The sequence below is a fragment of the Quercus suber genome, unplaced genomic scaffold (assembly GCF_002906115.3).
Source record: "Quercus suber isolate HL8 unplaced genomic scaffold, Cork oak 2.0 scaffold_119, whole genome shotgun sequence".
NCBI lineage: Eukaryota > Viridiplantae > Streptophyta > Magnoliopsida > Fagales > Fagaceae > Quercus > Quercus suber.
The window spans coordinates 1,219,452-1,291,540 of NW_027069584.1; the positions used below are offsets into that span (position 1 = coordinate 1,219,452).

At 36.4% G+C, this 72,089-nt stretch overlaps 1 protein-coding gene and 1 long non-coding RNA gene across 2 annotated transcripts; both read left to right on the forward strand.

The window, feature by feature from the left end:
- The first annotated feature begins 12,301 nt into the window (after nt 1-12,301).
- LOC112025868 (uncharacterized) lies at nt 12,302-36,020 on the forward strand. Its single transcript, XM_065775814.1, has 4 exons — nt 12,302-12,446; nt 21,370-22,548; nt 35,655-35,715; nt 35,848-36,020. Exons 2-4 carry the CDS (start codon nt 21,434-21,436, stop codon nt 35,968-35,970), a joined length of 1,299 nt encoding a protein of 432 aa, XP_065631886.1. The 5' UTR covers nt 12,302-12,446; nt 21,370-21,433; the 3' UTR covers nt 35,971-36,020.
- A 3,204-nt stretch (nt 36,021-39,224) lies between these two features.
- LOC136068523 (uncharacterized) lies at nt 39,225-48,121 on the forward strand. Its single transcript, XR_010629881.1, has 5 exons — nt 39,225-39,306; nt 39,439-39,557; nt 46,164-46,254; nt 46,953-47,000; nt 47,838-48,121. It is a non-coding gene; the product is annotated as an uncharacterized LOC136068523 (long non-coding RNA).
- Nucleotides 48,122-72,089: the final 23,968 nt, after the last annotated feature.

Consider the following 72,089-nt stretch of genomic DNA (forward strand, 5'->3'; position numbering starts at 1 on the left):
TCTAAGGAGATCGAATCAAGAGATTATTCTATTGTATTAGAATCTAAACATAGAGAATTGCACCTACAAATTCTTCAATACAAATTTACACTTGTAAAACATTGTTAATTGTTTGATTTTCAAACTTGAGATTTTGTGTTTACAACATCTATCATGGCAAATAACCTATTCAAACAAGGTAACAAGTGTACATGGGAGAAACACAAGCATGGCAAGATTCAAATAAACATGTGAGAACAAATCATCCAAACGAACACATTTATATTCATCATCAAACATACGCCTAACACATGTTCATGTGAATGCATGACTTACCTCGCTTACCTCTTTGCATCACAACACATATAGCATTAATGCATGATCATATTCATGCATGTTCATGGTATCAAAACAAGAAACAAAGAAAAAACCCTAATCTAGCGTGTTAGAGACAAACAAGCAAATAAACAAAGGAACAGAGGTTCAAAAAAATACAAGAAGACCAAAACAGAGGCATATTATGTGAAAGAAGCAAAGTAACAGAAGCAAAGAACCAGAAGCAAATAAAATCAGAATAGGATTTCTGGGCACGATTATACATGCACATACATAGGCCTACGTACGCAGGCCAATTGTATGCGTACATGTACTTCAAGCCTGTGTACGCATGTAGAAGCACACGCACATAGACATGCCCAGAAGAATCCTAACCCAAAAAGCAAGAATAGAAACTAAAAGAACAACAAAATCTAACAACATAGCATGCTTTTAAAAAAGAAAAGAATTAAAACCTAAACTAAAACAAACATGTTAACACATAAACAAAGCAAAGAAATAAGATTAAAAGCAAGATTAGATGCAGAAATGGAAGAGAAGAGGTTAGAACAGATACCTCAAAACAAAAGCTCTTTTAGCTTGATTTTGACCATTCTCCTTAGTCAAATTTATTCACAACCAAACAAAAATGATTAGTAAATTTCAAAACTCGAGAATCAAAACCAGAAAAGGTCTCAATCAAAATAAAATTAACTTGAGGATGTTTTATGAAAACTCCTTTTTTGATTCACTATTTCTAATGAATCTTAGGTTTTCCCTTAGGATTTTCTATGTGTTTTGAAAAGGTGTCATGTATGGCTTATATAGTGAGAAAATAGGGGTTTAGAAAGGCTCCCAAACAAAATAGGATTCATTTAAAACATCAAAATTAATGCAGAAAACTTGCCTTTCATAGGTTTTTGAAACTCTAGCTACGTGCGTAGGTCTATGCTTGCGTACGCGTGCATCAGACCTGCGTACATAGGTTCTGGCCTGCATACGCAGGCCAAAGGTTTCCTTGGCCTTTTATTTTCCAAAAATAAATTTATTTGCTCATAAGAAGTTATATTTTCCATTTTAACACCTCTCAAGTCAATTTGTAATCTAATTGGGCCCTAAACCAACCTTGGGCCTTAAAAATTTTTGCATCATTGGGGAATGGAGGCCCGAGTTGTAAGGGGTACAAAATGCAGTGTCTACAATGTTGGGGGCTGAAACAGTTGTCGAAGAATATAGATAGTGGATTGGAAAGTGGAGACAGAGGAGAAGACAACGATGATTAAGCATGAAGGTGGGAGATTGGGCTCCACAATAGCTGGGCAGTGGTTGTTAGTCATCTTGCTAAAGAGAGAGAGAGAGAGAGAGAGAGAGAGTAGAGGGAAGCGTCGAAGAAGAGGTCGGGTATAAAATCATAAGGTAAAAAATCAACTTTTCTAAAAATTAAAAAATGCCTACGTGGAAATTTGTGAGACCTCCAAAATTTTATGTGTCACAACCTAAGGAAGTCAACTAATGGTCAAATGTCTTCAATGCACTAACTCGTGCAATGCATAGGAAAGCCATAGAATATGAATTATTAATTAATCTTTGTTTATTTTCTACGATCAAAGCAAATGGGAAAAAAATTTCAACAATGAAAGAAGAATTTAAGCTACCACTTATGCAATGTTGTTGACAGTGCCAAGCAGCCTTAAAATTTTAATTTTGTTGCCTTTGTAACCTGAAGACAAACAAAACAAAAAACATGAGACAAACAGATGGAATGGATTTGAATTTTTTCACAAAGAGATAAAGCATAGGATACCTTACGTTAAGTTTTGCAAATGTAATACCTTATGTTTTGTGAAAGTGAGGGTCATTTTGATATCTTTCAGTAGCAAATAGATATCTAAAGTATTTAGAAATAAAGCAAATAGATATCTGACTCTCATCACAAAGAATGAATACTGCACATTAGTATCTAACTCTCATCACAAAGAATGAATGTTGCACATTAGATTCCAATCTCAAAAATCTCTATCCTTTATACAAAACATTCAATTACTCAATGAAAAATATCATTTAAACAAAAATTTAAATAAAAATTAGGATTCTAATTCCCAAATAATCAATAAACAATTAAATTTCAATTTCTAGGATTCCAATCTCCTAAACGACATGAACCCAGATAAAATTCACAATATTAAAGTCAAAACAAATGAAAACGCCTAAGAAACAAAAACCTTGTGTAGTAGCCTCGATTGATGGCTATTTCATACTGGATCCGTATTTCCAAGTCAAGTGTTTATCAAAAATTTTAAAATTTTCATCAATCTTTGGATCGGATTTTTTGCATAACTTACTAATTGTATAGTCATCCTATTTCCAAACTTAGACACCACAATAAACACACAACTATTATTAAGTTGCATAGCTTGCATAAGATAGTTAGGCTCTACCAATAGATTGCCAATAAATTGTACCTTTGAAAGGTGCCTGACCCATTTGCAAGATTCTCATAAGTGTAGCCCTGTGATACTCCAAAGCAAAGTCTGAACACTAACATCCTATGCAAACTTAACAAAATGCATATGTACCTAATAACAATCATCTTCAAACTACATGCCCCAATCACCTTTCCTTGATAATCATAAATATTAGCCACCAAACCGGCATAAGAACAATTAGAGAGCACATAAGCTTATACATGATATATCAAATCTACTGCACCTAGTGATTCATTGTGTACTAATAATTATTGATGAAAATTTTTAAGTAGTAATAATTTATATTAACCAAAAGAGTTCTGGATTATCAGTATCGAACCAAGAATAGAAAAGCTAAAGAGAAAACAAACCTTGGTTCTCACGCGCAACATAAATTTAAAAAAAAAAAAAAAATTACCTTGCCGACACAAAATTGAAAGATTGGGTGATTTTGTAAGAAGATGTCAGATGGTGAATGGAGTGTATCTACTGGGTTTGTATTTGAGTTTGCCATGAGAACTATGTTTGGCTTTGAGGGGGCTGACAGGGAGGTAGATGTGAGAGGTGAAGGCGCTACATGATGGAGAGAGAGGTGGGAGGTGAAGGCAATGAAAGAGGGAGCGAGGCAGAGGCAGATCATTGAAACGTGAAAAGGACAGAATTAGGTTCTTTTTTCTTAAAATGTATATATAGATGAAATAAATAAATAAAAATTATTGAAATGGAAAATTGTGGAGACTCTAAACCTTATGTGGCACAACCTAAGGAACTCAACCATTGGTCAAACGTCTTCATTTTTATAGTATATATAGACTGCTCACTAACCCGTGAAGTAAGCAAAAATGCATGAAATTAAAAAAAAAAAATGATACTGAAAGAAATAGCACAAAGTTTTTAGTCCAAATCTCCTATACCACTTTTTGTATATCACTCTATGTTCCACCAATCACTATTTACCAAGTGTATGATTGCTTTCCATTTTAAACTTCAGTAATTTTATAAGGAAAGTAAAATGAACACATGGCAAGTAGTAATTGGTGGAACATAGAGTAGTACACAAAAAGTGGTACAGAAGATTTGGATTCCAAAGTTTTATTAGTTAGAAAGAAGAAAACAATGTTGTTTTATTTATTAGTTTTTTGTAGGAAGGAATAAGAGGCACAATGTTGCGTCTTTAGTTTAGTTTGTGTTGTATATATATATATATATATATATATGTAATTATAAGATATGTTGTAATATATATGCCAAAACGTGTCTATTGAAAGGTCATAACCCTTCAAATTTAATATACCAAAATGTGTCTATTGAAAGGTCATAACCCTTCATATTGGATATACCAAAAGGTGCCTATTGACCAAAAAAGTGTCTATTTAATGAAAATATATTTATTGATCAAAAAGATGCCTATTAAATGAAAATGTGTCTATTGAATAAAAATGTGTCTATTAAATGAAAATGTGCCCATTGAATGAAAATGTGCTTATTGAATTAAAATGTGTCTATTGACTGAAAAAATGCCTAATGAATGAAAAAGTATCTATTGACCGAAAATGTGGCTATTGAAAATGAAAAGGCATAACTGTTCGGTATTTTTAAATATATATACGTGGCATTAATTTATGTAGCCACGTAGCACAATAAGGAGTGGTCAACAAAAATTCAAATGTTTCGGTTTTATATTATATTATATATATATATATTTTTTCCAAAGCTTATAAAATTTGTTTTATAACAAAAATAATCCTTTTAAATTATTATTCAAAATTCTTTTAGAATATTATTTTTTTCTGAATAACGACTTCTTTGCTTAACCTATATAGGGTAGAAGCAAAAGGATCCTGGCCTAGCCCCATCTCTAATCATAGCTTGAACAATAGAAGCTAGCAAATTAGAGATGGGAATGTGCCCGAACCAATTCACAAAAGCTACCCAATGGGTTATAAGATGGGCTAAAGAATTTCCCTCTCTAGAAACAAAAGAAAAATATACATTTTCAAAAAACTTTACAAAATACAAAATATCATCAATAAGTGGTTTAATGCTCCAATTAGGGGGGCAATCTGGCTTCCTCAAAGGACCAATGACGTTCAACACATCACCTTCCAGAATTGTGTTCTTATAACCTTCAGTAATAGAATATTTAATGGCACATAGCACATCCCTTGCTTCCCTAACAAGAGAGTATCCAGGATCAAGTTGATTAACCCAAGTTGAGATAAGCCTACAAGAAGCATCTCTGCTCACAACAACCACTGTTATTTTCTCCACCTGAATTGTTGCATCAAAATTAATTTTGATCTAATTGGCTTAAGGTGGGGATCATTGAATTTTCCTAGATGGTTTTAGAAGTTGCAATCTCCAAGCTTGTTTATGCTCTTGGAAAATCTTATGGATTTGCCTTGCTTGCTCAACCAGATTGCTTTTGGTTCCTTCCACTCTGGCTATGTTTCTAGATATCCAAATTTGATCACAAAGAATGGAAGAATATAGTTGGAAATCTCTGGCAGCCTCTTCATCCAAACCCAACTTAGTTTTTGGGTTTAGAATGACTTTAATCCAATCCACCTTTGAGAGGGATGATAGCTTGTTCAATATTAAGGGCCAAGGGGCTAGTAGACACATCTGAGCAACCCAATCACACCGCAACATCAGATGTTCCAACGATTTAGTAGCATTACTACACAAATAGCATTCTAGAAAGGGGAGGGGGAACCGATTGTTAAGAATAGAGCAAGTTGGGAGTATATTCCAGCACATTTTCCATAGAAGATTTTTTGAGTCTAGCATATACCTTGAGTTTCCACAAATCTTTTCAATCTTTTTCCTACATACATGGGTGGTTTGGAGAGTTAGAAACTATGATGGCATTGTAGGCTGATTTTACTGTAAACTCACCAGAGGGGGTTAAGCACCAAAATACTTGGTCTTGTTGGACTATATGGGATAACTGAATATTTAAAATTTTGCTTACTATGAGTGGCTCAAATAAAGATATCAATTTTCCTCTGTCCCATTGTTTAGTATCACCATCAATTAAATATGCCATAAGATGCACATCTACGGAAATCTCACTTTTTGCTTAGGGAATAAACCTAGGTTCATTAGGGATCCATGGGTCTTCCAAAATCCAAGTATTTAACCCATTGCCAATTCTATAGCACATCCTTTTTTTTAATCATATTTTTGCATTCAAAGATGCTCTGGGAAGCCTAAGACACCCCTTTCGGTATAGGCATTCTCATGAATTTTTTTTTGAACATATTTTTTCTTGAAAACTTCAATCCACAATTTGTCAAAATTAGAGACTACTTCCTATGTCATTTTCGCTACCAAAGCTTTGTTCATATCTGCTATTTTTTTGAGACCCAGCGCACCTACTCCTTTTAGGATGCAAATAGAATCCCAGCTTTTGAGGCAACAAACCTGCTTATTCTCCTCTATATTACCCCTACTAAATTTTTGATTATTAGCATCTAACTTTGAACATACTTGAGCTGGCAGGATAAGAGATGAAGCTTGATACACTAGAATTGATGAAGCCACTGAGGGTATTAGGGTGGTTCTTCTAGCTTGAGAGAGAGTTTTCATTTTCCAACCTTGAAGCCTTTGCCTGACTTTTTCAATCACTTCCTCCGTTATTGCTTTTTTATCTCTACCTGATATAATAGGAATACCAAGATATTTTTCCTTCCTCTTTGAGGCATTGGTACCTATGGAATTGGCCAAGCTTGTTTTAAGGCTATGTGGGGTATTTTTGCTAAATATAATAACTGACTTTGTAAAATTAACATTTTGTCCAGACCATTCAGAAAATGTTTCCAAGCAATATTTGGTTTTCTCCAAATTTTCCTCATTGTCAAAGGCAAAAGTAAATAAGTCATCTACAAACTGCAAGTGGGTTATAGTCATCAAGTCCCTAGCAAGCTTAAATCCTTTGATTCCATTACTATAGGCTTCCCTTTCAATCAACCGGGCTAAGACCTCTGCAATAAGAACAAAAAGAAAAGGAGAAAGGGGATCACCTTGCCTCACTCCTCTCTGTGACTTAAAGAAACCATATGGACTTCCATTGATGAGAATGGAAAAAGAAGTTGTTGAAACATATTGCAGTACTCATTGGATCCAAGAGTTAGGAAATCCAAAACATTGTAAGACTTTTTCCAAAAATCCCCATTCCAATTTGTCTTAAGCCTTTTCCAAATCTATTTAAAAGTCATCCAACTCGTTTTCCCTTTCTTCTTCTTCATTGCATGAAGGATTTCTTGTGCCAGGAACGTATCTTCTTCTATTTTTCTACCCGGTATGAATGCTATTTGCCATGGGGAAATCAATTTATGTAAAATTTGCTTGAGCATGTAGGCAAAGATTTTGGATATTGTTTTATATAGCACATTATAGAGGCTGATTGGCCTGTATTGGTTTACAGATGTTGCATTGCTGCCTTTGGGGATAAGAACAATAAATGAGTGATTGATCTCTTTCAACATGTACCACTAGGTAAAAAAAACTCGAGATTGCTTCAAATATTTCTCCTTCAATGACATTCCAGTAAGTCTTGAAGAAAAGGACTGACACCCCATCTAGACCAGGAGCATTGTTGGATTAAACACTAAACACAGCAGTAAGTCTTGAAGAAAAAGGCTGATATCCCATCTAGACCAGGGGCATTGTTGGATCCCACACTAAACACAACTTTTTATTTTTTTTATTTTTTTATTTCATCTGTTGAGGGTAGACTAGTTAACATCTCAACATCTTTATGGGAAAGTGAAGGGGTGACAAGTTCTTCAAAATTGTTTGGGATTGAAGGGTTAGAGGAAGTGAATAGATCAATAAAAAAAATTCACAAAGCATTCACCAATTTCCTCCCTGCCTAAAATCCAATTCCCATGCTGGTTCTTTAAAAAGTCTATTGCATTCTTTCTTCTTCTGACAATTGTTGAAAGGTGAAAAAAATTTAGTATTTAGTTCTGCTACCATTGCCCATTTGATCCTTGATTTCTGTCTCCATAATGTTTCCTCCCTAATCAACCACTCATGAAGTTCTAAATTTATAGTAGCTTCTTTCACCAAATTTTCTGAAGTTGGTTCTTCCTTTTGTACTTGCTAAAAAAGATCCCGTTTCTCTTTAATTTTAGTTTGGATATTTCCAAACCATTCTCTATTCCATTTTCAGAATTCATTTTTTGTTTCTTTGACCTTCTTGCAGACTTCAAACATTGGGTTTCCATTTAAACTTTCTTTCCAAACTTTCTCCATCACAAAGGAGCTAGTCTCATCTCTTGTCCATGCTTCCACAAATTTGAATGGTCTCTTGAATTATCTTTGTTCACCTTCTGAAATCAAAATAATAGGGGAGTGGTCAGATTAGGAGGTTGGGATGTGTTGAACAGTGGCTCTGGGGAGTGGTCAGATAAGGCCTACCCCCTTATTTATCAACTTGATTAAAAACATGATTGAAGTCCCTAATGCAAAGCCATCCCCCCTTTACAAAGGATTATATCCATATACAAAGGTTATTGGGAGGACCATATACAAAGGATAATAACCATGGTTCATTCACCAGGTCAAAGAATATTAAACCATTAATCACATTACTACATTTTGAAGTAATCTCAAGGTCAATAACATTTTTCTAGCCAACAACTAGACCACCCTTCTTCCCCTTAAGATTGACATATTCCAAATTATAAAACCCCACAGATTCAAAAAACTTCTTAAATTTGGCAATGGACCAGTATCCCTTATTAATACTCGTAGGGTTCTTTTTGCCAAAGCCCGAGCCAAGCCACGACAATTCCAAGATAGGACAATCATTGCTAGGGTAAGGGCATGATAAAGCCCACCTCTTCAGCCATTTTGGATTTAGGGGAAGATAAATTGAGAGAAGTTTAAGAGTTATCAGGGCTTACCACTTGTGGAGAGGTGTATTGATGGAGATATGATCAATTTCTGGATAGTGCTCTCATATTCTTCTTACTTCTGAGACTATTCCTATTAAGGACTTCCATTTGCATTTTTTCATTGGGACCAACAATTTGTGGGTTAGTTTTAAGCAAACCAGACCCCACTTTTGAGAGTTTGATCGCCCTTCTATTAATTGTATCATCCTTGGCTTCTAGTCTTCTTTTCATCCTTGACTTAATCTCTTTCTCGCTACTGGGTGGATGCTTTAGAATTTCTTTGGAACCTCTTGTATTAAGCCCATCTGTTGAACTAGCCTCACCTTCATTATAATAAGCAATCCAAGAAAGCATATTGCTTTGGGCTTTTGAAAGCCTAATAAGAAGAGCAAGGTCTAGTAAGTCCTAGTTTGCTTTGAATTCATTAGGTTCTTTAGGAGAGAGTGGGGTCCATTGGGTAATTTTAGGGCTGTTGGGTTCATAGGTATTTTGTAATGGGTTTTTGGTTTTGGTTTGATGGATGTCTTGAGAATAGTTAAGTGTTTGGGCTTGAGTTGGGATATTGGGGTTAGTATTTTCAGAGATTTCTGCATCCGTGGGAATAATGGTGTTAAGGGCTGTGAGGACAAAGAATTCATTAAGGGAGTTTTGATTTTTGTAACTAGGTTAAGTATTTGGTTTGCTGGGAGTGGGAAGTTGGTAGAAGTTTCCTAGGCATAATGGTTTTGAAGTGACATGAACAAACGAATTTCCAAAGTTTGGTAGGTGAGGTCTCGAGCCTTCCACCCCTTCACATGATTCTTCTGACCATTCTTCAGTCCCCGTTTCATTAGGCGCGTGGGCCTCACATCTTCCTTCAACCTATATCATGGTGCTCTATTGCATCTCTGTATTCACCTCCTCAAAGCTTGCTACTTCTACCATAAATTCAACCCATCTTGTGGTTCTTTTGCCAATCAATTCTGCCTTCATCTAGGGACCATACCCAAAAGGCTCTTTTTGAGTTGGTTGGTTAGATGAGTACTTATCTCTTACACATCTAGCTTTTAAATGGCCCAACCCACCACATTTATAGCATAAATCAACAACCTTCTCATTCTTAAATTGGATCCAGAGATTAGGTTGGGGGCTTCTATCTAGGAAAAAACCGCTCCAAAGTGGCTCTTAAACCTTAAGCTCTACCTTGATTCTTAAATACTTACTCAAACAAATTCCATCATTACTTGTGAAATCCACATCTATCACGTCTCCTATCAGTGCCCCAATTTCTTCAGCATTCTCTTTAGACATGTATTCTACAGGAAGGTCGTGTACCGGGATCCAAATTGGTAGACTTGAAAAATCTATATCATCAATCACCATATTCTAGTTCCATTACTTCAAAATGAGAGGATATCCCTCTATGTTTCAAGGGTCTAGTTCCACAATTCTTTTTCGATCTCCTTCACAAGCAAACTTGAATAGGAACACATTTTCTCTAAGATCTACAAATTGTACTCCTTTAAATGTTCTCCAGGCTTTTAGAATGATAGCTTTAACTGCGTTTTTGTTGATATTCCTATTTGCTAACAGCTTTCCCACCAGCCCTATATTATACAACAGTTCTACAATTTTCTCATTTGCCTTCAGCTTCATGGGTTTGCTAGAACATTTTAATTTGCTGGTTTCAGCACTTAGTGCTTTTAACATCTCATTTTGATGAGACATAGCCACTCTACAAAGGGATGGTTTTGAGGAAAATCCCTAGACCACCAACTCAAAAACCTAACAAAAAATCTATTACAAGAAGGAAAATAGAGGGTTTGAAGTACAATAAGAGTTTGTTTGGTTGGAGGAGTGGAAAAGTGAAAATGATAGAAAATGGTGGAAGGATAGAAAAGTGGGAGGATAGAAAAGATTTTAATTTCTCTTATTTTCGTTTGGTTGGGAGTGAAAAATTGGAAGAATAGAAAAAGTGAGTTTGTAAAAATTTACTCATATACCCTTGTTAAAAAATGATGGCCAATTAAAACAAAAAAGTGATAAACAAAAAAAAAAAAAAAAACCAATTTATTAAAAAAAAAATCATGTAAAAAAAAAAATCATGTCTAGTTAAATAAAGAAGAAGAAGAAGAAGAATAAGAAAGCAATGTCCAACCCAGGAAAGGAAAAGAAAAGAAAAAGAAAAGAAAAGAAGGAGACAACGTGCCCAAGACAGCAAAAAAAAAAAAAAAAAAAAAAGAGTGGAAGGAATTGGATGAAGAACAAAGTTTCTCTCCAAACTAGTTTGGAGAAAAACTTTTCAAACTAGTTCGGAGAGAAATTCTTCAAACTTTTCATATATTTCTTTTTTGGATGTGAATTTTGAAAATCTAATTGTTTAATTTCATATTCATTATATTCTCAACATGTATATCAAATTTCGGAAAAATCGGATATTATTTACCGTTTGATCAATTAACTTATTTTTATATACAACTTTATATTACAAAATCTTGAAATTATAATATTTATTTGATGACATAGCAATTAATTTTTGATTTTCTTGAAATTTTGTAAGCATTAAGGATGTAATAAGAACATGCAATCTAACTGTTAGATTTTCAAAATTTACACTCAATATAAATATATATGATGAGTTTATAGGGTTTTTCTTCAAACTAATTTAGAGAGAAACTTTATTCTTGGATGAATTACCCATGTGCAAGTGTACATGGGCATTTTTGTCTATTAAGTAGCTTCATTTTCTCCTTTTAGTTTTCTCTCCAATTTGGGGAGAAAATTTTGGAGAGAAAACTTTTTGGTGAGCTTGGGGAGAAAACACTTGAGCCCCACTATTTATTTTTCTTTCTCCCCACCCAACAAAACACAGTCCAAAAAGTTTTCCTTCCTATTTTCTCTCCAAAATTTTTCATCCACTTTATTTCACCTCCAAACAAATACACCCTAAAGGTAGATATAAGCGTTTTTTTTTAAAGAAATAATTACAATATGCTGCTAACCCTGCAGTTCGAACCTTTTCCCCTTCGATCTCCAAACACTTTATGTATGGGGAGATGCCAAATCAATTGCACGGTTGTGATGAATGTGGTAGTAGAGATAGAAAGCAAAGTTAAAGTTTGTGGATTAGAGATTAGGTGGATGAGAGATTTAGGGCAAGAGAGTGACAAGATTTGGGGAAAGACCTCGAGAGTCAGGAAAGACTTGGAATATTAAAACCTAACTACTAATAATATATACATGTGTCTACTATATATCTTGATAATAAAATATACAATAATTAAAAATTATGTTATGTATTTTTTTATTTATTTAGGGGTATGTATTTATTGTTTTATTAATCAATATTAAGTTAGGACAATTTTCTCTCTTAAGATTCAGTTATTTGGTTACTTAACTAAAAAATACAATTTCATCTTATGGTAAAAAATTTATATAACAAAATCTTAAAAGAAAAATTTAAGAACCAGCCTCTGCAGAGTTATTAACATAGACACAGGTATACGCTCAAAAAAATAAAAAATAAAATTGAAACACCTGGCTGCCATGCCAATTCCCGAGTAGGGCAAAAGGGGACAATTGTAAAATATTAAATATGTAAGCGCATATTTAGAAATAGAAGAATAAAAAGCAGAAGAGGGAAGAAGATCGGCTGATCAGCTCTCCCAAAGAAGAAGAAGAAGAAGAAGAAGAGGCAGAGGAGGTCGGCGTTAGAGAGTGATACTGAGAGAAGGAGAGAGATCGGGAGAGAGAGGAAACTGATTTTGGGTGCAAGGGATACTCTCAAAACTCAGCGTTTCAGGTTAGGATTTTTAATTTTTAATTTTTTTTCCTCTTCTCGCCGTGTTCCGGCCGGGAAGGACACGCGTGCAGCCGTGCCCAAGGCGTACCCTTACGACACGGGCACGGTAGGCAAATTGCCGTGTCCGTGCTTTCTTGGGCCTTAATTGACTGTAATCTTGACAATAGATTAATTAAAAATATGCTTTAAGAAAGAAAATTTGTTTAATTAAATAGATTATGTCATGCTCATCATGATGATGAGCACTATGCAACGTAAAAGAATTACAAAAAAATTATACACAAAGAAGAAGTGATTTTGTATACTTTGAGACCAATCAAATAATAAAGTGCTCCAGTTGATTTGTTTGTATTCTCTCTTTCCATAATCAAACATAGCGGAATGAATGATGTACCAGATCGCCGAAGAGTGTCTCCCAATCCAATCCAAACAAAAGATCAATCACCCTCCTCCTCGGTAACACCCCCAGGGAATCCCAAAAGTTCTAAACACTAACTCCATAAATCATAGACAACACCACCCAACTGATAAGGCCATTCGCACCAACTCATGTAAAATATCATGAAGCCCAAAATATAGCAAATGAAGCCCAAAAATCACCCATATCAAATTATGAACTAGTTATGCAAAATGGAATTTTGCTATAGTGCTTGTGAAAATATACAAGTCATTATAGCTTATGCAAAATGATTTTTTATTTTATTATTTCTATGCATTTCTCGAGCGAGAAGGAAGAGAGTCGATGATGATTGTTAGGAGCGAAGAGAGAGAAACGATTAAAAAAAATCAATAAATATTGATATTTTAATGAAATGGCATATAAAATAGATAATTAGATGTGAGTGTTTTGAAAAATGGTTAGCTAAATTAGAAAAAGAGATCCTCTTGGGAGCATTAACACACAAAACACTCTTCCATGGGAAAGAGTTATTCGGTGCACCATGGAAAGCCTCATAAACACTAAATGCTCTGCTCTCTTTCAATATCCATTACATCTTGTCACACCCTCCTCCTAGAAGGTCTAAGAAAGAACCGACTCCTACTCCCAATCATGAAAACCTCTGTATATGCCAGATTTGGCCTTCCCACCTACCTGAATCTCCATGATTGAATGGATTGATGCATTCTGATCAAGCAAGCAAGCATACAAGCCAGGGTACAACTCTTTTAGAGAATGATTTCTACACAAACATCATGGACGAACTTTAAACGAGTGCCGTCTCCTAACACAAAAGACAAATTTTACTGAAAAGTGTCCCATTTTACGCAATACTCCTCCAAAAGCTACACCCATGAGGTGCTCTCACTGAGCTTGAAGTTCAGCCGCCACATTCCTCCCCATATTTCATATCAATCACCTGTCTCCATAGATGTGTTGCATCTATCCCAAAATGCCATAACCACTTCCCCAGTAGTTAATAGAGCTTGATTAAAACTCCTCAAAGCCATTGTTTAATTGATGCCAGTCCTACTCAAACGATTTGCAAAAAAAAGGTCCAAAAGGGTAGATCTAGGGGTAAGAAGATGGACTTGTAAGCTTGGAACCATATTTGATGGTCATCATTTGTGACCTCATTTTTGGGATAGGTAATGAGCCATATTTCCTAATATTAAAGAAGCACAAACAATTTTCAGGAGACTATTTTGTCACCATATATCAATACCCATCATACACATCTTGATACATCTTATGAATCCTAAAATTCACAAATGAGTTTCCTAGGTTGCACAGTGGACATGGCCTAATATGTAACATATATGAAAAACTAGAAAGCTTTGGAGCATGGTGTTTTATCTTTTTGTGGTTCAATGGGGTATGCCAAAGGGGGTTGTGGAGCTTTTAGCAGCTTGGCAAGGCAATTTTGGTAGATGCAGTGATATAGCAATTTGGAACGTGATCCTGCATTGTCTCATGTGGTGCATTTGGAGAGAGAGAAATGCTAGAATTTTGAAATCTGTATACGATATGTTGTTTCTAATATAAATTGTGTGAATGATTCTTGAAAATGTGTTCACAATTTTTTTTTTTCGAGATATTTATCTTTCCTTTTGTCTATTTATTCATTTTTACAAATTTGGGGAATAGAAAACTACTGAACACAACTAAATTAATCAACTATTTACAGAAAATAAGTTGAAATGATGAAAATTTATCATGTAATGTAAAATTTACCCATTTTAACCACAAAAAGAGTGTAAAATGAGGGTTTTAATCTCTTTTAAAGTAATATTTAGGAGTGACCCCATTATTATTATTTAATAATCAAAATAAATTGGGGGGGGGGGGTGGGTGGGTATTTTATATTATGAAATTTGAAATTTGCTATAGTTAAAGATAAAAGGTAAAAGGGCAGTGGTTAGGAAATAAATGGGTTTGTTAGGAGACGTTCTATTGAATTTAAACAAGTCATGACCAGGCTTGACTTAGCCCTTGTTTGTGAGGAGGGAATGAAATTAAATGGAAAAAAAATGAAAAGAATAACTTTAGAATATTCTTCTATTCCCTTATTTGGGAGTTTTAATTGAGGGAATAGAAAGTTTATTATCTTGTTTGGGAGTTTAAGTGGGAGGGAATGGAATGGGTAGGAGGGAACACTCATTCCTCTATTTCCTTAAAACCTCAAATCTTCATTCCCCTGAAATTTGGAGGGAATGAAATTAGATTTAATGAATTTTTAACTAAAACTCCCAAAATACCCCTATATATTCAACAATTTATTTTAAAATAAAGGTCTAATAATAATAACATCATAAAATGAATCAATTTCATTCCCTCTATATTACTACCAAATAAGATAACTTACATTCTATTCATTTTTATTCATTTCCATTCTTTTATTTTAAAACATCCAATCAAGGTTACTTAATTTCATCCTATTCCATTCTATTCCATTCACTTCCCTTGCTTAAATACATTCCATTCCATTTTTTAACATTTTCTTATGATCATTCCATTCCATTCTCTTATGAACTCCTAAACGAAGCCTTAAGCTCTTTAATATGGTTAGTTATGGGCTCTAGGAAAACCTTTAAAATATCTAAGCATGTGGCTCAGCTCAACTAATTTACAGCCCTATATTTTTATGTAGAAACTATAACTTTTGCATTTTATACTCTTTAGACAGTTATTTATTTAGACTTTTATTATATTAACTTGAATTTCTTTTTGTAACAGAATTTTTCTACATGAACAAAGCTTGTTTATAGGATTGAGCTTGAGCTAGTGCTTAGTTTGATCTCTTGACTAACATAGGACAAGGAGGAACAACAAAATCTGATTTAGAACTTCTTGGCAGATCTGGTAGCACTTAGGTTTTGAGGGATTAGGGTTAGGTTTTGGTGGGGAAAAGGATGGAAAATAATAGGGATTGTAGGGCTTTCAAAGGGGACAAGGATTAGTAGGGTTTGTGATGAAACAAAGGAGAACAATCAGAATTTGGGTTGCCATGAATAGTGATGTGAACAGTAACCGGGAATGGTAAAATTAAAGAAAAAGATAGCTTTCTAGGTATCATACCTAGACTTCCTAAGTAGCACACCTTGAAGAAATTTGCATTGCACAAACCATAAAAGAAAGCTTCATAGCTCTTAATAAGAAAAAAAAAAAAACTATCCATTAATCTCTTTGATAATAATTTGAAAAAAAATAAGGAAGACTACAAGTTGTTCATGATGATGAACAACAAGAAAGAGATAAAACAAACAGCAAAAAAGAGGCTAATCAGGAAACTAATCTAAGAGAAGACATAAACTTAGAGAGAGAACAATAATCAGTAAAACCCCAACAACGAGACCACTCAAAAAGACTACGTTGGTATAAAACCTTTATTTCATCCAATGTCTTCAAATGAGCGACGATTTTGTGCAAACCAAACAATCCACATTAAGCACCTTGGAACCAAATTCCAAATGTTCGAATTATGCTTCCCAAGCCACTGATGCCAACAAGATAACAATCCTGCCACTGATTCTGGCATAACCCAGTGAATACCAAAAGCCTGAAGCATAAAAGTCCATAAGGTATGTGTAATAAGACAATGAAGAAGGTGGTCCACTGACTTCTTACCACAACAACACATACAACACCGATTTGCTAAAGGGTGACCCCTAAACATGAGATTATCCAAAGTGAGAATCCGATCATGAGCAACTATCCACAAAAAGAAAGCCACACGCTTAAGAACCTTGGTTTCCAAACACCCTTCCAAGGAAACAAAGAATTCAGAGTACCCCGAATTGCATGGTAGTAAGACTGGGTGTCAAACTTACCATCTCCTTTGAGCTGTGAACAAAGAGTATATCTCCTATCACCTCGAGGAATACGAGTTTGGATAAACTGAAGCAGAGAATAAGATGCAGCTAGCTTTTAGTCTTCAAAAGCTCTGTAAAACCTTAAATCCCACACTTTAGTAGTACCCTTTCTGGAATCTACAAAACCTCAGAAATACAAGCATCCTTGGCAGCTGAACACACATAGAGCTTAGGATAGATATTTTTTTAGGGTATTATCACCAATCCACCTATCATGCTAGAAGTGAATACGAGTGCCTTCTCCCACTACAAAAGACAAATGCCTAGAGAAGCTCTCCCATCCTTCATGAATGCTTCTCCAAAGGCCACATCCATGAGTCCTGCAAACTTTAGTACTCCACTCCCTTGACCCTCACCATATTTTGTGGAAATAACTCTCTGTCAAAGATGGGTAACTTCATGACCATACCTCTACAACCACTTCCCTAATAAAGCTTGATTAAACGACACCGCACTTCTTATCCCTAAACCACCAAATTCGATGGGTAAACGCACATTTTCCCAAGCCACCAAAGGGTATTTGAAACTCCCCTTGGAAGACCCCCAAAGAAAATTCCTCTAAATACTTTCCAATCTAGCAGTCACAACTTTAGGAATAGTAAAAAGTGATAAAAAGTACGTTGGAGACTTGAGAGAATACTCTTCAGTAGCAGGAGCCTACCACCTTTAGATAAATATAGACACTTCCACCTTGATAGTTTCTTCTCCATCTTCTCCAAAATAGGATTCCAAATCGAAGTTGTCTTAAAAGAAGTTCCCAATGGCATTCCCAAATATTTCATAGGCAAACTACCCACTCTACAATGAAGAATATTAGCCAGTGCATCTAGATTATTCACTTTCTTAATAAGGACCATCTCACTTTTCCCAACATTGACTTTCAAACCTGTAAAAGATTGAAAACAAGACAACGCCAACCTTGGACAACATCTGTTCCCTAGAAGCATCACAAAATAAGATTGTGTCATCAGCAAACAACAAATGAGAAATATGCACATCGACAGAATTCATTGCTCCCACATGAAAACCCCGAATAAGATTACTCTCCTTTGTCTTCCTCAAAAGTCTGCTTAAAACCTCCATTATCAAGAGAAACAAAAGCGGGGATAATGGGTCACCTTGTCTCAACTCACGAGAGCTTCCGAAAAAAACTTTAGGGGATCCATTCACCAGGATTGAAAAAACGGACAGAAGTAATAGAAGCCTTAATCCACCCCCTTCATTTCAACCCAAAGTCCATCTGGCCCAACAGATAAAACAAGACCTCCTAGTTCACATGGTCGTATGCCTTTTCAATATCAAGCTTGCAAACCACACCTGGTAACCAGCTCTTAACCTACTATCCAGGCATTTATTTGCAATGAGCACTGAATCTAGAATCTGCCTTCCGCCAACAAACGAATTTTGAGTCTTAGAGATGAGATTATCCAAAATTGCCCTCAACCTGTTAGTCAACACCTTTGACAGCAGCTTGTACACACTACCCACCAAACTGATATGGCAAAAATCCTTAATGTTAACGGCATTACACTTCTTAGGAATTAAAGTGAGAAATGAAGCATTCATAGACTGTACAAACATAGAGTGCCGATGAAAATAATCAAAAAAATCCTTGGTGAAACCATCAGGATCAGGGGCTTTATCACCCTCCATCTCCCTCAAGATTTGGATGATTTCCTCCTTTGTGAACTCCTTCTATAAGGAAAAACTCTCATCCTCTTCAATACATGCAAAATCTAACCCATCCATAGTAGGGTGTCCCAACTCAGTTTCCTCATACAACCCCTAATAGAAGAGAACTAACTGAGAGTACACATCAGTCTCATCCTCATAAAGAACACCATCCACCTCGATCCTCTTAATTTGACTAGCATTTCTATGTGAGTTTGCTAATTTATGAAAGAAATGAGTATTATTATCTCCCTCCTTCACATACAAGGCATGAGACTTTTGTCTCCAGGAAATCTCCTCAAGAGAAGCCAATTGTTCTATGTCTGCTTTGAGTTGAATACGACGAATTTGATCCTCATTTGATAGACCCACCAACTCCTCTATAGCATCTAAACCCATCTGTTTAGTTAGCAAATTCTTCTTTCTAAAAGCCAAATCACCAAACTCCTCCCTGTTTCACTTTTTTAAATCTGCTTTTAGAGCCTTCAATTTTTGTACCAAAATAAAACTTGGAGGCTCACCAAACTGTACCCATTCCACCATTGCTGAATTCTATCAACAAAACCCTCAACTTTCAACCACATATTTTCAAATTTAAAGGCACTTCGACCTCGTCGAACAACACTAGCTTCCAACAAAAGTGGGCAGTGGTCTGAAATAACATGAGGAAGCACCTGTTGGGATACATTCTCAAAATGTTCCTCCCAATCTAGAGAAACCAAAGCCTTGTCAATTCTTGAAGGGAAGACCAGAATCTCTAAACCAAGAAAAGGATGCCCCCTCTAATGGTAAATTAACTAAAGAATTACTCTATAGAATCCAAGAATGCAAACATAGCAGGGCTAAATGACTCATAGCCAAGCCTTTCACTTGGGTACTTGATAATATTGAAATCACCTGCCAAGCACCATGCAATGGGCTACTTGGCACGCACCTATAATAACTCCTCCCACAAAATAGACTGCTGTCCACAAAATAGACTGCTGTCCATCGTCATTGGGGCCCATACACATCTATACAAGCCTAAACAAAGTCATCCACCACTCCTCTCAATAAGACATTTACAGAAAACTGTCAACAATTACATCCATCTTTTCAAAAACTCTATTGTCCCAAGTCAGCAAGACCCCTCCCGAAGTCTAAACAACATCCAAAATAGCCCAATCAATGAAAGGACTACCCCATAAACTCCGAACAAAAGCAACGTCTATAGAAGATATTTTCGTTTCTTGAAAACATACAATATCACACTTTCACTTTTTTAAAAGATTCTTACAAACCTCTCTCTTTCGGGGATTGTTATGCCCCCTTACATTCCAAGAAAGTAGTCGTAGAGTCATTTAAAACTACCAACAACCCCCACAGTAGTCGAAGAGGCTTTTTTCCTACTCCTAGAAGAGACACCATAATAATTAACATTTGAAATAAGCCCCCTAAGCTCCCTGGGACCTCATGTCCCTAAGTTTGTAGGTCGCTTAGGCACCCCCATCATCAATCACCTTGAAAATATATTATTAGTCTTCATCTTCAATAGAAAGCATTACAACCTTTTGAGTATAAGTCTAATACTTATTCCTAGTAGAATTACGATTCCTCAAAAACTTAATAAGGCTTGGACTCTTGGGCTTTTATTACTAAAACCAACTAAATAAATAAACTAAAATAAAACTATAGACAGACCTAAGGACTATTAGCATAGCCCATTCCAGAATATTAGGAAATTGCAAAATTTCCCTTGATACATAAAATCAAATAAAATATAATAAATTTGTCTTCCCACTCCTACATCATTGACTAATGAAGCAATTCAAGTTCAAGCTAGTTGAATTTTTAACAAACTCAAGTTTGAATATCATAAGTGAGTTCTACCCAACCTTGACCACATTGTTAATCTTTTCAAGCCAAGTTCAAACATTCAATACTTAGCTTAGCTTGGCTTGATTACAGCCCAAGACATAATATGTTGACTTGACAAATACATTGGAGAATTTGCTTATGGTCATGATAATTTTGTGTCTAATTCTTCTTTGCTAGTTGTCCTCTACTTGTCAACGGTTCCAATGGCACTATCATTGCAGTTTTTAATATGGGTGTGAGGTGTCTAGATTTAGAGCATGAGTTTTATCTGATTTGTTAATCAAGACATAAAGATTGGGCAAGTAATGAGTATTGATTATAATGGATAAAATATTTTATTTAGGAAAATATTTTGGTGTCAACATTAAATAACATTCAATGATATTAATTGGGATCTACTTGTTACAAGATCAAAAAATTTCAAGTTGTTTTGTGTGAGATAGGTGTCTAATTGAACTATGCTAATTTGGATTGTCTGAGATATATTTCCTCTATCCCATATTGTTTGTCTATCTTTGTTAGCCCAACTGTTAGGGGACATGTTTATTGCTTTCAAATGTTAGTAAATAAAAGCTATACTTTCCCAAATTACCCATTTTGTTTGGTGTTTTATTCTATTCTACTCAGATAGTAAAACGTAGTTAGAGAAGTTTTATAAATTTGCATATCAATTTTGGAAAGTGAAAATCGATCATGGGACATCCCATAAAGGAAAGTGGAGAGACAAACAAATTGGGATGGAGCACAATATATTGAAATTTTTATTTCTTATGTAATTTGTATGATTTAAACAAATAATTTACTAGGAGGCCACAATTTTTTTCTCTCATTTGCTCTATCTCTTTGACCTCATATTCTTTTTTCCTTTTCTTGCTTTTATTTTATTTTTTGGAATAATGGCCAGGAAGATTGATGCAATAAATGGAGGATATTTTGTGGCTGCTTCCTATGTTAGATGCAATTTTCATTTTGAAATATAGAATTCGTATATCATTGTCTTCATTTGGGAGTTGGAAAAGAAACATACGCCAGATATTAAAAAAATTGTCTTAGGTGAAATGTTGATGGAGAGTTCTCTTGCCAGCTCAATTGAAGCTTCTCGTTTTTTTGTATCTGATTGTGGGAAAGAAGATATCTTATGTGGTTGGATGCCTGGCACTGAAACTTGGCAGATGTGTTCGAATTGTGATAAACGCTCTCATGGTCAGTGCCGAAAAGCTGAATCAGTGATAGAGGAAAAAGAGAATGCTGATAGTCCAAGTTCCTTAAATTTTCCAAGAAGTTATGCGCAGCCATCAACTGTTAGTACAATGTCTGAAAGTTATGCACCAAATTTTGTATATAGGCGAAGGAAGCTACATGGAAATTCAATCGACATGCTTTCACCTCAGGCTGCAGCAAACACAAAGAGAAGTGCTGATTGCCTTTCTGTCATAAGTTCTGATGCACCTTCCATGGCAGCCAAGGAGCAACATGTGGGTTCTCAAGTTGAGCATGAAAGTCGGACTGTTGGATCACCCCGCATGGCACCTCTTTTATGCAATAAAGAGTCCCATGTTTTAAAGTCAGAATCTATCAATGGCTGTTCAGTTGGTGAAGGGCATGTTTCTGATGCAGCAGTCAAAAATACCATGCAAAAGATTTTAGAGGTTGACAGTGTGAATGACAGTTGCTCATCATCAAAATCAATTTTGGAACTTGTTTCAGCTTCCATGACAACTGAAGTGGATGACACTGGTGAGTGCTCCTCATCAAGTGTAATGGTTACGGAGGTCAAGGGGGGGCAACTTTCAGAAAATGATAGATGCATTTCTATACTCAGAAGCCAGGGGCTGGTTAGAAGAGTTTTGCCTACCAAGTCTTGTGATTCTGCTGAAGATGCTGGTACTAGTAGTGGAGGCAGCTGTTCCCGGTCATGCAAGATTTGTGGCCATTCAGAATCTACACTGAACATGCTTATCTGTGATCTTTGTGAAGAGGCATTTCATGTGTCTTGCTTCAATCCGCGTATGAAGAAAATACCGACTGATGAATGGTTTTGTTATTCTTGTTTGAAAAAGAAGCGTAAGATTCTAAAGGAAATAGATACGAGAAAATCACCAAGCATTGCTAGTGAAATGGGCAGATGTAGACATGCATCAGCTAAAGGTGAATCAAATCCAATTATGTTGATGTTAAGAGACACTGAACCATACAAAACAGGTGTCCGGGCTGGTAAAGGTTTTCAAGCAGAAGTTCCTGATTGGTCAGGTGCAATAATTGAGTATGTTCTTTCACTCTTCAAATCTCAACTTTTTGAAGCAAATAGCTTTATAGAAAAAGTTTACTTCGTTGAGCATATATTCCATTTTGTTATGGAATCTTTTATTTCATATTCCATTTATGCTGTGCTCATACTCTTATCATATACTTTTCATTTTTGTTAGATGATTTCAACAGTAGAATAAGGCAAGATGATTCCTGATTTGATGTATGATGAATATGTTACAGAATATTGATAGGTTATATAACTTATCAAAGAAAAAAAAAATATTGATAGGTTATATAGGTTACAAAAGAACAATTTTTGTGAGGGAGCCTTTAAGGATAAAATTTATCCTGAGAGCAAGGATGCATCTGTGTTCTCTTTGTTGAGTTCTAAAGGGGAGGAGTGGCCTTGTAATTGGAATTTGAGATTCATTTGTGATTTTCATGATTGGGAATTGGAGTTGTTGGACTCTAATGGATTTGTTGTATTCAAAATTTACTTTTGTTTGGGCAACTTATTGTATGAGATGGGTTTTAAACGGTAATGGTAAGTTCAGTCTCCACTCTTATTATGAATGTTTATGAGGTGCTAGTAGAGAACCCAATTCCCATGGAAGAGTATTTTGGGTAGGAAAGTGCCTAACAAAGTGTCTTTTCAATTGCCATGATATTTGACATACACCAAGTTCCTCCTTTTTAGTCAGCATTCAGTCTTTTAGTCTTAGGTTATGGTTGTGGATAAAGTTGAGTATGGTTTACTACCTCTAGTAGAAAGTACTTATCCTTGGAGGTAAGAGTTTTATGTTGAGCTCCCCCCTTCCCCCCAACATCCCTCCTCTTGCTTTCTTTTGGTAAGCAAATAGTTCCAAAGTTGCATTCTTTGTTTGGACTGCAGCTTTGGGGACTTTTTTTTTTGATAAATAATAAAATTCATTGTTAGAAAAACAAGTACAAGAAAAACTAAAGCACACAAGACGTGTACTAAGGGAAGCAAGGGACAAACAAAATTAAGAATTTAAAAAGTATAAAAACTACATCTATCGAGCAAATCAGAAAAAGAACTAAAAGAGAGAACACCCAACTCATATGTCCACCCAAACAAAGTTTGGAAGAAAGAAGTCTTCGAGTTTTGAATCAATCTTTTGGTTCCTTCAAGTCTGGAAGAAAGAAGTCTTCCCTTAGGTTCTGCCTTTAAAGCGAAGGCTGTGTGGATGGTGTGTTGGAAAATATGGAAAGGTGTTTGGCTGGCTGGAAGAGAATGTATTTGTCTAACGCGGGGCAGGGGGGGGGTGGGGGAGGAGGGAATATCACGCTAATTAAAAGCATGTTGTCTAGCTTGCCCACTTACTATTTACCTTTTTTTCCTATCCCTTTTGAGTGTGGCTAGATGTATGGAGAAATTACAAAAAGATTTTCTATTGGAAGGTTTGGGAGATGAATTCAAGTTTCACTTGGTGAGGTGGAGGAATGTGTGTGAGCCATTTCAAAATGGGGAATTAGGCTTTCGAAACGTGGTTCTCTTTAATCAAGCGTTGTTGGGGAAATGGTTGTGGCGGTATGCTTTGGAGAGGGAGGCGCTGTGGAGAAGGGTTATTGACAATAAGTATGGAAGTATGTTGGGGGGGGGGGGGTTGGTGTTCAAATAGGGTACAAGGGCCTTATGGGGTTTGCCTTTGAAGAGCATAAGGAAAGGGTGGGATTCTTTTCATTGCAACGTTAGCTTTAAGGTGGAGGCCCTCCTTTAAGGGAAATTTTCCTTGAGTTTTATGGCATTGCTTGATATAGGGAAGGGAAGCATCAGTGGCAGAGCAAATTTCTTTCTTAGGAGATAGCTACCATTGGAATATAACCTTCATTTGATTGGTTCAAGACTGAGAATTAGAGTCAGTTGCCTCCTTCATGGATTTAGTGTATTCTGGAGTATGGAAAGGGGAAGGGGTGGATGGGCTGTGGTGGAAACCTGCTTCTCAGGGAGTTTTTGATGTTAGATCTTCTTATAAAGTTTTCCAATCCCCTTCCCAATTGTCATTCCCTTGGAAGACTTTGGAGTTCCAAAGTGCCTTCAAAGATTAACTTCTTTGTGTGGACAGTGGCGTTGGGTAAAATATTGACCAATGACAATTTGAGGAACCGCTGACTCATTGTTATTGACTGGTGCTGTATGTGTAGTAGGGCAGGGGAGAATACTAATCATCTACTCTTGCATTGCCTAATAGCCAGAGAATTGTAGAGTATGGTGTTTACACTCTTCGGGTTATTTTGGGTTATGCCCAAGGATGTAGTGGAGCTTCTAGCTAGCTGGTTGGGCAAGTTTAGTAAACATAGAAATGGGGTGATTTGGAACATGGCCTCTCACTGGGCAAGTTTAGTAAACATAGAAATGGGGTGATTTGGAACATGGTCTCTCATTGTTTGATGTGTATGTGGAGTATTTGGGGACTATTTTGACTATTGATAATTTATGTTTGAGGAAAGTGTGGATTCAAGATTGATGTTATATATCGGTAGATCATCTTTTATTACATTATCCTATTGCTTTCAAGCTATTGTCTATGGTGTTCACCTTGTTTGACTAGGTAATGGCAAAGACTCTGGCATGTTGGCATGGTAAGTTTGGTTGGCATCGTAATGGAGTTATTTGGATGGCTGTCCTCCCTCATTGTTTGATGTGGTGCATTTGGTGTGAGAGAAATAACCGGTGTTTTGAAGACCCTGAAATACAATTAAAGCTTTTCTTCTTTAAAACACTATCGGAATGGATGTCTATCATAGAAGTCTTTCTATTTCTTTGGTTTTTGATGTGATGGATGCTTGTAATTTGTGTTTTTGATTGTTTTGGTCCCCAATTGTATACTTCCTATATACTTGGGTGACCCCTTTTTATTTTTTTGATAAATAATGGAATTGTATTAAAAGAGAAAAACTAGGTACACCAGGGGTGTACATGAAAAACAGTACATCAAACACTTAAAATACAAAGATCAAGCATTTCTAAAAAATTAGAACAAGGAAAAGATTAAAAGACGAACTCCACTCTAGCAAGGTATGAAAAATGAGAGATTTAAGATCCAAAATAGACTGTTCCTTCCCTTCAAAACATCTTGAGTTCCGTTCTTGCCAAATTCACCATAGCACACAATGAGGGATGGCCCTCCATAAATCAATGCTTTGATGCCGACCAAAGGAACCTTGCCAACTCGAAAATAAATCAATAACACTATGCGGCATAACCCAAAGGAGACCAAAAAGGGTCCACACCATAGACCATAACTCATAGGCAATAGGACAATGTAGAAGAAGATGATTCACCGATTCCCCACTCTTTTACACATATAGCACCAATCTATAACTACAACACCCTTATACCATTAGTTCTCAAGAGTCAAATCTTACCTAAAGTGGCGGCCCAAGAGAAGAAAGCAACCTAGAAGGGATCTTTGAACGCCACACAAATTTCCAAGGGAAAGAAGTTACAGGAGTAGAGGAAAGGGAGAGATAGAACTCACTCACTTTAAAATACTTATTCCCTACTAGTTTCCAATATAGTTTGTCCTGACCTTCACCATTAACAGGCATAGAATTGATAAGATCTAGAAAGGTGTAGAAGTGTTCCATTTCCCAATTTTGGGGAGCCCTAGAAAATTGAAGATCCCAATAATATTTACATTACTTATCAAAAAAAATGTTTCATTAAAAGAGTGCAAAAGGGGAAACCTAAGAACACAATCAGTATACAAGTTTTACACCCACATCAGTCAATGAAAAGTAAAACAATCTTCCACTCCACTAGTGGTCTCTCATATCCTTCAGAGCTTTGAGCATTTCTTTTTCCACATACACCACATAAGACATAGTGTAATTGCTTTCTAAATCTTTATATTCTGATGCTGACCAAACTGTACTTTTCAATATGCAAATATATCAACAACACATCTAGGCAGGACCTGCTGAACCCCGAAAAGACAAAAAACCATAACCCACATCGACCCAGCAACAGCACAATGAAAAAGCAAATGATCAGTAGTTTTCTGATTCTTCTTACACATACAACACCAGTCAACAGAGCAATATTGTGTTTCCTCAATTTTGTATAGATTCTCTGCTTGTGTGTCCTTTTGGGTGGGGAATGGTGATAGAATCAAGTTGTAGCATGATGTTTGGTGTGGAGATCAGTCATTGAAGGTAATGTGATTACAACGTAGAAGTATGCTTTTAGTGAATTCTCTGATTACATTTGGAAAAGTCACAATAACTTGCGTCTGGAATCTTAAATTCCTTAGGGGCTTTCATGATTGGGAGCTAGGTGTGAATGACTTTATAGATTTAGTTTACTCTAGACAGATATCAAAAGGAATTGAAGATTGTTTATTCTAGAATCCTGATGGGAAAAGGAAGTTCACTTTTCAATCCTATTACACATGCTTGATACATTTGCCTACTACAGCTATGTTCCCTTGTTTGAGGTACTAAGGTACCACTTAAGGTGGCTTTCTTTGTATGGATGGGAGCCTGTTACTCCATACTAACCATGAAATAACCTTTTCAAAAGGAAACTGGTGGTCATTAACGTGCAAGTGCAGTTGTGACAGTAGAACATCTGTTACTGCATTGTCAGATAGCTCAGGAGCTATGATCTTTTCCACTCATAACTTTTGGACTAATTTGGGTGATGCAAAAGGGGTGGTAGACTTGTTTGTGTGGAGAGGAGCATTTGGCCAGCAATGAAGAGTGTTTGGATTATATATAGAGAGAACTTGAGCAATTTATGTAGGAAATTAAAAATCGTTTTTATTTTTAATTTTTAGTCCTTGTTTGAATATTGTACTACAATTTTTTTTTTTTTTGGGGGGGGGGGGGGGGGGGTTGTTAAGGGTAGATTAGATTTACTTGCCATTCGAATAGTTTGCATTTATTGGAAAATATTGTTTAGAAGGAAAAAGTTTTCCTCTAAATTATTTTGGAGGAATCTTATCTAACTAATTATGTGAGGATTGATAAAACTATCATAGTATGTTTAAAAGGTTTGGCTTACCTCTAGTATTTTTTTTAAAGGAATCTTTTTATGTTTTAACTAGTTGCAAACCCATGCTACACATGGAAACCTATCTGTTTGTGTGGTAGACTCATCTGATTTCAATTTGTGTTACAATTTGATGAAAAAGTTATTGCTTGAATGTGTAATGGCTTTATGGCTTACAAAAAATAACTCAAAAATTCAAATATTAAAACTTCTGAAAGGACATCTTAGAAATTATTTAAACAAAACAAAATATATATGATTACATGATAAACAAATATAAGAGAAAGAATGGTTCAATTTAAAAGAATAATCCATGATTATAACTATTGAAATCTACCAAATAGTTTTAGATATTGGAAAAAAATGAATCTAAAAAAATATAGATTTTCAAAAATTCCAAAAGGTATAAATTTTATATAAAAAAATCAAAAGATTCAGAACTTACAAATTATAGACAAAAAAAGGGTATATATGTGACTACACAATTAGAAAATATAAGAAAAAGATGTGTTATCCTCAAAAGAATAATTCATGGCTATNAAAACCTCCACATTCCATTTTTTCAAATCATTTTCAACAATTTCAATTTAATTGACTGATGTGGGTGTAAAACTTATATACCAATCATGTATTGGGCTATGCCCCTTTTGCACTCTTTTAAACAATATGTACTTTCTACTATTGGTAGCAGGCCATACTAAACTTTTTCCACCACCATATCCTTAAACCGAAGACTAAACCGCCGCCAAAAAGGAGGCTTGTGTAAGTCAAATACCATAACAATTGAAAAGCCACTTTCTTTCTTCTACTTTTTAAAAGTAGACAGATTCCTTCTTTCAGCTGACTAGGAGGAGAAATTTCCATCTGTTTGTCAACGTCGTTTATCTAGGTTGCTTTTTGATCATTTTCCTATTATTCTGGAGGGTGGGAATCTTCTTGGAGGTAAGAAACCTTTTAGGTTCAAGAACATGTGGCTAAAGGATGAAGGTTTTTTGAATAGGGTGGGTTCTTGGTGGGGGTCCTACCATTTCCAAGGTTCTCCTAGTTTCATTTTGGCAAACAAGCTGAAGATGTTGAAATTGGATTTGAAGAAATGGAATGTGGAGGAGTTTGGTAATATAGGTCTCAGGGTGCAAAATTTGTGGAAGGATCTCAATGTGTTGGAAGTTATTGAGGAAGATTGTGGGCTTTCAGCGGAAGAGAGTTTAGAAAAGGATCGGATTCGTGGAGAGTTAGAAAAATCTACCTTGTTGGAAGAACTCTGCTGGAGGCAGAAATCTAGGGTTCTTTTCCTTAAAGAGGGAGACAAGAACACAAAATTTTTTCACCGTATTGCAAATTCTCATAGAAGAAGCAATACCATCGATAGGCTTATGGTGGACGGAGAGTTATCCACGGATCAGGGGATCATTGAGGGGTGCATCTCTCTTTTTTATAGAGAGTTATACTCGGAGAATGAGGTACACAAACCTCTTTTGGATGAGGTTGTTTTTTCTAGCATTTCTGAGGAAGATGCCTATTGGCTAGACAGACCCTTTGATGAGGATGAAGTTTTTAGAGTGGTCCATGATTTCAATGGTGATAAAGTGCCAGGTCCGGATGGTTTTTCAATGGCATTTTTTCAATCTTGTTGGAGCTTGGTGAAAACTGATATTATGAATGTGTTTCATAATTTTCATGTTCACGTGGTGTTTGGAAAGAGTCTCAATGCTACATTCCTGGCTCTCATTCCTAAGAAAAATGATGTTGTGGATGTTAAAGACTTTCAGCCTATTAGTTTGGTGGGAGGGTTGTACAAGATTATTGCTAAGGTTTTAGCCAATCGTTTGCGAAGGGTGGTTCACAGCATTATCTCAGAATCTCAGAATGCCTTTCTGAAAGGTCGTCAGATTTTGGATTCTGTCCTTATTGCTTCTGAGTGCTTAGACAGTAGACTGAAGGCAGGGGTTCCGGGGGTATTGTGCAAACTGGATATTGAGAAAGCTTAAGACCACGTAAATTGGGAGTTTCTCCTTTTTTTGTTACAGCAGTGTGGTTTTTCCGATAAGTGGAGAAGATGGATCAAGTGTTGTATATCAACTGTTAAATTCTCCATTTTGATCAATGGTAGTCCTTCTGACTTTTTTGGGAGTTCTAGAGGACTGAGGCAAGGTGATCCGTTATCCCCTTTTCTCTTTGATATTGTCATGAAGGCTTTGAGCCGTATGTTGGACGCAGCTATTGTGGCAGGTCAGTTTTCGGGCTTCTCAGTGGGGAATGCAAATGGTTCCTTGTTGATAGTGTCTCACTTGTGTTTGCGAACGATACTCTTGTTTTCTGTGATGCTGACAGCAATCATTTAACAGTTTTACGTGGGATTCTCTCTAGATTTGAAGAGGTCTCAAGGCTAAAAATTAATTTAGATAAGTCTGAATTGGTTCCAGTTTGGGATGTGTCTAATATGCATGAGCTAGTGGAGATTTTGGGCTGTAGAGAGTCAACTCTTCCGCTGAAATATCTTGGTCTTCCGTTGGGTGCTTCTTTTAAAGATAAGATGGTTTGGAATCCTATTCTGGAGAAGATGGAGAGAAGGCTAGCTGGATGGAAGAGATTGTATTTATCCAAGGGGGGCAAGGTTACCCTTATTAAGAGTACTCTCTCTAGCCTTCCTACTTATTTTCTTTCCCTTTTCCCTATTCCAGTTAAGGTGGCTAAGCAGATGGAGGATTTACAAAGAGACTTTCTTTGGAATGGTATCGGTGGCGATCGTAAAATTCATTTAGTAAGTTGGTCGAAGGTTTGTAGGCTAGTGAAGAATGGAGGGCTAGGCATCCAGTGCTTGAGAAGGTTTAACTCTGCCTTATTAGCCAAATGGTTGTGGCGTTATGGTGCGGAGAATGATTCTCTTTGGAGAAGGGTCATTAGGGCAAAGTATGGGAATGAGTGGGGTGGTTGGTGTACAAAATCCGTGTCTAGAGCATATGGTGTTTGTTTGTGGAAGTTCATTAGAAGAGGCTGGCTGAATTTTTCTAAGTTCCTTCGGTATGATGTGGGTGATGGTTCTCGTGTGAAGTTTTGGGATGATATTTGGTGTAGGGATCGTCCTCTTAAGGAGGCATTTCCAGATTTATATAATATTAGTAGGACAAGGGATGCTTTAGTCTCTGAGGTTATGTGCTTTGCTAATGGGAGTTTTTTTTTTGGACCTTCAGTTTCGGCACCTAGTGAATGATCAAGAGTCACAATCTTTGGATTTGTGTTTGGTCTTGATCTATTCCACTAAGGTGCGAGGTGTTGGTTCTGACCTGCTTTGTTGGAAGCCAGCCAACAGTAGGGTTTTGAGGTGAGCAGGTATTATCACTCCTTATCCCCCTCTACTCCATTTCCTTCCCGTGGAAAATGGTGTGGCAATTGAAGGTTCCCCCCGGGTTGCTTTTTTCTCTTGGACTGTGGCTTTAGGCAAGATTCTAACTATTGATAACCTTCGGAAGAGGCATCTTGTGGTCCTAGAGTGGTGTTTTATGTGCAAAGGTGTGGGGAATCTGTTGATCATCTCCTTCTTCACTATCCTTGGCTTATGAGATGTGGAGTATGGTCTTTTGCTTGTTTGGTATTTGTTGGGTGATGCTGCAAAGGGTAGTGGACTTGTTGGATTGTTGGTCATGTAACTTCAGGCGTCATCGTAATATAGTTATATGGAGGATGGTGCCTCATTGTTTGATGTGGTGTATTTGCGGGAACGGAATGCTAGAAGCTTTGAGGGTCACGAACGGTCCTTTCTTGAGTTTAAGTCTTTTTTTTTTTTTCTCTTTTCGAATGGTGTTTAGCTATACCATCTTTTTCTTGTTTTTCTCTTCCTGTTTTGTTTGATCGTTATAATTTGGTTTCTTGATGTTTTTGCCTGTCTAGTACATTTCCTATGTACGGGGCAGTGTTCAGCTTTGATATATATTTTCCATTACTTATAAAAAAAAAATTAATATAAAAGAGGTAAGCTCAAAATGAGAGCTTCCTCAAAGATTTACAAGTTACAAACTAACACTCATATGATCCAAAAATTAACTATGGAACTACATGACATGCCCCCCCCCCCCCCCTTTGAGCCGTATGTTGGATATGGCTGTAGTTGCTAGACAGTTTTCGGGCTTCTCTGTAGGTTTTACACCTAGTAATTCGATGATGGTGTCTCATCTTTTATTTGTTGATGACACTCTTATATTCTGTGATGTTGACCCTAATCAAGTAGTTACTTTGAGGGAGATTTTGATTAGATTTAAGGAGGTTTTAGGGTTAAGGATTAATTTGGGGAAATCAAAGTTGGTACCAATTGGAGAGGTACATAATCTGGATGTGTTGGTGGGGCTGTTGGGTTGTAGGCTTCTTCCCTTCTTTTGAAATATTTGGGACTTCCTTTGGGTGCTAAATTCAAGGAGTGTCAATCTGGAATCCTATATTAGAGAAGATGGAACGAAGACTAGTAGGTTAGAAGAGACTTTATTTATGTAAGGGGGTAAGGTTACTCTTATTAAAAGTTCCCTCTCCTCCTTACCTACTTATTTCCTTTCCATCCTTCCTATACCTGGGAAGGTTGCCAATTGCATGGAGAAATTACAGAGAGATTTTCTTTGGAGTGTTATTAGTGGTGATTCTAAATTACACTTGGTGAAATGGGCTAAGGTTTGTAAGCCAATGTAGGCTGGGGGGCTAGGTATTAGACGATTGAGGAGTTTTAACTTTGCCTTGTTGGGCAAGTGGTTGTGGAGGTATGGTTTAGAGACAAATGCGTTATGGAGGAGGTTTATAGAGGTGAAATATGGGAATGTTTGGGGTGGTTGGTGTATGAAAAAGGTGACAAGTGCGTATGGTGTTAGCCTTTAGAGGTTTATTAGAAGTGGCTGGTTGAACTTCTCTGAACTACTCTAAACTACTATAGTACGATGTGGGTGATGGTACTAGAGTGAAGTTTTGGAAGCATATGTGGTGTGGGGATTGTACCATCAAAGAGGTTTTTCCAAAACTTTACTGTTTGGGTAGGGCAAGGGACTCTTTAGTGGCGGAGGTTATGTATTGGTCTGGTGAGAGGATTCATTAGAATTTTCATTTTTGTTGTTCACCGCAAGATTGGGAGGAAGACTCTTTTGATCAGTTTATGGGCATTGTTTACTCTTCGAAAGTGCGGGGGTTTGGCGCTAACAAGGTTTGTTGGAAGCCAGCAAGGAGTAGAGGTTTTGAGGTTAAAGGTTTTTATCTCTCTTTCTACCCTCCTACTCTTTCTCTCCCTTGGAGGTTGGTGTGGCAATCGAAGGTAGGCCCAAGGGTGGCTTTCTTTTCATGGTCAACTTCTTTAGGTAAAATTCTTACAACTTATAACCTTCGCAAAAGGCGTATTATTGTTCTTGATTGGTGTTACATGTGTAAGAGGTGTGGAGAGTTAGTGGATCATCTTCTGCTTCATTGCCCTATAGCATTTGAGTTGTGGTCTTTGGTGTTTTGTTTGTTTGGACTTCATTGGGTTATGCCACATAAGGTAATTGAGTTGTTTGAGTTTTGGCAAGGTAAATTCAGGAGACATCGCAATATATATTTTTGGAGACTTGTGCCGCATTGCTTGATGTGGTGTATTTCGAGTGAAAGAAATGCTAGATGCTTTGAGCGATGTGAGCGGTCCTTACTAGAGATTAAGTCATTTTTCTTATATACTCTCCTTGTATGAAGCGTGGCTCTGTTGCATTTTTCTTGTTTTTCCCTTTCTATTTTACTTGATCATTGTAATTTTGTTTCTTGATTTGTGCCCCCTCAGTACATCCGTAATGTAATTGGGTTGGCTATTTTTTTCTTAATAAAATTTTTTGTTACCTATCAAAAAAAAAAAAAAGAAAAAAGAAAAAAAGTAAGTTTGTAAAAGAAAACTTTGTGGTGGTGGCTTTCTTTTTTCCAAGTATACCACTTAAGACAAAAGAGGAATTGCTTTCGGAATCTCTATATCCTAATTCCAACCAAACTTACCAAAAAGAATAAGCCAATATATCAACAACACATCTAGGCAGGACCCATTGGACCGTGACTAGACCATAATTCACATCTCTCTGGCAACATCACATTGAAAATGCAAATGATCAGTAGTTTTTCAACTCTTCCTACACATACAACACCAGTCAACATAGCAATATTGTGTTTCCTTAAATTCTCCATTGTTAGAACTTTCCCTAATGCTCAGTTCATACAAAAAATCCCACTTGCACTGGAACCTCAGGCTTCCAAATTTCTTCCGAGGGAAAAGGTTTTCTGTTTGAGGTTAAAGGTTAGTAAAAAAAATTTTTTAACCTTAAATAGTTGGATCGTTGATGACTTGTCCCCACTTTTGTAGATGCAAATGATTGGTAATTTTCCAATTCTTCCTACACATACAACACCAGTCAACATAGCAATATTGTGTTTCCTCAAATCCATTGTTAGAATTTTCCCGAATACTCAGTCCATACAAAAATCGCACTTGCACTGGAACCTTAGGCTTTCTAAATGTGCTTCCTAGGGAAAAAAAGAAATTTTGTTTGAGGTTTTTTTTTTTTTTTTTTTAATTAATAAACTCCATTGAAAGAAAAAATATACAAGAGGCCAGAGCACATAGGAAGTGTACTAGGGTGCATGAGAACAAAGAACTAAGAATTATAAAGACTACATCTATCAAGCAAATCAGACAAAGAATAAAACAGAGAGTCCCCCAAAGCAGTTGTCGACCAAAACAGTGTCTGGAAAAAAAGACATCTTCAAGTCTTGAATCAACCTCTCAGCATTCAAAGATCCGCGCATTCCTCTCCCTCCAGATACCCCACATCAGACAATGAGGGACCATATACCAAATCTTCCCATTTCTATGTTACCTAAACTTTCCTGGAAAGCTAGCAAGAAGCTCCAAAACGTCCTTGGGCATTACCCAAGATTACTTGAAAAGAGTAAAAGCTTTGTTAAAATTTTTAACCTCAAACACTTGGCTCTTTGATGGAATCGTCCCCACATTTGCAGAGTAGTGAGCATTTATAAAAGAGAGAATAGATTCCAACCCAATTTTACACATCTCTAATGAAATTGATATTCCAAGGTAATTAAAATTAGAGCAGCGCATATGATTTTCCAAGAAGACTCTTTATGTTGAGCTATTTGATATAGTTCCAGAAGAGGCTACTTTATGACTTGATCTCTACACCACAAGTGATGCTAAAACTTGATCCAGATATCCTCACCCTACTTAAAATCCAATTTACGTACAAAATGTTAATGTACCCCAGGTCCCCAACCTCTTCTTATGCTCTTCCATAAATTCACAACATGTCCGATTGATTAATATCTAAACACCATCCCCAACTGCTACCATATTTTGTCTCTACCACCTTTCTCAAAAAGTGTCCATCTCTACCATATTCTGAATTTGAGTAAAATTCTTAGCAAAATGGATCTGACATTTTCTAGTTTTTCCTCTTTTGGAAATTGAGTGTAACCTTTACTTCTTTCTTTCTCCCTCATATGCAATAAGAGCTTTGCTTTAATTGGGAGCTTCTCCAACTCATTCAAGCTTGTCATGTATATGCCCTACCTGGACAATCTGAAGCAGATTGGGAAAAGTGTAAGATCCTTGCTATTAATTGGGGAATTGAGGAGGTGATTAAGGCTGGGTTTTAAGTTTTGACCAATTCTTTGTAGATAATGACTGTTGGGTTTGTTCTTGACTAACAAAATGGCTTTGATTTTAGGAGAACATATTATCCAAGCTTGGGTAATTTAAGTAGCGGTCAATGCTGAGGTGGATGAACTAGTAAACCTAAGTAGCTAATAATAAAAGGGGAGTACCTTCTGCAGGGGTTCAGCAGTGCTTTTTAGTTTTCTGTATGTCTCTTTGTTGTATAGCATTTGCAATTTTTTTGCTTGGTTGAGGACGCCTTTCCTCAATTCCGTTCAAACATTGGATCTAAATAAATATTTTTTTTCTTTTCCTCACACTCAAGTTAAAATATTAGAAAGTATAAAGAGGGAAGATATTGTTGTCATCTGTCTTTGCCTTGTTGATCTGTATTCCTATTTCTTTTTCTTTTTTATTCATATCTTCTTGTAATTTTGATGTGATGCAGTGATGTCAATGCCGTCAGTGAACCAGTGGAATTGGATCCTTTGGAGTGTGTTACTTCTCATGTAAAGTCAATTGCTCAGTTACCATATATTTAGTATTTCCTTCTGGTTCTCAAATGAAGTGAAGCATATTTCCTTTTTTACCCCTTATTATTATTATTGTTATTTTTACTTGGGCTTTTTCCCCTTTTGTAGTTGTGGAACTTCTGCAAGCCTTATACACTTAACTCCATAGGTAATTGGCTTCAGTGTCGAGAGGTTATAGGCGGCATAGGAGAAGGTGTCAATGGAACTATATGTGGAAAGTGGCGCAGGTAAACCAAATAACAAACTTCTTTCAGAGTGACTCCATTGATAGTGTCATTTTTTTTTGTGTGTTAATAGTATTTGATGAGCGTTTGGAATTTGTGATTTTAATACATTATCTTTTAGTTGGAAGCTTTTTGTAGGGAAATCTACCAATAATTAAATGCATCAAAATTAGTTTTATGGATTTGAACACAAACGCGAATGAATGTGATATTTTGTCTCTGTTTTGCCCATGAAATTGATCTATAATCCTCATAAGTTAGCTCAAGAAGTTACTCATGAATAACACCTTCTGTGTAACTTTTCTTTTTTAAAATTGGAAAAATCTCAAGCCTTTTTATTTTGGGCGGGGGGAGTAATGCTTGACTACTTCAAATCTCAGTTTTTTTGATGATGCGGAACCTCACCAAAGCAGGGCCTTTTGGACTACTAATTCAAATCTATCAGTACATCACTTATTAAACAAATAGTTAATTTGATATATAAACGTACATGTGAATTGATTCAACTCCCTTCAGGACCATTGAGGAATAAATGAAATGACCTTACATACAGTTTGTATGGAAAACAGGAAGTTTGACGCTTTAGTTCTGATTTGTCTTGCACATAATACTTTCTTTTTTTGATAAGTAAAAATATATATTAAAGGAGAAAATTAATTCATGTTCACGATGATAAACACACAAAATATATTAAAAAATTACAAAGAATCATACAGAAAAATCAAGTGAGTCTTGAAACTCAACAATAGAAGTACAACGAGTAAAACCCCAAGCGTAAGACCAATCAAACAAGGTTCAGCAACAAGGATTTCAGTGAATATCCTCAAAAGTGCGACTATGATGTTCCTTACACGCTATCCACATCAAACATAATGGAGTAAGATTCCAACCATCTGAAGAGTGCTTCCAAATCAATTCCTCACCCAAAAAAAGATATGCTACTGTTGATGGCAACACCCACTGAGTCCCAAACATCTTAAAAATTACTCCACAAGACATATGCAACATCACAATGGAGCACCAACAGTCCACCGTTTCCCACTGTATTGACACATACAACACCAGCCAACTAAAGGAAAGCCCCTCTTGATAAGGTTGTCATAAATAATAATCTTATCCCAAGCTTCTGTCCAAAAAAAGGACACCTTTTTTGGGCCCTTGACACACCATATACTCTTCCTGGGGAATGAAATAGCATAGTACCACAGATAGCCTTGTAATAAGAACAGCCGTCAAACTTTCCACTCCCCTACAATCACCATCTCAACCTTTCACACCCTCTTGATAAGGCTGTCATAAGTAAGAATCTTACCCCAAGCTGCTGTCCAAACAAAGGACACCCTTTTTGGGCCCTTGACACGCCATATATGCTTCCAAGGGAATGGAATAGCATAGATAGCCTTGTAATAAGAACAGACGTCAAACTTTCCTCTCCCTTACAATCACCATCTCAACCTTTTTTCACCCTCTTGATAAGGTTGTCATAAGTAAGAATCTTACCCCAAGCTGCTGTCCAAACAAAGGACACCCTTTATGGGACCTTGACACACCATATACACTTCCAAGGGAATGGAATAGCATAGTACCACAGATAGCCTTGTAATAAGAACAGACGTCAAACTTTCCACTCCCATGCAATCACCATCTCAACCTATCACACCCCTCCCACCTAGGCACCCTTTAGTGACTAAGATACCCATGTTGGACAGACATGAATTTTTTTTTTTTTTTTTTTAATTAATAAACTCCATTGAAAGAAAAAATATACAAGAGGCCAGAGCACATAGGAAGTGTACTAGGGTGCATGAGAACAAAGAACTAAGAATTATAAAGACTACATCTATCAAGCAAATCAGACAAAGAATAAAACAGAGAGTCCCCCAAAGCAGTTGTCCACCAAAACAGTGTCTGGAAAAAAAGACATCTTCAAGTCTTGAATCAACCTCTCAGCATTCAAAGATCCGCGCATTCCTCTCCCTCCAGATACCCCACATCAGACAATGAGGGACCATATACCAAATCTTCCCATTTCTATGTTACCTAAACTTTCCTGGAAAGCTAGCAAGAAGCTCCAAAACGTCCTTGGGCATTACCCAAGATTACTTGAAAAGAGTAAAAGCTTTGTTAAAATTTTTAACCTCAAACACTTGGCTCTTTGATGGAATCGTCCCCACATTTGCAGAGTAGTGAGCATTTATAAAAGAGAGAATAGATTCCAACCCAATTTTACACATCTCTAATGAAATTGATATTCCAAGGTAATTAAAATTAGAGCAGCGCATATGATTTTCCAAGAAGACTCTTTATGTTGAGCTATTTGATATAGTTCCAGAAGAGGCTACTTTATGACTTGATCTCTACACCACAAGTGATGCTAAAACTTGATCCAGATATCCTCACCCTACTTAAAATCCAATTTACGTACAAAATGTTAATGTACCCCAGGTCCCCAACCTCTTCTTATGCTCTTCCATAAATTCACAACATGTCCGATTGATTAATATCTAAACACCATCCCCAACTGCTACCATATTTTGTCTCTACCACCTTTCTCAAAAAGTGTCCATCTCTACCATATTCTGAATTTGAGTAAAATTCTTAGCAAAATGGATCTGACATTTTCTAGTTTTTCCTCTTTTGGAAATTGAGTGTAACCTTTACTTCTTTCTTTCTCCCTCATATGCAATAAGAGCTTTGCTTTAATTGGGAGCTTCTCCAACTCATTCAAGCTTGTCATGTATATGCCCTACCTGGACAATCTGAAGCAGATTGGGAAAAGTGTAAGATCCTTGCTATTAATTGGGGAATTGAGGAGGTGATTAAGGCTGGGTTTTAAGTTTTGACCAATTCTTTGTAGATAATGACTGTTGGGTTTGTTCTTGACTAACAAAATGGCTTTGATTTTAGGAGAACATATTATCCAAGCTTGGGTAATTTAAGTAGCGGTCAATGCTGAGGTGGATGAACTAGTAAACCTAAGTAGCTAATAATAAAAGGGGAGTACCTTCTGCAGGGGTTCAGCAGTGCTTTTTAGTTTTCTGTATGTCTCTTTGTTGTATAGCATTTGCAATTTTTTTGCTTGGTTGAGGACGCCTTTCCTCAATTCCGTTCAAACATTGGATCTAAATAAATATTTTTTTTCTTTTCCTCACACTCAAGTTAAAATATTAGAAAGTATAAAGAGGGAAGATATTGTTGTCATCTGTCTTTGCCTTGTTGATCTGTATTCCTATTTCTTTTTCTTTTTTATTCATATCTTCTTGTAATTTTGATGTGATGCAGTGATGTCAATGCCGTCAGTGAACCAGTGGAATTGGATCCTTTGGAGTGTGTTACTTCTCATGTAAAGTCAATTGCTCAGTTACCATATATTTAGTATTTCCTTCTGGTTCTCAAATGAAGTGAAGCATATTTCCTTTTTTACCCCTTATTATTATTATTGTTATTTTTACTTGGGCTTTTTCCCCTTTTGTAGTTGTGGAACTTCTGCAAGCCTTATACACTTAACTCCATAGGTAATTGGCTTCAGTGTCGAGAGGTTATAGGCGGCATAGGAGAAGGTGTCAATGGAACTATATGTGGAAAGTGGCGCAGGTAAACCAAATAACAAACTTCTTTCAGAGTGACTCCATTGATAGTGTCATTTTTTTTTGTGTGTTAATAGTATTTGATGAGCGTTTGGAATTTGTGATTTTAATACATTATCTTTTAGTTGGAAGCTTTTTGTAGGGAAATCTACCAATAATTAAATGCATCAAAATTAGTTTTATGGATTTGAACACAAACGCGAATGAATGTGATATTTTGTCTCTGTTTTGCCCATGAAATTGATCTATAATCCTCATAAGTTAGCTCAAGAAGTTACTCATGAATAACACCTTCTGTGTAACTTTTCTTTTTTAAAATTGGAAAAATCTCAAGCCTTTTTATTTTGGGCGGGGGGAGTAATGCTTGACTACTTCAAATCTCAGTTTTTTTGATGATGCGGAACCTCACCAAAGCAGGGCCTTTTGGACTACTAATTCAAATCTATCAGTACATCACTTATTAAACAAATAGTTAATTTGATATATAAACGTACATGTGAATTGATTCAACTCCCTTCAGGACCATTGAGGAATAAATGAAATGACCTTACATACAGTTTGTATGGAAAACAGGAAGTTTGACGCTTTAGTTCTGATTTGTCTTGCACATAATACTTTCTTTTTTTGATAAGTAAAAATATATATTAAAGGAGAAAATTAATTCATGTTCACGATGATAAACACACAAAATATATTAAAAAATTACAAAGAATCATACAGAAAAATCAAGTGAGTCTTGAAACTCAACAATAGAAGTACAACGAGTAAAACCCCAAGCGTAAGACCAATCAAACAAGGTTCAGCAACAAGGATTTCAGTGAATATCCTCAAAAGTGCGACTATGATGTTCCTTACACGCTATCCACATCAAACATAATGGAGTAAGATTCCAACCATCTGAAGAGTGCTTCCAAATCAATTCCTCACCCAAAAAAAGATATGCTACTGTTGATGGCAACACCCACTGAGTCCCAAACATCTTAAAAATTACTCCACAAGACATATGCAACATCACAATGGAGCACCAACAGTCCACCGTTTCCCACTGTATTGACACATACAACACCAGCCAACTAAAGGAAAGCCCCTCTTGATAAGGTTGTCATAAATAATAATCTTATCCCAAGCTTCTGTCCAAAAAAAGGACACCTTTTTTGGGCCCTTGACACACCATATACTCTTCCTAGGGAATGAAATAGCATAGTACCACAGATAGCCTTGTAATAAGAACAGCCGTCAAACTTTCCACTCCCCTACAATCACCATCTCAACCTTTCACACCCTCTTGATAAGGCTGTCATAAGTAAGAATCTTACCCCAAGCTGCTGTCCAAACAAAGGACACCCTTTTTGGGCCCTTGACACGCCATATATGCTTCCAAGGGAATGGAATAGCATAGATAGCCTTGTAATAAGAACAGACGTCAAACTTTCCTCTCCCTTACAATCACCATCTCAACCTTTTTTCACCCTCTTGATAAGGTTGTCATAAGTAAGAATCTTACCCCAAGCTGCTGTCCAAACAAAGGACACCCTTTATGGGACCTTGACACACCATATACACTTCCAAGGGAATGGAATAGCATAGTACCACAGATAGCCTTGTAATAAGAACAGACGTCAAACTTTCCACTCCCATGCAATCACCATCTCAACCTATCACACCCCTCCCACCTAGGCACCCTTTAGTGACTAAGATACCCATGTTGGACAGACATGATGTTGGTGTATAAGGAAATATATCCTGCACATGTAAAAGGTGTATTCACGGTAATTTCGTCATTTTTAATCTTCAATAAATAACTGTAAGCAAGTGTAGTACATCTGTACATGTGACATGGCAGGCCCAAGAGGGGTTTTTGATTGTCATATTTTGCAACATAAAAAGTTAAAAATTAAAAAGATCCACTATGGAGGTAAGGGAGAGAATTCATCTAATTGTAATAATGTTTAAGCTGAATACCTTGTTGAGTGCCTTTGGGTTAGCCCAATGCTAGGAAAAGAAAGAGATTATGCGCTGCAGAGGGAGTTGGTGGGATGGAGCCTAACCAGCTCCATCCCTTTCTGTTGATAACTATGAAAAAAACCAGGCAACCAATCCATAGATCGATACCAACAGATATGAAAGAAAGGCACTATCATGGATTATGCTATAATTATGACGATAAGTGGGCCTTGGGGCACAGTTATTTGGAGGTGCCCATAATCTTCTGGCTTAGATCAGGCAAAAATCATACTTATGCAACTCCACTGAATCTGGTGGCCTATATCTCTAGATAAAAATCACTGTCAAGAGAATGATTATTTGTCACAACTTGAAATGGCAGTAAGACGAGGATTTCCATATGGTATATTGACTTTGCTTTGGTGTTGCTAATAGCATGCCTAGGCACTCTTAAAGCTCAAAAAGCGAAGCTCCAGGTTTGAATATCTTTTCTGAAGTGAGGCACATTATGAAGCGTGCAAGTATGCTCTTTTTGTGTCTTTTGGAAAGTACAAATTTTGATGCACTTTTTTTTATTTTTTTATTTTTTGAAAAATATGTCATTAAATTTAGGGCAAAAATTTTCTGCAAACAGGGATGCATCACTTGCTGCATGTTGCTATGTGTCAAGATATTAGAAAGACACCTGTCCCGGACCAATTTAAAGAAAACTTCTGTTTTCTCTCACTCTCACTCTCACTCTCACTCTCTCTCTCTCTCTCTCTCTCTCTCACATGCACAGAAAAAAAAAAATTACAAATCCTTTTCTCTCTCTTTCCTTCCTTATCCGTTCTTCTCACTTCTCAGATACCCAGCCACAAAGCCAAATCAAAATACAAATCCCTTGAGGTTATGTACTCATAATTGTAGGATGATGATGAGGATAGCTGTGTATCCATCGAGCTCTTTCCGTTTACATTCTTGCTATTCGATGAAAACGACAAGTCAATCAGGTACCCACAATTGGTAAATCATCTATGGCACGTGGTGTTCTTCTGTGTATTTGTTTCATCAAACACCAAATTAACACAGCATCATAAAAGTGCAGGATGAAATAAAGCTTCAACTCTTAGTATTCATATAATTTAGAGATAAGGAATTTCTGGGTATCTTAAAAAAATGCAATCTTTTTTGTGGTTTTGTACATATTATATGGATTTGGTGCATTTTGCTTTACATAGAATCAAAACTATTAGATTGAACAATCCAAAAGACAAGTTTTTGGATTTCAGTCAAAATCATAAAGCAAAATATTCCTTTAGATTAAAGAAAAGTATTTCCAAAAGCTGTCGAAAGGGGATTTTCTTTCTCATGCCATCTAGGTGTCACAGAGTATGTATGATCAAAAAACATAACAGAAGTTTTCTTTAAGTTGGTCCAAGACAGGTGTCTTTCTAATATTCTTGACACATTTAGCAATATGCAGCAAGTGCTGCAACCTTGTTTGCAGCAAATTCTTACCCTTTTTTAACTGTTCTATCTTACAAGAAATGATATGGATCATTGATTTGTTATGCATACACTTTCTTATGGCATGGTATGCTACACACAACATTTCTTTTAAATCAAACAATAAATTTTTTATGATCTTATCTTTTTGTGCATTTCTGGGTGTTTTTTTTTTTTTTTTTTCAAATAAAAATCTGGGTGAGTTTCTCTTAGCTCTCTCTCTCTCTCTCCTCCTATTCCTCTCCACCCACCCCCACCCCCCCCCCCCCAACGGAGAAAAAGAGCAATATCTTTCTTTTTCTCAATGTACTGTCTTCATCTATTTAGATTTATTTATTTATCTAAAATTGGGGCTCCTGTTGATGAAAAGATCTGAGTCATTTAAAATGGTTTGGTCATGTGCAAAGGAGACCGATTTTCAAGTAAGAACCCTGCAAAGGACGCCAATGAGCTCTAGCTCAGCTGGCACTTCCCCCTTATAAGTTTTAGGTGGAGGTGTCTTACTTTAGTAAAATGCATATGGTCTTCCTGTTCTGAATGCTTCAGTGGCTGCTGTCAATGAGATAAATGGTGTTGGTGAAGTTGTATGGTGGATTGGTGGTGAGAGAATTAGTTTGTATGAAACCATAAACAATGGATTTTGGAGCTCGGGGGGGGGGGGGGGGTGCGGGGGGGCGGGTTTGTAGCAGCAGATTGCTTTTGTTCTTTGCATTCTGTGAGAGATTTTTGGATTGAGATTTGGTGGTGGCATGTGAAGGTGGGTGATGCAACACACATGCTTGGAGGTTTTTAGGTATCATCTTTATTTTAAGTGAGGGTCTGGGCAATGGAAATGAGGCTTAAGATTGCCAGGTGTTCTGTGGAAAGTTTTGAGTGAACAGTTAGGCTTATGAATGCCAATGAATTTTGGGCTTTTGAACCACTTTGAGAACATGTTTATGTTAGAGAGATTGACCGTTGTACTGATGTGTAGCAGTAGCAATAGCAGTGAAGAGCAAAGAGGGTTTTTTTCAGTGTGAGAGGTCTTCTGTCTTTGTTGCTCCCCATATTAGTGGGTGAGTGTGCATGTCTCAGAGAGAGAGAGAGAGAGAGAGAGAGAGAGAGAGAGAGCTGGTTGGAGTGGCAGCTGGCGGTGTTGGCAGACTTCAGCTTGCATTGAGGAACTAACCCTTTCATGATTACTTGTGCATGTTTTGGGTTTCACTCAGAATGGTGATATGTCTGTTGAATGAGATGAAGTAGCCTAGTTATTTTGAGTAGCTTTGATTGTGCTGGTAGCTGCCTCCATCTATGGGTGTGTTTGGTTGAATGTAAAATATTTTCCAAGTGTAAAATATTTTTAGGTGAAAATATTTTTGGGAAAGGAAAATATTTTGAAGTGTTTGGCTGCATTACAAAAATTGCTTTAGAAAATATTTTCATGTGTTTGTTTGCATTCTGAAAATGCTATTTTCTCAACCACTTTCTCAGCTTCCAAACAAATTTTATAATAAAAAGTTTCAATATATAAACTTTAAAAAACAAAAATCAAAACAAAACCATTCCTAAACTCAAAACTATTCGGTCAAACTGAGAGAGGGAGGCAGAGAGAGTGATCAAAAATTGAGGGAAAGGGATAGGTAGATCGAGAAATAGAGTGATCGGTCATGGGCAACGATCTTGGCGGTGCTGGGGTGCGATCTCGGCAACGTGGTCTTGGAGGTGAGGTTGAGTTTGAGAGAAGTGTGGGTTTGAGAGAGGTGAGGGATGTGGATCGGGTATTGTAGAGGGTGGATTGATGCTGGGGTGCGATCTCGCCGGCGATGTGGGAGCGACAGATCGGAGATGTTGTGGAGATGGGATGGGCTTCGCCGACGTGAAGGAGAGTTTTGCCTTGGTGGATCGGTACATGTAGAGCTCAAAGTGGGCAGAGGTGAGGTTGAGTGGATCGGGTACAGCGGCGCTGCTTGTCGGAGTGTGGGGGACCTCAGATCAGTGTCTGCGTGTGGGGTGGAGCTGCGTCTCTCTCTTGTTGGTGCGTGGGGTGGAGCTGAGGGGAGATGGGTTTCGTTGTGCTCTTTCTTCTCTCCCTCTCTCTCTCTCTGTCTGAGTCCTGGAAATCATTTGAAGGTAAAATGAGAGTGTAATTGATTTTACGTCTGAAGTGGGAGAGTTTTACGGTCAACGGAAATTATTTTTCGTTTGACCAAATTTTCCATGCCCAACCAAACACACGGTAGGCTGTAAAATGATTTCCTGAAATGCTTTTCAGGCGAAACAAACGCAGCCTATGTCAGTGACAGATTTGACTGAAGTGTATGCTATATGAAACCAAGGAAGGTCAACTAATTTTGATAAATCTCAGTATGGATGTTGGAATATTGAAGCAAATATTTTATGGGAAAAGTTTTGCTACATACAAGTATGCAGCAATTGCTGCATACATGTGGCAGCAAAAAGAAAGGGACAAGTGTCTAAGGGTTCCCATATTTTATTTGCGTGAGTTAGGAGTTGGGTTTAATAAATGAAATTTTGAAGTACTATTTTTTTATAAATAAAAGTTACTAATATGAATTTCTGCCACGCATTTCAATAATTCTGTTACATGGACCTTTAAGATGGAATTAGCCACATTATCACTGTCAGTAAAATTTTGTACATCCAAAAAAGCCATGAGGAATATTTTAGATGATTGCTTAAATTGGTAATTAAACATAAAGATGATTAAGCCAGACTATTTTGTACATCCAAAAAAGCCGTGAGGAATATTTTACATGGTTGCTTAAATTGGTAATTAAACATAAAGATGATTAAGCCAGACTATTTTGTACATCCAAAAAAGCCGTGAGGAATATTTTACATGGTTGCTTAAATTGGTAATTAAACATTAAGGATGATTAAGCCAGGCTAAGATGCAAGTGGAAAGCTAGTTCATGTAATCAATTCCACTTGGGTAAATCATTCACTTTACTAATGGTTGTAATTAGCAGACACTATAAAGTGTCTTAGTAAGTTTATGTATCCATTTGTTTCTTGTTAAGCAACAATATAGAATAAACTTTATAGCCTGCATGTCTTTTTGTACTTCCTCTCTGTCTCTCTTCTTTTTCTTCCATTTTTCCCAGATCTTTCTCATATAAACAGAAATTATTTCTTGGTTATGTTCAAGATGATTAGCATGTTAAAGTTTATAATGTTGCAGGGCTCCTCTTTCTGAAGTCCAAACTGATGACTGGGAATGCTTTCACTCTTTCCTTTGGGATCCAACTCATGCTGATTGTGCTGTGCCTCAGGTGAAATAACCTTCATTTAGATTGCTCAAGTCTTATCAATTGTTTGGATTTTTTGCTGTGTATCATAAACACTTTTTGGGGGGAAGAATTACTGTAGGAATTGCAGTCTACTCAAAGTCGTTAGATAGTCTCATTTGACTTGGGAAATTCATAGTCCAAAGGTTGTAACATTAGAATGTTGGGTGGAGACTGTAGTATCCTAAGATGCAGTAAATGTGCAGGGTGAATATTACATAATTTGAGTAATGACAACCATGTGACATGCTTTTCTACCTTGAAGCATTGAGGAACTTGTTGAAAATCTAACATAAATTGTCAGACACCAGATGAAGTTATGAATATCATTCTGTTCTGGTGATTTTGCTCATGAAAAACCAAATGGACTGATCACTGGAGGTGCTTTTTATGGATGTTATAAAGTATGCATGGACTTTTCATAGATGTTACAGACTAAAAGTGAATCTGGTACTATGTTACTATGTCAAACATTATTTATCTCATGATGTTACCAAATAGTGGGTTCATGTTTCTGACAGATTGGGTACAAAGAAATAGATCAAAATGTATTTTTGTTGTAAATAATGGGCTATTGCTTTCTTCAGTCATTATGAGTTCATTTTGTTTTTAATTTCTCTTCTTTGTGTTAGTTTTGCTCCATTTTTATTTTAATCAAATCTCGTTTTATATATTTGCTTCAGGAGCTAGAAACGGATCAGGTTTTAAAGCAATTAAAGTATATTCAGATGGTAAGTCTTAGCACCCTTTTAATTACTGATGTTCATTTTATTGGTCCAAGGAAAATGACTGTACATTAGATTACTTGCAGCTGATTTTTTCCTAATCCTTGACTCTCCTTTTGATTATATACACCCCTAGTTACATCTTTCAGAGTCCATTGACTAGTTGACACTTACTAATTGTCCTAATGACATCAAACAACAAGTTTTTACAAAGTGGTTGGGAAGCAACATCTTTTACTAAATAACATTTCATTTGTGTGAGGAACAGAAAGTACATGCTAACTTGTTGAACCAAGATGATGCTTTATGATTGCCTTAAAAGATTTCTCTCTCTCTCTCTCTCTCTATGTGTATATATATATATATATATAAAATAAAACAACATAACAAATAACCCAAAACTGTTCTCACTTTCAATCCCAGTATGGCCAGCTCCAAGGTCTATGACATCCTTAGCAAACAATGAATCAGTCATGTGACAATGAAGTCCATGGTTCAAGCTTGAAGGTTTTAATTATTATCTATTTTTGTGGTGCTTGTGGGGAGAGCCGTGGACGGTGTTATTGATAGCTTTAAAGAAAACCTTAAAAATGACATTTAACTTCATTTTTGCCAAGTTTTAAAGGTAACTTTTAGGTATGATTTCTGCGTTTATCACTAATTCATGAACTTCTATCTGCTTTAGGATTCAAATCTTTTGTGTTTGTTCATATTTTTTGGAAATCTATTTTAAGCTTTCAGTGTTTGTGTGCGTGTTTCATTGGAGTTCAGTGTGTTTTTTTTCTCTTATTTAGTGCCGTTTGTGATTATTGTTGGGTTCTTAACATTTCATAATTTATGTAGCTGAGGCCCCAGTTAGCTGCTAAACGGCGAAAATCAGATCGCACAGATTGTAATGTTGATTTGCAAAAACATACAGTTGATGCATCATACATATAGAGTCCATAATATGGTGACAACTGCTTGAATGATTTTGTCAAGTGTCCATACATTTTGCCATCTCTGTACCTTGTACATTCAGGTTATAAAAATCCCATAGATATTTTACATCACAGTTGTCTGTCATTGTAATTGTTAGACAGACGAATCAAAGTATAATATGTTGAGCGCCTGGCTGTTGTACCTCCTGCTGCTATCTTCATCTGCTTTTACTATTCATTGTTGATTTAGCTGATTCCAAATCCCCCCCTCCCCCTCCCTCTTTTAATTTTCTCAAGGCTGGTTTTTAGTCAAACTACCTTTTGTAATGGCTAAACTTAGAATAAATCATTCCATTTGATAGAATAGTGAAAAACAAATGAGATGGAACATTCTTTGGGATCTCAGTGTTAAACGTGTAATGCACAAATAGCTACGAACATGATTTTCAGCTCTTTTGGATATTTTTTGGCTATAGGAAACTTAAGTTCACCCCAAAGTGGGAGCTTGTGGGTCGAAATTTAGCTCTGTCGAACCTTTGAAGGGGAGCTGGAGCCAAGAGGCCTTTGGCAGCTCTCTTGGATTATGGTCAGGAAATTTGTAAATTACATGGGAGTGGGAGGATCAAGTTATAGCGATGAATGTTACATTATGTCTAATGTATGCAACCATTATTTATCCAATGATTCCAGTTCTTATTTAATATGCTGAACCTGGTTGATAAATTTGGAAACCTCGTTGGGTCCTGTTTTTTAATTGGCGAATGCAACTTCTCCACCCGTACAAAGAACCTGTGAATTCACCGTCTACCACTTGAAGGTGGTATATGGTGTTTTTGCTACATGAACGTCACAATAACAATATGTGGGTCTCATAGAAGTATGTATTGTGGAGTTTGCCAATCCAAAAAATAGTTGTCTTGATGGTTTGGCCAAACCGCACTATTATCATCAACAATGAGAACCAAGTGGTCAAGCCCTAGAAAGGCTCTTTGTATCAAGACAACAAGCAGGTGTATCATCCTTGGTGATAATTCTAGAATGAAAGTAATGGCCTTTGGGATCTAGCAAACGAGCAAACCTCAAGGCATGCCTTATGGTCCGTCTGGATTGAGGGGGAGGGAGTGGGAGTAGAGTAGAGTAAATTTGGACCAAAACTAGTCTATTTTTAGCCAACTCTACTTTACTCCCCTCCACTTTTCCTCCTTCCCCCTCAATCCAAACGGCCTTTAGTGTTGATGTACATCTCAAACATGTGACTGGCTGCTTTGGGAAACATGGTAACAAAAGGGCTGAGTTTGACCAACATATAGGGATTGAATGGAACATAGAAAAGGCCACTCTTATTAATTGAATCAGAAGTAGTTGAAGATATTGATGGGTAGCAATCAATCAAATATTGGTCTTCTTTCGAAGATAACTTTGATCAATATATCTCTTGCATCAACCAAAGTGTACAGGTCCAGATCTAAAATAAGCTTTTTATTACATAACAAACAATGGGTCCTCTTGAAACTTCATCATTATCATCAATCTCATCATCACGGGTATGCCTTGGTTCTTCCAATTTGAGACTTTTGGTAATGGGTTCAAGGAATGCATGTTTGTGGTTGTGGTTGAGACACGCAACAACAAGACTCTTAGAAATTTTAAACTCTGTGATGGATGCTTAATTGCTTAAAGAAAGATGGATGAATTCAAAGAGGAAATTCAAATTGTTGAAGAAAGCGTTATAGGCCAGATTTTTGTGGATTGGATTCTTGAAGGACAAGCTTAAAAAAAGCTTATCAACCCAACGGCTCAAAAGGTGGGTTCTTTCTTTCTTGAGGGACAAGCTTAGGCCCTGTTTGGTTTTTGTTGGGTATGTATTCGTTTTCTATTTTCATTTTCTATACTCATTTTTTGTTTCCAACTCAATTTTTTGGGACAAAATGGGTAACTAAACATAATTATCCAACTATATAGTTAGTTGGCCCGGTTTGCAAAGTATATTATTTAGTAACGTCTCGAGTCTCAAAGACTTGATTTCGGCATTATAAATCGACTCTTTGAGGCTTGGTTTTTCCAGTTTGACGTGGCCGAGTTCCGCGTGGAGTACACCTGGAAATTGAGTCTTAGAGGCTCGAGTTATGATCGAGCATCCATGTGGAGTACACCTAGGCACTAATAATCCACGTGGACGCCACTTAGATCTCGAGTCTTAGAGACTCGGTTACCGAGTCTCAGAAACTCGATTTTTAAATGTGGTCAGTACTGGTCATGTCTGGGTCATGTCTATGTCAGTTAGCACGTGCGAAGATCAGACCCGTTTTCAAATAGGGGATTTTTAAAAAATAACGCCTCACCTCTCCAGTCTCTCACTCACCCTCTCACCCTCACACTTCAGGGCCTCTCTCACTCACCCTCTCCCTCTCACTCTCACACTTCAGGGCCTCTCTCAGTCACCCTCTCCACTCTCAGTCACCCCCTTCTCTCACTCAGTCTCCACTCTCACATTCATCAGCTTCGGTGAAAAGTTTGGTAAAGCCACAGCAAGGTGTACGTACGTGGTCTCTTCTCCTAAAGTTTTTAGTCCACTCTCAGTCTCCACTCTCACTAACAGAGCTTTGATCAGTCTACGCAATCTGTGAAAACCAAAAAAAAGGTGAGAAATAGTGTTTATAGAAAATGGGTTTCACCGTTTGGTTGTCGAGAAACAGTGGGTTTGTGGGTTCTGTTTTGAATTTCTAATAGAACTGTTAAAAAAGATCAAAGCTTTATTGTTGTTTGAGATTGAATTGGTTTGTGGAATCGGATTATGTTTCTGGGTTTGTTTATATTTGCTGAGGATTTAATTTTAGTGCTTTGTTGGTTGCTTCTATGATGAGATGCAATTGGTCACAAGTCTATAGAAATTTTGATTGAGTTTATGTTTAATGGTGTGATGGCACTATGTTTTAATCAAGAGAGAAAGCTCTAGTTATTTTTTGTGATGTTTTCTTCGCCCGGTTTGTTTTTTTACATGGATGCTTAAATTGTGAATTTAAAATTGTGTAGAGGTCAGAAAAATACAATATGTTGCTCTGAAGTTCTTAGTTATTGATATGTGTTAAAAATAAGGCTGATTTTTCAATGAACTTATATGTGAATGTTGATACTTCAAATTATAGTAAATTTAGGTTTTGGAGACTAAATTTGAAGAAGTGTTTCTTTTGTTTAGGGATCTTTTTTGTTCACATTTTTTATGCTGTAGAGCCTGCAAGTTTACATTTGGTTCACTCCTAGAGAAAAGAACAAACAGAAATTGTAAAACAATACACTTGAGACTTCCATAACTCAGTTGGTTGTAAAAGAATTAATAAGATTTAAAAAATTGTACATAAAAGTCAACAGCTAAAACTTAAAACAAACTATACCCAAAATACTTGTTACTAAGAAGCTTAGAAAGGTTAATTACTTTTTTTTTTCTTCTTTTATATTTATATTTGTAACGAATCCGAATGTTTAAATTAGTTTGAAAATTGGAAGAGCTATGCAATACAATTAGTTTGGGTATTATCCTATATTTTCTATTTAGTTCCTTGTAGAGTTTTTTTTTTTTTTTTTTTTTTTTTTTTTTTTTTTTTGATTTTTTTAGAGATTACTAAATCAAAATTCAATCTTGCATGGCTTTGATTGTTTACTTATTTGGTTAGATTAGATTCATAGTTTGCATAATATGTGGTTAACATAAGTGATAATTGCCAAGCTATATACTTAAGAATCACCCACAAATGCTAAATAGCATCAATTCCAATTAAAAAGGGAAGGAGACCCCTACAAAGGAGACCCCTACAATGATGTTAGAAATGGGATGTGGTGCATTATTGTGGCACAAAGTGTGAGACCTGTGATTCTAAGAAAACTGAAAAAGACTGTTGGAGGCACTTTAGATCATGAGGAATAAAAATCAAAAGATGCAATTCATATGATTTTATATATTCAGGGAAAATATTTTGATATTTTTTTATATTAGATTTTATTCTTTTCTTTTTAAAAACAAAATTGACTAAGCTATATAACAATAATATGCCGAACATGTGGTTGAGGATTTAGTATGGCTTGAGGAGGAACCTACTTTAATAAGAAAGGCAATGTTTAAAGATGGTCTAGTTACATCAATTAAGTTTCATTGTGGCTGTATCAATGGTTTCAGTTTATATAAATCAATTTTGATTAAAGTCTTATTTTAAATAATGAGATATTACTTTATTACACCTATTTATCAGGAATGTCACTACCCTTTTATATCATCACTATAAGTAAAATATTGTATACCCTTATTACGAAATCAATTTAGGTTACGCACTTCTCTAATGCAAAGCAGAAACAGTAGTAGTCCAAACCAACTTTATTTTTTCTTTAAAAGATAATTACAACATGCTGTTATTCCCCCAACTCGAACTCTTTCCCTCCAAGAATCTTAAGCATTTTGTACATATAGAGGTCTTAATTCAGCTACAAGACCCTTGATAACTTTTCAATTACTAAAGGTTCTCATTTCTCGTAAGCACATAGGTAGCTAAGCTAATGACAAATTAATTTGTAGTTTAAATTATCACTTTGGATCATTAGCCTCTGACGTGGGAAGCATGCACTAGTTTTTTAAGCTCCTATTCCATGAAAGGAAGACATCTTTTCCATTGTTAATTTTAAAAACAATTCCTTGTCAGAGAAAACACCAAATATGAGTTTTATAATGTTCAAAGTTTGTAAGATGAATTAGAAGGTTGTGTGGGACCCTTTTAATGGAATCGTCAACAAAGAAGTCATTTGATGCTCCAAATCATAGATTCACTTGTATGGTTTGTAAAAGAACAAACTCAACAAGTAGACCACCATATCTCATATAAGGAACCCACCATTATTTAGGCTCAATGTAACTATATGGAATCCACAAAGGATGACAGAGAAATTAAAAATAAAGCAAAGGGTGTCCAAAATGGTCGGTTTCTTGTAAAGACATTAAAGTGGCGCTTTAGAATCAATCAATGAGGTCTTAAGTAGCCACACAACCAAATGTATAGTGGCTATAGATTATTAATTAGAGCTATGAGGTTTTAGGTTTTGGAATTATGTGAGATTGTGGCTATTAAGGTTTTAGGGTTCTGAAAAGGTATTATTCCATATATGTGGATGTTGGGGGCATGGTTCAATTTCCGAATATCCTCTCAATTTTCCTTCTCTTCCCTCTAATCCCTTCAATCTTAAAATTATTTGGTCTTGCTGAAATGAAATGATCAATATTTTCTAATCAGAAAAAAAAAAAAATATATATATATATATATAGCTTATTTTAGATAGAATTATTTTTTAAATTTGTTGTGTTCATTTCATAATATTTATCATTAAGTTAGGACACTAATTGATTTTTAGTATACGTGAGAATTGACTCTCAAATTTCTTATATTATTTGGTCCTCAATCTTTTCTAACTTAAAAAATTAAATTATTTGGTCCTACTTGACTGTAATATTCAATCTTTTCTAACCAAAAAGTTGGTGCTACATTCACTCTGAATAGTGAGGTGTGTGTGTTTGGGCAGGGAAAAGAAACAAACTTCAAAGAGAAAAGATAAATATATATATAAGAGTAAAAGATTGTTTTAGCCTTTTCTATTTCATATCCTTACAAAGTAGCCCACAATTTATCATCTTTTGGCATGAAGTGTAATGACTTTCATGGTTTGGGTTAAAGATTATTTAGAGTGGTTGCCTGGTTGGACTTGTGCTGACTTGTACTTAATTCTTGAAAACAATAGTGTTGACTGTGTGATGCATTTTTCAATATTAATGAAAATTATAGTTTGCAGTGATGCTTTACTAAAATTTAGTGTAAGCACTAATTTGCATATAATCAAATACAAAACAAAATAAAATAAAAAAACCCACCAATTTCCTTTGGGTTTACTGACATTTCCCGAGCTTTCTCGGCAACTCACCCACTAATTTTTTTATGGGATTGGGGGAAAAAAAAAACTGACTTTTGTTTTTCACGGTACCAGAAACAATCACAGGTAGCATAACTGATTTTTGTCAATGATTTTGGGAGCGGAGACAAGTTTTAGGGATTCCTTTTTGCCTTGAACAAATCTAGCAGCTTTCTTCTAATGGGCTGCCCCAAGCTTTTTCCATGCACAAACTTATTACTAAAATATAATTGGCTTGCTTAAAATTGGCCCTTCTTATAGAAAACTCCAATACAGTTAGGCAATAATGTTGTTTGAATTTTATTGTTGAAAACTTATGATTTGTTCCAATCACATGCACTATTCTTTTGCAGGTTGGGCCAATCACATTGCAGACCAACTTTCAGCCACATCTTGTCTGGACCCTTCATCAGGTTGGGTTGCTCTCATCTTAATCCTTTATTTATTTATTTTTTATTTCATAAATATGCTTATCTTAATCCATGCTTATAGTAATTAAATTAATATCTATGCCTCATTTTTCAGTTATGAAAGTGGTAACCAGGCTATATGTAGTTCTAATGGTAAAATAGCTTGTGATATGTTTTAGTTATAAGATTTTAGTACAAACCTTAAATCAGGGATTGGAAAAGTTTGCATAGAAAAATTCCAAAGCTCTAGGCCATTACGATAGAAAGTCAAATGGAGCATTTGTTGAGGTTAAAATAGAGTCTTGTGCAAAGGTTTTGTAAATATGTAATTGTAATTGTATTTTTTTAGTGAATTTTCTATGGGGTTAGATCCCCAAAATGGTTTTCCATTGAAGAGATTATTCATTGATTTTCCATTTTAGTACCAAACTTGTATGTCTTTTGATTGCTTTTATTATTGTCTTTAAATTTGATGATTTCTAACTATGGTTGAGACAACAATTCATAATAATCTATTTGGGACAAATCATAACTTGATTATTAAATCCTTTGCTTTGGGTATAATTCTAAATTTTCAATTGGTTAATAAGAGCTCTTACAACACATAGGGGTCTAATTCGAATATTTAAATATATTTAAAATAATATTGATTTTTTATTTAAAATTATTTTATAATCTATTATATTAATTTTATTTTTAATAAAAGCATGGGCTATATGATGAGTATTTTTCCCCTTGCAGTTTTAAATATTTATGTTCTTTTATTTGATTATTTATTCATTTTTATGTTATTGAAATATTTTCTTTAATGTTTATATGATTATTGATTAAATCATGAATTTATAACATCATCACCATCATATTCCTTCATGTAATTAACATGAGAGAAATATCACTTTATTTTTACATTTTCACTTTTGTTTTTTGTCCAACATCAAAATGACATTGCCTTTCAAAATAATTGGCTTTCTAGAGAAGTAGAGTAAAATGTTTTTCTTTCTTCTTTTTTTGAGAAAGTTTAGCATATTCACTAATTATTTTAGCATAATTCTAACTGCTGGTAGGTATCTGTTCACATCATTTTCAGGGTCTACTTTCAATTAACTCATTGTTGCCTTCCCTTCCTTCTAAAATTCGTCTTCTTTTATTTGTTTTCATTGTTGGCATTGAAGCTCCCAAAATCCAAAGATGTTTGTTTTTTCTTTCCCATATTAAGAACGCATGGAATTGACAGCTCCCTTATTGAAAAGAAAGCCAAATACAAATGAAAATCAAGGATTGAGTTTGGATTTAGCTAGGTGATTGCATGTTGACAATTGAATATTAATAACACAATATAGATGAAGGAATAAGACCATTCAATTTATATTAATAACTCCTGCATCTTGCTTCCTCCCCTTCTGTTGTATCTCTAATCATAAAATGATATAAAAAGCCTAATAAGCTGTGTTGTCTGTGGCTTTTTTTTTTTAAAAATCTTTCTTAGATTGTTTTTGTTTTTGTTCTCAACAATATCTATTACATGCTAACTGCTTATCATTTTTGTGCAGTATGGCTGCTGCAAATGTTGGATGGATTAACTATGCAGAGCCTGGTCCCATTGACACGTCGGTGTTGACACAGCAGGCCAACCATCGGTCCGAAGCTATTTGGAATAGGCAGGTAAAACGCAACACTCAATCTTTAACTAATGTACATGCATTTAATTCATACAATGTACACGCTGTAGCTGTCATATATTAATCTATTGTTTTGTTCTGTGCAGGATCCAGGGACCCTTACCTGTTGCAGCCGTAGTTTAGAGTTCTCCAATCGAGAGCCAATGATGGATGACCGAGTCGTTAACATCATTAAGGCATTTCATTTGGAGGTACTCCTCTGGCTCTCGGGTAGAAAGATTGACCATGGCCTAATAACGGCCTTAGTGGAGCGATGGCGGCCCGAGACTCACACATTCCACATGTCGCATGGTGAGGTCAGCATCACATTGCAAGACGTGGAGGTTCTTATCGGGTTTCCTGTTGATGGTGACGCTATAACAGGGAGCACACAGAAAACCTGGACAGAGGTGTACCAGGACTTCCTTGGGTTCGAACCTATAAATCAAGAGCCGCATAAGCAACTCACTGGCCAGAGGATTCTCATTAGCTGACTTTTGGAGCAAGTTGCTGATCCATTGCCACCTAATGATGAAGAGGATTAGCTGCATAAGTACGCACAATGTTACATCCTAGCGCTACTCGGGGACACAATATTCAGGGATAAATCTGGCGATAGGGTGCATTCAATGTGGGTACAGCAGTTGGAAGACCTTTGCAACCCACAAATGTACAGTTGGGGAAGTGCTTGCCTTGCATGGTTGTACTGAGAGTTATGCAGGGCAAGCGATAGGGACACTAGTCAGATTGGTGGGTGCTTACTGTTGGTCCAGTATTAGGCATAGGCAAGGTTCCCCTATTTGTGCCCGGCAGTTGAGCGTGGCCTACCAGTGGGCGCTTACGGTCCTCCTGCAGCAGTAAACCAGAAGTAGTTTTCCCTACCCCTGCAGCAGTAACCTAGATCCAGAACACATCACATGGGCAGTGGTAAACAACTAAATACAAGCATATGATACTAGTCAAATTCATGGGCATTATAGTTGCCCTCTTAGCACACGAAAACATTCAATACTAGCTATCATCGCTTCAAACAAGGCAATTGTGGTTGAACTTGCCAAAGTAGTAGCTACTAATGCCAAAGTAATATCATTGCTGGCATTATAGGCAAAAGGTGCACAATGCAACTAATGTAACGAGTACAATGGATAGCAAATAGTTCAATTACAACAACATTCAGCAATAAATAAAATAACAACTAAGTCAATACAACATAGTCTACATAGTCGCCTAGCACTTGTCCATACTGATATAGATAAGTTCTACATAGTCACCTAGCAGTTGTCCATACTGATACAACATAGTCTATATAGTCGCCTATCACTTGTCCATACAAAAGATAACCACAAGTCCCACGTACAATGCCATTCCAAAATCAAGTCTTCGCTCACCTGACAAACATTAAAATACGGTTGTTAGTTTCCAAATGCGAAGAAGAAAAACCAAATGAAATTCTTAGCATATTATATAAAAACAGTGAGGGCACTTGCCTAGTTTATAGCACTACCACTTGTCGAAGCCCCACGGGAAATGGGACAGCATATGCGGTTATGCCCCTCTTGATGACACACTCCGCATCGCTGCCTCGGTTGAATCTCCCTCAAGTCTGGATCTTCCCTCCGGCTTCCCCGTTCTTGCCGTACCCCATCCATTTCATTCATTAATCTTGACTTCACAAGATGACCTTTGGCCTGCAACAACTGTGGGTCAGGCACCCACCGTGGTCCGCGAACGTCCCTCCACATGGACTTCGACTTAGGCACAACAAAATGATGTGAATATGTGTGGATCGCGTTGCTCAAACTGTAACATGGGTTAATATAGCTAGTCGCATCGTGGTGCAGACCTTTCAGAACTTTAATTGCATGTGAACAAGGGATCTTCAAGTTTTGTCACTTTCCGCAACCACATGTCCTAGCCAATACGTGCATTTCATGACTGTGGTTTCCCCCTCCACCTCTATGGTCGTTATACGGGGTAACCACTTGATATACACCAGTTTCATGATTAAAATGCCTCATAGTGTCCTGCGATTTTTCGCTTATTTTTGTTATAGATCTCCATTGCATGATCACTCCATTCCTTACCTCAAGAGAGATCAGATGAAATTTGTTTATGTCGATCGTGGAAATATGCAACAAGTTTGGCCGAAGTGAACTCAGCCATTGCAGCAATGGGCAAACTGCGGGCACCTTTAAGTATCCCGTTAAAGCACTCAAAGATATTGGTTGTCATTGCCCCATAACATCTTCCACTATCATGTGACTGGGTCCATTTGTCCACATCCTCACTCATTAAATATGTGTATGGCATATAGTGTGCAACATGGCGATCAGTAGGGTTTACACCCCTCAGTAAATTAATCTCAGCCTCTTTAATGGTTTGCATTATGGACTCAAATTTAGCTTAATGAGTCGCATATCTAGCTTTTAGGGCCAATGCCTTTAGAATCGGGTCATCAAAGTGTGTGTTGAAGTTGCTAGCAACATGTCGAAGGCAATATCGATGAAATACCTGTTCTGTTCCATCTTGACCTCTAGGCCACTCTCGAATGACGCATTTGATACCTTTATGTCGGTCAAAAATAATGCAAATGCCCTCGTCTGGTATGACATGCTCTATCGAAGTCCTGAGACACTCTAAAAACCACCCTGAACTAGCCCCTGACTCCTTGTCCACAACAGCAAAGGCGAGAGGTAAAACCTTTTGGTTAGCATCGGTTGTCATTGCAATCATCAATACCCCTTTGTATTTACCATACAAATGAGTCCCATCAATACTGATCACCGGCCTGCAATATTGGAATGCAGCAATGCATGGAGCGAATGCCTAATATACATAGCACAGTAACGTAGTACCTTCAAGTGGCCTAGGTATGGTGTGATAGTTGAACCAGGTAACCGAATCCTAATCCAAGTATGCTAATAACAACTTTTGCAACCTTTGGTAAGACCCTTCCCAATCTCCATATATCTTAGCAATTGCCTTTTGTTTTGGGTCCCATACTTTATAGTAAGAAAGCTCATGATTATATTTGATACGTATGATCTCCCAGAGCTCATAAATACGAGCAGTGTGATTTTGTCACAATTTTTCCACAATTTCTGATGCATCAAAATTAAAATCCATCATTTTACTGTCTCTTCATAGGCCAAAGGGTATACAAGTGTGTGGACCCACATAAGACGTGACCATTCACAGATCATTAAGTTTAGCCTTCATAAATGCCCCAACGTACCACTTGCAGTTGTCGTCAACCCATGCGGCGCACAATTTAGTTGTGGTCGACCTTCAGATTATAAAATTTCTATTATTAGTTGCTGCGTATATTGTCAATGCACGCTTCATCGCCTGTTTATTTGCAAAAGTCAATCCTTTACAAAAATGCATCCCATCTTCCCAAGTAGAAACAAATGGTATCTAAAGACATGAAGGATCAACCATATTTTCCCAAGTATTTGCGTAGAATGAGTTGGCAGGAGGTCTGTAGCCAGTGGTCGTATTTGTATCATGCTGGATGCCAATATCATCGTCTGCATCACCTTCATCATGGTACTCCATATTTTCCTCTTCAAAATTGAGAATGACTTCGTGGTCATCTACATTGTTCTCAAAGTCACCTCGCTCAATCCTCTCTTCGTACTCATCCACACCATCAATATTTTCACCATCATTCGCAGCATGATTTTCGTCTTTGTCTTCGTCTTCGTCTTCGTCTTCGTCTTCCTCCTCTAAATGTGTCTCTTGAGGATAGAGGGTTTCACCAGTATTGGCAACATGATTTTCAGATGGGAGCATATAAACTCCCATTGTATACTCTCCCATTGTAATGCATCCATCATCTAGGGCCGTAAATTGTAAAGACGTAGTTGTTTGTTGCACCACCTCAGTATCAACTTCTGCAAGCACCTCCAAACTTACGTACAACCCAGCAGCATTTACTTGGGGCATTTTCTGGATCCTATTAAACATCATCTTTACATGTTTGTCTTCTTTGATTGTCATATACCCGTAATTTATACGTTCATGAAGGACTTCTTGTGGGTAATGATAAATAATCTTATGTCATACCAAGCACGGTTCAAATTCAATTCGTCCATTATTTTCCTCTTCAAATCATTCAACGTCTTCAACTTACGACGTATCATCATATAGTAGCATTCCTTACCCGGCCCTCTAAATGGGAATCTGTCAATCTCTCTAGGATTGTCAAGGGGTCCACTGAAGTATACATTTATATCAATATTCTTTAGAGATTGTGAACCTATTAGAGAGTCAAGTATAGTATGTTAGTGACATATTTTATTTCTTTCATTTAACATCAATTACAAAACTTTTTCTATCTACTCAAAATACAAAAATTACAACTTCTTACCCCACAATTGCATATACTCACCCCACATCACATACAATTATACTGGTGCAATCATTATCATTTTGTACTCAAACAAATAAAAAAACTAAAGACAAAACTCACCCCTATTACAAAATTTCAACTCAGCTCTAACAAAAATATAAATAAAAATATCAAACCAAACAACAAAAGTCATGAGGATGTGCAAATGAATGAGTGCAATTATGTAACATCATCATTCCAGTGCAACAAAATTCATGGCATACCCTATTAGACACTACTATTAATGAAATAACATAGAGCAGGGGTTCATCAGACATTAACCAAAAAAAAAAAATAGTAATCTAAATATGATCATGAGCAATCAAAATTAGACATATCATCTAATTTCAAAATCAAGGCACTAATATATATAGTCAAATATACCACATGTGATATACAAACTCAAATTTACTCCAAATTATGGAGAAAAGGAAGCAGCTAACTTCACCGAAATCTAGCAAAAAGACTTCCTGGATCATGAATAAAAAAAAATTAGAGAGAGAGAGAGAGAGAGAGAGAGAGAGAGAGAGAGAGAGAGAGAGAGAGAGAGAGACCATTAATCTGATTAGATTTCACACTTTTGCTCAAGAAAGCGTGAGATCAAAGAGAGACAAAGGAGTGCCAAGTTGATCTAGGCAAGTAGCCGTAAGGGTGTTGGTGGTGGCACTGATCCTCCCCTTCCATCGTCGATCTGCTACACACAGAGAGAGAGAGAGAGAGAGAGAGAGAGAGAGAGAACATAGGCGGAGGATAGAAAGAGAGAGAAAGTGTTTTTAATAGCCAATTCATTGTTAATGGACCCCACAAAGTTGGTTCTTTTACAAAAATGCCATGTATCTATTTTCATTTCTCAAAAGTTGTTTTCCTGTATTCAAACCTCTTTTTTTCTTTTTTTTTTTCTTTTTTTTTTAATACTGAAAATGAAAACTGAGTACAAATTTGTAAACCAAACCAAATTTTTGTAGTGGGTCCCACAAAAACTGAAAATAAATATTAAAAACACCATTTTTTTCTTTAAAGCAAACAACCCCTTATTGACCCAACAACTATTTTAATATTGTTTTTGGAAATTTCAATTGTAGAAATTAAGAAATCTCTCCTGACTTTCTTTTCACACCTCCTAGAAATTTCAAACAAACTAAGAAAGTGCCAAAGAGCGGATCCACTATATCTTTATAATTTGAAGAAAAAATTTTCAGCAACTCTTAATTTTTTTTTTTATAGGGACATTTTGAAAAAATAAAGGACAAAAAAGATAAAAAAAACTAATTGGGATTTGGAATAGACCAACCTTATGTACTTTGATGCACAAATCCTTCATATGTAAACTAAAAAGAAATTAAAAGTAGGGATAATTCTATGTACCCACTTGTGATTTGCCTTCTTGTGGTTTGCCTCTAATTCTATGTACCCACCCGTGGTTTAAATTTTGACACTTTACCCACCTATGATTCTGACCGTGAGTGCTTCGTAACCCACCTCAATGTTTTCCGTTACTCTAACATGCATATAGAGTCAACACTCCTCTCAATGCTCTTGAACCTTACATCTCTCTTGTTTTACTAAAACTAATCCATCCTTGCCAACACATTCAGAGAGATGTAGTAGCACAAAAGTTTCGCGACATTTAATTAGGCGAACTTTGATTTGGCCTAGCATGGACTTTGATCATGATGGAAGACAATGAATGGACTACAATTAAAAGTTGGAAGTAACAAATAACTGGAACAAAAGCCATCCATGAGGAATTCATTTCTAATAAAAACCACAAGAGGGTGACAAATCCAATATCATATGCATTACAAAAGCAAAAATTACCATCTTGTCAATTCCTGAAGCCCACCACAGGCTTCAATGAAGCTCATGCAGAGTACAAAATATATGCATTTTAGTGGGACCCAAATTCTAAACTTTTTGTACAACTACAGCCTCATACATGTTTTCTGCATTAAGCACAGTTTTGGGGATCCCACTAGTTCAATTTGGCATACCAGACAACAGTCACTTGGTGCCTGAAACTTCTTGGCCAACAAATGAAAGAATGTTGAACTATTCCCTTTAATGGATCAAAATGAACCAAACTTCATCAATTCACAATTGGTCAAAGCTTTCTATTGTTAGCCTAACTAGAAGACGAAGCATTCAGTCTAATAACCCTCTCATCATGATTCATGCCAAAGAGAAGGTTACTCCAGTTTGTTGACCTTTGAATAATTCTAGAAGGAACTCTGTCACTATCTTCCCCACCAGAAGCTTCATACCCATCACTAGTTGACCTTGACAGTGGGAGTCCTCTCTGAGTAATTGCAGCAGCAGCTGACAGACTTGTGAGCTGCCTTGCCTCTTCAGCTCCTGAGGAAGAGACCCGGAATGGGTGAATATCAGGTGAGTCTGAATTACTCTCAGGTGAAGAAGCAACAATCCCAGTGGAGCTTGACATTGCTTAGCTTGTTTGGAAAGCACTACGTGCTTCAAGCTGAAGAGGGGCCAAACTAGTTGATGTCTCACTGAAACCTCTGTCAAGTGCTTTAGCTGAAACTGTTGACAAGGGCTCCACAGGCAGGTCAGCTGGTAGGCCCACCCGCTTATTAGCTCGCCTTCTATTATTGTCAGGCCTTGGGACCATCCGACGACCACTACTGCCAAAGCTACTGTCAGGTTCTAGACCAAAAGGGGCATCTCGTCTTATTACAGGTTGCAAAATTTTGGATTTTTTTTCTTGCCTCTGTAGCGGCCTTTGAAACCTCTTCTGCATTTAATCGAGCTAATGTCCATGGACTAATCTTTACTGCTCCAGGATTTTTTTTCTTAGTTAGTTCCTCTCCCCCCATCCTTTTCCCTAACGAACTTACAGATCCATCCAACCCAACGAAGATCCTACCCAAAAAATTTACTGCACAATGAACTCACCCAAGCTTTAGATGAACCCAAAATCAAAGCTCCTTTTTCCTCAGGTTACTTGCATGATTAAAGCCCAGATGATTCTCAGTCTAGAGTCTCAAGCGAAGCGCATTGCATTGCGTAGGATCTTCGTTGGGTTGGATGAGAGTAAGTGAGTTTTGGGAGTGAGAGTGAGTTTTGATCCGTTTTGGGATGTGTTTTTTACTTATTTGGTATTAAAGTAACGGAATACATTGAGGTGAGTTACAGAGCACTCACGATTAGAATCACAGGTGGGCAAAGTGTCAAAATTTAAACCACGGGTGGGCACATAGAATTAGAGGCAAACCACAGGTGGGCAAAGTGTAATTATCCCTTAAAAATATATGCTCTATTCGGAGTTTGTTGCTGTAAAGGGAAATTTAGGAGTTGGAGGGAAGTGGCACAATTGGTTCTACCTATCTGTCTATCTAGTAGCATAGGTCGGTAGAAACTAACTTGGTAAACTAACTTGGTAAGTTGCTATATTCTTAGTATTTTCCATAGTAGACTTGATTGCCTTTCTACATTTTTGTTTTTTTATTTTCTATTTTTTTATTGCTGCTGTTTTCTTTTGTTCAAAGATTGTAGAAATATTTTTCTATTTCTATTGGAGAGGCCTGAATTTAATTCAATTTCTAGCCATGGTGCGGAACTATCAAGAGGCATTAGTCAGGGCCCTGCCCTACAAGATTTCAATAGAGAACACAGACCTGATTGTATACTATTATCAGAGATAAAGGTAGGATATAGTAATAGAATAGATTTTTTTTTTTTTATTATGAAGAAAAGATTGAAATTTTCATGTGTAGAGGCTTGGCTTGGCTTTGTTTTGAAAAAAAGGGGTTAATCTGAAGATAGTATAGGAAAATAAATGGTTGATTACTGCATAAATAAATTGATCCAAGTACAGAGCATGCTTGCCTTTTTGTTGGGCTACATTACCATTCCCAACCTACTTTGTTCTGGCAATTTCTTACTGCTTTAATGGAATCTTTTTGAAGGTGTTTGGCTTTGTATTGGGGATTTCAGCAGTATAAGGTGTACCTAGAGGATAAGAGTGGTGGACTCAATAATTTTATGGAAGAGATGGGTGGTATAGATTTGGGCTATTTGGGGAATGAGTTTACATGGTGTAATAGAAGAGAAGGGTGGAGGAATATTAATGACAGATTGTATAAAGCTATGTCAAGTAATAGATGGAGACTAGTATTACCTAGAGCTAGGATCCGCCACCTACCTGTTTCCATTTGGTCATAGTCCACTTCTCTTATGTCTAAATATAGAGGTTAGGAACAGGCCTTACTTGTTTAGATTTGAAGCAGCATAGATTAGAGATGAAAGAAGTTTTAGGGGTTGTGGAAAAGAATTAGGGGAGTCAAGCAAATGGTTTAGGAATTTATAAGCTTATGAGGAGTTAAAACAAGCAAATGTTGTCTTAAGACAGTGGAATCGAGTGACTTTTGGATGGTGGCAAGTAAGAATTGATAGTATAAAGACTTAGTTGGATGAAGTTCAGAAGAATGAACCATCTAACAAGAATTTTTCCTATAGAAAATTTGCAACAGGAGTTGGATGAGTGGTTAGTGAGGCAAGAAATTATGTGGTATAAAAAATCAAGGGAGTTGTGGTTGTCGGTTGGTAGGCCCTGAGGTAATTGCCACTGTCAATGCCTTTTTCATCCATGGACATATGCTTAAAGAACTAAATCATACTTACATTGTTCTGATTCCTAAAACTAGTGGGGCTAATAACTTTAACCGATTCTGGCCTATTAGTTTGTGTAACTTTGTTTATAAAGATATTTCTAAAATTTTGACTGCTAGAGTGAAAAGTGTTCTTAACAAACTAATCTCACCTTTCAAGCTGCCTTTATTCTAGAAAGATAGATTATTGAAAACTTAATCATGGTATAGGAAGTAGTGCACACTCTCCAAAGAAAAAGAATAGGGAAGGGGTTGGTTGTTGTCTAGCTCTCTTTCTGCAGAATCTATCCGAAACTAGTTTGTACACAAGACAAGACACCCCAAAAAGGAAACAAGCAATGTATATAAATAAAAGGGAATCTTTGCATAAAGTAGGCTAAAAAGATCCCAAATCCCAACTTATACAACCTTATTATCCTATTAGGCCATAAAGTTATTCACTTTGGAGGATAGGTCAGAACAGTTACTCTGTCTAATGAGATTACAAAGAGTGGGTTTGTTACGTGAGGGAGGAAAAAGATTTGCTTAGTGATGCATGTTGTTTATGTCGTAATCACTCTTCTCTCTTTTCTAAGTCTCATTTCACCTTTCCCTTTTCTCTCTTCTTTCACTTTAAAATTTTCTATTCAGATTGCCTAGCCACTGTTCTTGTTCTCCTTATGGGTACTGTTCCTATTTATATGCCAAATCCAACTCATGTAATTTCTCATTTTTACCTTTGTTGTTCACCATCCATTTTTGTCTGCTGTAGACACTTTTCAGGAGTGCCCATTGCCATTTGGGTTCAACCTCCACTGCCCCCTGCCCGTGGACAGGGCTTTCTCTCCCTTTCACTACCCACTCCATGATAAACTCTCTTCTACATGTTTTGTTGTGTATACCTCTCTCTCTCTCTCTCTCTCTCTCTCTCTCTAAATGGTAAAACCTTGTGTCTCTTTCTATTCTTTCCCTTTAGCATGCATCAAGTGGTCTCAGCCGATCTATTACCCATTTTGGGTTAAGATGCATTCTCAGCAAAGCATCTCCCAAAAGAGGTCCTGATCGGATACTAGAACTTGGCTCTTTTTCTCCCTCTACCAAACTACACCCTCTGTAAACCCTTCATCCATGGGCCTACCTTTCTTGCATTGGCTAGGTTATAGGTTGGTGGTGCTTCAATCATTTCATTGTTGTCTTCTTCTTTATGCTTTGTCTTTTCTTTCTTCGTGTGTTTTTTGCCACTATTGCTTGGTTTTGTCTTATTGTTCTTTGTTCTCGTGGCATTTGGTGCTTCTCATCCGTGTTTATGGTATAAGAGCAATAGGTGCTTCTCATCCGTTTTTATGGTATAAGAGCAGCATGTGCTTCTTAGCCACATTTCACTCTGCTGGGCTGGACCCATTGGTTCTTTACCCCATTCTATCTTATTTCCTGTCAATTTATGTTGAACAAGCCTATTGGGCCTTTGCCTTATTCTTTCCTTCTTGGGCCTTTGGGCCCTTGCTTGGGCCGTATTTGATTACTCTCTAGGCCATTGGGGCATAGCCTAATTGCCTTTTTTTTTCCCCCACTTCTTAGTCCCTTCTTTGGGTTAGTTTGGGCTTTTCCTGCCATTGGGCCTTTGGGTCCATATTATCAAAAATGGGTATCAACACTTGGCATCAAGTTGGATATGCAAAAAACATATGATAGAGTTTGTGGTTTTCTTTTGGAAGTACTAAGAAAGTTAGGAATTGATTGCAAATTTGTAAGGCTTATTGAACAATGTATTTCCATGGCAACTTTCACTCTCGTGTTAAGGCAAGGAAATCCTCTCACCACGTACTTGTTCATCATTGTTTCAGAAGATCTATCTAGGCTATTGCTAGCAAAAGAGGCAAAAGGAGAATTAAAAGGAATAAGATAGCAAGAACAACACCAGTGCTCATTCACTTGATGTTTGCAGATGACTTAATATTGTTCAATAGTTCAAGTGAAAGAGAAGTGGAATTAATGGTCAATTGTGTGAATAAATATTGCACTTGGTTAGGGAAGCAAGTAACCCTTGCCAAATAGGTTTATTTGGATCAAAAAATGTATCCAAGGCAACCATAAAATTGTTTTTTGTAGAAGAAGGGGATGCTCTCAGATTTGTTTAAAATCCAAATATTTAGGCAACCCCCTATTTCTTACCTACAACAAATCAAAGGATTTTTCCTTTTTGAAAGATAAGGTGGCAGCCAAGCTTGAATCGTGGAAGAGCAAGTGTCTATTATGGGCAGGTTGTGCAACACTGGTGAGATTTGTGGTCCAAACTATGCCTCAATATACCATGTCTAGTTTTCTAGTGCCTAAGAAGATTTGTAGTGAGTTAGACTCTTTAACAAGAAAATTCTAGTGCAAACTGATAGGTAATGAGGAAAGGTATCTAGCTCTGAGAAGTTGGAAGGATTTATGTCAATCAAAATTAAATGTGGGGATTAGGATTCAAGAGATTTAAAGAGGTAAGCATTGCTCTGTTAGCTAAAAAAGGTTGGTTCTTGGTCTCAAAGCCAGATAGATTATGGGTGCAAAATTTTAAGGCAAAGTATGGGAGTTTAAATGCATGATTGGAAGGGGAAAGACCAAGAATACTTCATGGATTTGGAGGGGAATTGAAGGTAGCAAATGCATTATTGAAAAAGCAAAGATGTTTTTTAGTTGGGAATGAGGATGCATGGAATGACCCTTGGATCCAAGGGTTCAAACCTTCACCTATATCAAATGAAGCAGCTAATCACTCTTCAATAGTAAGCCAATCTAAATGAGTAGGGAAAATGGAACAAAAACAAGCTACAACAGTTTTTGGATGAATACTTAATCCAGGCTATAAAGCAAATTCCCATCTCTAAAAGAGCAACTCCAGGTAAATTGGTGAGGTTGGGAGAAAAGTAAAGAAATTTTTCAGTGAAATCTGCCTACTTAACAAATCAGGTGGATAGATTTGATCAGGAAAATAACCAAGTTTAGAAGAAGTTATGGGCAATTAAATTGCATGAAAGACTAAAAATGTTCTGTGGAGGCTTGCAAAAGCAGCACTACCCCTTAAAACCTGATTGGCAACTAGAATAGGGTGTGAGGATCTATCTTGTGTGTTGTGTGGGGAAGTAGAGGAATCTGAGCTACATGTGTTCCATGATTGTATAGTGATTAGAATGTTGTGGTTTGCCTCTAAAGTTGGCTTGAGATGGGATCATTTTGAGGATAATTTCCTTTAGAGATAGTACAAATGATGGTAAACCCCTCTTGAGGAGTTGATACTTAAAGGCTTAAATCAAAATAAGTTCACTTTAATGGCAACTGTAATTTGCTACAAAACATGGAGGATTTGATACAATTTAAATAAGTAAAGTTTGACCCAATGGAATCCCCTTGGAGAATTAAGTCTATTGTGGCAAGTTTTTCTCCAAGAAAGGAAAAGGATGGGCAAAGTAAAGAGAAAGAAGGGAGAGTGGTGTCCACCTTCTAGGGGCTAGATTACAATCAATGTTGATGCTTCTTGGAGTGAAGGGAAGGCATGAGTTGTTGGTTTGGCAAGAAACTATAGAGGTGAAGTTTTGAAGGCATGATTTGAACAAATGGATGCTTATTCAGTAGCAATAGCAGAATGCTTGGCTGTTGGGCTAGCAATTCAAGTTACTATTGAAGAAGGCTATGAACAAGTAAAGATAGAAGCAGATGCACAGAGTGTTTTTGATGCTATTTGCAACTTTGGTCAAGAGGTAGGTTGGGAGTTGTATAAGGACTTGGTATAAATTCTTTGGTTTCCACTCTCCAATAATAAGGACATCCTGCGTCATCATCTTACTAAAACATAAATATATCTGATCACACATGATAACATCTCAATAAATACCATATTTCAAGTTTTAAGTTAAAAGTTGATGTGGTGTTTTTAGATGTGGTAGGATGTATTGGATTTTATGTAAAGAACTAATGTGAAAATTTCTTATTGAATAATGTAAAACATAGGTTTTACACCCCATTTATCAAATTTGAACTCTTGAAAATATTAGAAGTGTAGTTAAGGAGAGTGAGACTCCTAAATTTTGTTTTAACTTCTTGTTGCTCTTGAGAGGGTCTCTTCTTGTTGTACTGTGTAATTTTGTTCTATTGGTTTTAATTAATTTTATTTCACAAAAAAAAAAAAAACACCTTTTTTAGTTCCAAATTTTATTTGTATTATGTTTAATATGTGCCCCAGCATAATAAAAAACAAACAGTTACTTAATACTAGATTTTTCCTAGTAGTAGTGTAATTTAAAAAAAAAAAAAATCAACATGCTCACAAACTAAATAAAATAATCAAAATCCAAATCAAAACACATACAAAAGAGTTCAAAAATTTACAATATAAAAAAGAATAAAAAAACTTAAATGGGTGTTCCTTAATCTGTTTCTTTACAATGGACTTCCTTTTGACATAATATCCCTACATGCAAATTCAGGGAAAAAAAATGTAAGATGATTAGATGAATTTATGGGATCAAACTATTATACACAAATACATAAGCTTAAGTTGCATCTTGGAAAAAAAAGAAAAAAATAAAAACAACAATGTTGTAGCATTGTGTGAGATTTAATTATAGGGTTGGCTTATTGGTTAAGAGGGGTTGTACAGAAAGGCCATAAATGAATATATATAAACCCTAGAATTTTTTATAATAGACTTTTAATTGAAGTAGAATTTAAGTTTCTGAAAATTAGATGATAAATTTTTACCTAAAATTAAATTATTGTTAAATCTTATTTTTTGGCTAAGAGCCTTGTAACTCAATAGGTTGACATGAACACCACCTATCATTTGGCACAATTACCATTTTTAGGCCCAATTTTTATTATATAGTCTTGATAATAAACTTTTAGTTGAAGTTGACTCTAAATTACTGAAACCTAAATGATAAAGTTTTACCTAAATTAAATTATTGTTAATCTTATCCTTTGGCCAAAAGCTTTATAATTCAATTGGTTGGCACAGGCACCACCTGACTTACCCTTTGTTTCAAGAAAATATATCCTAAAAATTAATAAAAATTTAATAATTAATAAAACCTAAGATGCAACTTGAGAGGAAAAAAAGTGGGGTGTTGTGTGAGATTTAAGTTTAGAAATTTTTTATAATAGATTTTTAGTTGAAAAGAATTTAAATTTGTTGAAATTTAAATGATAAATTTTTACTTCAATTAAACTATTTTCAAATCTTATCCTTTAAAAAATTAATTTTATAATTAATGAGAGTAGCCACTTGGCGCAACATGGCTTTTAGGCCAAAATTTTATTGTATAGTATATGATTATTGGCAAAGGAATGAAAAATGACAAAATTCATCCATCCATCCCACTTTCATCAATTATGAGTTACACAATTTTTAATTTTTAACAAAAAATAAAAAATTTATTGAAATTAATTTTTAGGAAAAAACCCTACTTGGTTGATAAGAAAATGAAGGACTGAGTTTATTAATAAAATATTTTTTATCCCAATAAGAAATTTTACTAGTAATTTTTTTTCCTAATCAGAATATTTTAATTTATATATTTTATGCGAATGATAATCAAGTATGAGGAAATGTCACAAATAAGTGCCAATGGCCATTCACTGTGTCACCGACTACTACCATTCTCAGCTATTCCTACCCAAAAAACCGATATGTCAATTAAGGGTGTCCATAGGTTGATTCAAGTCGGGTCGTGCCTAACTTGCAACCAACTCGACCAAATTGAGTGGAGAACTTTCAGATCCACCACTGACTGATGAGGTGGTATAATTGGATGGGTCGAATTATGTGTCGAGTGGTTTGTCGTTTCGGTTGAATTTTGCAATGGTGCAGCAAAGGCAAAAATCTGCTTAGATCCAGAGATCTCATCGGATTTGGTAGATCTCTGCTAAATCATCACTAGAAAATGCTTGGAAGTTACCAGACTTTATGGTTTTCACACGATTAGGTCAGGTGGCTCGGGTTTTAGAGGAGAAAACCCACCAACTGACCTATTGGCATTGGTTTTTGAGGGTGGGGACCCGCTACCAACTGTCAAAGTAATCAGTTTGGTTGGTGGTTAGATTGGTTTTGGTCAGTTTAGACCGGTGGCTGGACAATCCTAATGCCAATACCCAAATCACGTCTAGACCAAAAATAAATTGGATTTGAACCTATTAACTTGTTCGAACCTGAATAAAAAAAAATAGATTATAGGTAATAAGAATAGCAGCCAATTTAAATCCAATAAGTTTTATACATGTGCCTGATTTTAACCCATACCTAATCTACTAATCAATCCTTTATCATAGAATTTTACACTTTTTTTATTGATTCATTTTCAATATATGTTTATATTTAAAAATAAATAAAAGAAACACAAAAATTGCATTCCTTTCTGTACAGGCATTGGGTATAGGCCCGATCCATCAACCTTCGCATGCTTAAGAGTGTAAGGCCCAGTGCCAGGTCGGGGCCCATATCAATTCTAGGGACTAGTGCATGGTCAGGGTTTAGTACCAGGTCGGGGTCCACATAGGATGGTAATGGTAGTGCCTTGGGAGAAATCATTTGCCGAGCACCGTTTGGTGACAGGTGCAAGTTTCAAGAGAGTTACATCTATCACAAGAAGTAGGTCCCATCTGATAAGGAATATATCCCATAGGGAACCACCAACATGAAAAGGAACCCTCTTATCATGACGACTCCACTAAGGAAAGTTTATAAATAAGGGTCGAGGGTGTGAGAAAGGGGGTTGTCAATTTTGGGGGGAAGAGAGATACATGAGAGAAAAAAGAGAGAAACCACTAAAAAGGGGGAAAACTTAACACCATTAATTTGGTGTCTTCTTGGGAAGTACACGGACAAGGTGAGAGAAAACTAATTGGGTTGAGAACCTCTAGTCTTGGGTCGTAGGGTTGGCTTTCAGAGGTTTTCTCATTGTCGTAAATTTCATACCCCTCAAAAGAAGTAAATTAGGAGCCAGACCCAAAATTTTACTTAGTATTTTGGGTCGGGCACCATAATTGGCACCGTTTGTGGGAAATCTCCTACTCAATTGAAGACCTAGGGCTAGTTTGTCGTCACCAGGATGGAGGGCCACATGCAGTGAGGGGTTAGTAGGCTCTGGAGGTAATCTTTCAAGGGTCTCACCATAAGGCCAAAGGAAGTTG

What these genes read in the sequence shown, in the direction of transcription:
- LOC112025868 (XM_065775814.1), top strand. Translation starts at nt 21,434, where the DNA reads ATGCCTGGCACTGAAACTTGGCAGATGTGTTCGAATTGTGATAAACGC. An exon ending in TGGTCAGGTGCAATAATTGA is followed by an intron (nt 22,549 to 35,654) that starts GTATGTTCTTTC and finishes GATGTGATGCAG; the next exon opens with TGATGTCAATGCCGTCAGTG. An exon ending in TGGAGTGTGTTACTTCTCAT is followed by an intron (nt 35,716 to 35,847) that starts GTAAAGTCAATT and finishes CCCCTTTTGTAG; the next exon opens with TTGTGGAACTTCTGCAAGCC.